This window comes from Coregonus lavaretus, assembly GCF_964263955.1.
Source record: "Coregonus lavaretus genome assembly, chromosome: 33".
In the NCBI taxonomy this organism is placed as follows: Eukaryota; Metazoa; Chordata; class Actinopteri; order Salmoniformes; family Salmonidae; genus Coregonus; species Coregonus lavaretus.
Genome location: NC_140020.1, coordinates 2626485 through 2680692, shown reverse-complemented (window position 1 = coordinate 2680692; position 54208 = coordinate 2626485). Strand labels below are relative to the sequence as shown.

The following is a 54208-nucleotide window of genomic DNA, read 5'->3' as shown; positions in this document are numbered from 1 at the left end:
GGATCGGGCAACCATCCTCTCTCTCCTCCATTCTCGCTCCTCCGTGACCCGGAAACTGGTTGAGGGGTGTGTGGGTGCTTTCGAGCTGATCACTTTTGTCAAGAAGTTGACCAACGTTGGTCATTGCCTTTCAAAGTGTGTTGCATATGCGCAGGGGTGAAGGTGAAAGTAAGGTGTTACGGTCGGGAACGGCATCCCAGAGATGTGGTTCGAAGAGAACACTGACATTTTGCGAAGGCAAAGATGAGTGGCCGAAACCGTGATGCGTGCGGACAGAAGTGGACGTATAAATTCTTGCCTAATGACAATCGGCAAATGTTTTATGTAACAGATGTCTCTTTCCATTCACCACTGTTTGGAGTCTGTGAGCTCCAAAAGTATTGGGACAGTTTCTGTTTTGTATTGGCCATGTACTACTACTCCAGCACTTTGGATTTGAAATTATACGATGACTATGAGATTAAAGTGCAGACTGTCAGATTTAATTTGAGGGTATTTTCATCCATATCAGTTGAACCGTTTACAAATTACAGCACTTTTTGTGCATAGATCCCCCATTTTAGGGGGCCAAAAGTATTGGGACAAATTCACTTACAGTATATGTGTATTAAAGTAGTAAAAGTGAAGTATTTGGTCCCATATTCATAACACTCAATGACTACGTCAAGCTTGTGACTCTACAAATGTGTTGGATACATTTGCTGTTTGTTTTGGTTGTGTTTCAGATTATTTAATGTATTAAATAATGTATTGTGTCATTTTGGAGTCACTTCTATTGTAAATAAGTATAGAATATGTTTCTAAACACTTCTATATTAATGTGGATGCTACCATGATTACGGATACTCCTGAATGAATCCTGAATAATGATGAGTGAGAAAGTTACAGAGGCACAAATATCATACCCCCCAAAAATGAGGTTAGCATGTCTTGGGGGTATGATATTTGTGCATCTGTAGTACTTAAGAAAAAATACTTAAGTACTACTTAATTCATTTTTTGGGGCGTATCTTTATATTTTTTTTGATTACTTTTACTTTTACTCCACTACATTCCTAAATAAAATAATGTACTTTTTGCTCCATACATTTTCGCTGACACCCAAAAGTATTAGTTACATTTTGAATGCTTAGCAGGACAGAAAAATTGTCAAATTCACACTTATCAAGAGAACATCCCTGGTCATCCCTACTGCCTCTGATCTGGTGGACTCCCTAAACACACATGCTTCGTTTGTAAATTATGTCTGAGTGTTGTAGTGTGCCCCTGGCTATCCATAAATAAATAATAAGAAGAAAACAATGCCTTCTGGTTTGCTTAATTTAAGGAATTTGAAATGATTTATACTTTTACTTTTAATACAAGTATCATCCATCCTATCATCTCTTCCCTCTGCTCAATCCTTCTCCCTCCAATCTCCTGATTCTGCCTCCTCAACCCTCCTCTCCTCCCTTTCTGCATCTTTTGACTCTCTATGTCCCCAATCCTCCCGGCCGGCTCGGTCCTCCACTCCTGCTCCGTGGCTTGACGACTCATTGCGAGCTCACAGAACAGGGCTCCGGGCAGCCGAGCGGAAATGGAGGAAAACTAGACTCCCTGCCGACCTGTCATCTTTTCACTCCCTTCTCTCTACATTTTCTTCCTGTTTCTGCTGCTAAAGCCACTTTCTACCACTCTAAATTTAAAGCCTCTGCCTCTAACCCTAGGAAGCTCTTTGCCACCTTCTCCTCCCTGCTGAATCCTCCTCCTCCTCCCCCTCCCTCCTCCCTCTCTGTGGATGACTTCGTCAACCATTTTGAAAAGAAGGTTGACGACATCCGATCCTCGTTTGTTAAGTCAAATGACACCGCTGGTCCTGCTCACACTGCCCTACCCTATGCTTTGACTTCTTTCTCCCCTCTCTCTCCAGATGAAATCTTGCGACTTGTGACGGCCGGCCGCCCAACAACCTGCCCGCTTGACCCTATCCCCTCCTCTCTTCTCCAGACCATTTCCGGAGACCTTCTCCCTTACCTCACCTCGCTCATCAACTCATCCTTGACCACTGGCTATGTCCCTTCCGTCTTCAAGAGAGTGAGAGTTGCACCCCTTCTCAAAAAACCTACACTCGATCCCTCCGATGTCAACAACTACAGACCAGTATCCCTTCTTTCTTTTCTCTCCAAAACTCTTGAGCGTGCCGTCTTTAGCCAACTCTTGCTATCTCTCTCAGAATGACCTTCTTGATCCAAACCAGTCAGGTTTCAAGACTGGTCATTCAACTGAGACTGCTCTTCTCTGTGTCACGGAGGCTCTCCGCACTGCTAAAGCTAACTCTCTCTCCTCTGCTCTCATCCTTCTAGACCTATCTGCTGCCTTTGATACTGTGAACCATCAGATCCTCCTCTCCACCCTCTCCAAGTTGGGCATCTCCGGCGCGGCTCACTCTTGGATTGCGTCCTACCTGACAGGTCGCTCCTACCAGGTGGCGTGGCGAGAATCTGTCTCCGCACCACGTGCTCTCACCACTGGTGTCCCCCAGGGCTCAGTTCTAGGCCCTCTCCTATTCTCTCTATACACCAAGTCACTTGGCTCTGTCATATTCTCACATGGTCTCTCCTATCATTGCTACGTAGACGACACACAATTAATCTTCTCCTTTCCCCCTTCTGATAACCAGGTGGCAAATCGTATCTCTGCATGTCTGGCAGACATATCAGTGTGGATGACGGATCACCACCTCAAGCTGCACATCGGCAAGACGGAGCTGCTCTTCCTCCCGGGGAAGGACTGCCCGCTCCATGATCTCGCCATCACGTTTGACAACTCCGTTGTGTCCTCCTCCCAGAGTGCAAAGAACCTTGGCGTGACCCTGGACAACACCCTGTCGTTCTCCGCTAACATCAAAGCGGTGACCCGATCCTGTAGGTTCATGCTCTACAACATTTGCAGAATACGACCCTTGACCCTACCTTACACAGGAAGCGGCACAGGTCCTAATCCAGGCACTTGTCATCTCCCGTCTGGATTACTGCAACTCGCTGTTGGCTGGGCTCCCTGCCTGTGCCATTAAACCCCTACAACTCATCCAGAACGGTGCAGCCCGTCTGGTGTTCAACCTTCCCAAGTTCTCTCACGTCACCCCGCTCCTCCGCACACTCCACTGGCTTCCAGTTGAAGCCCGCATCTGCTACAAGACCATGGTGCTTGCCTACGGAGCTGTGAGGGGAACGGCACCTCCGTACCTTCAGGCTCTGATCAGTCCCTACACCCAAACGAGGGCATTGTGTTCATCCACCTCTGGCCTGCTGGCCCCCCTACCTCTGCGGAAGCACAGTTCCCGCTCAGCCCAGTCAAAACTGTTCGCTGCTCTGGCACCCCAATGGTGGAACAATCTCCCTCACGACGCCAGGACAGCGGAGTCACTCACCACCTTCCGGAGACACTTGAAACCCCACCTCTTTAAGGAATACCTGGGATAGGATAAAAGTAATCCTTCTACCCTCCCCCTACCCCCCCCCCCCCCCCCCCCCCCCTCCAAAAAAAAAGATATATTGTAAAGTGGTTGTCCCACTGGCTATCATAAGGTGAATGCACCAATTTGTAAGTCGCTCTGGATAAGAGCGTCTGCTAAATGACGAAAATGTAAATGCAAGTATATTTTAGAAATTACATGTACTTTTGATACTTAAGTACATTTAAAACCAAATACTCACTTTTGCTTGGGTCATTTTCTATTAAGGTATCTTTACTTTTACTCAAGTATGGCAATTGGGTACATTTTCCACCACTGCTTTCTCACTCATCATTATTCACGATTATATAGGAAGCACATACAGTGGGGAGAACAAGTATACATGATACACTGCCGATTTTGCAGGTTTTCCTACTTACAAAGCATGTAGAGGTCTGTAATTTCTATCATAGGTACACTTCAACTGTGAGAGACGGAATCTAAAACAAAAACCCAGAAAATCACATTGTATGATTTTTAAGTAATTAATTTGCATTTTATTGCATGACATAAGTATTTGATCACCTACCAACCAGTAAGAATTCCGGCTCTCACAGACCTGTTAGTTTTTCTTTAAGAGCCCTCCTGTTCTCCACTCATTACCTGTATTAACTGCACCTGTTTGAACTCGTTACCTGTATAAAAGACACCTGTCCACACACTCAATCAAACAGACTCCAACCTCTCCACAATGGCCAAGACCAGAGAGCTGTGTAAGGACATCAGGGATAAAATTGTCGACCTGCACAAAGCTGGGATGGGCTACAGGACAATAGGCAAGCAGCTTGGTGAGAAGGCAACAACTGTTGGCGCAATTATTAGAAAATGGAAGAAGTTCAAGATGACGGTCAATCATCCTCGGTCTGCGGCTCCATGCAAGATCTCACCTCGTGGGGCATCAATGATCATGAGGAAGGTGAGGGATCAGCCCAGAACTACACGGCAGGACCTGGTCAATGACCTGAAGAGAGCTGGGACCACAGTCTCAAAGAAAACATTTTACATTTACATTTTTAGTCATTTAGCAGACGCTCTTATCCAGAGCGACTAACAGTTAGTGCATACATTTAAAAAATATATATATATATATATATTTTTTCATTTTTTTGTATTTATTTTCATTTTTTTATTTTTTCATACCCCCTGTGGGAAACGAACCCACAACCCTGGCGTTGCAAACACCATGCTCTATCAACTGAGCTACATCCCTGCCGGCCATTCCCTCCCCTACCCTGGGCCAATTGCGCGCCGCCCCATGGGTCTCCCGGTCGCGGCCGGTTACGACAGAGCCTGGATTCGAACCAGGATCTCTAGTGGCACAGCTAGCACTGCGATGCAGTGCCTTAGACCACTGCGCCACTCGGGAGACTAAAACCATTAGTAACACACTACGCCGTCATGGATTAAAATCCTGCAGCGCACGCAAGGTCCCCCTGCTCAAGCAAGCGCATGTCCAGGCCCTTCTGAAGTTTGCCAATGACCATATGGATGATCCAGAGGAGGAATGGGAGAAGGTCATGTGGTCTGATGAGACAAAAATAGAGCTTTTTGGTCTAAACTCCACTCGCCGTGTTTGGAGGAAGAAGAAGGATGAGTACAACCCCAAGAACACCATCCCAACCGTGAAGCATGGAGGTGGAAACATCATTCTTTGGGGATGCTTTTCTGCAAAGGGGACAGGACGACTGCACCGTATTGAGGGGAGGATGGATGGGGCCATGTATCGCAAGATCTTGGCCAACAACCTCCTTCCCTCAGTAAGAGCATTGAAGATGGGTCGTGGCTGGGTCTTCCAGCATGACAACGACCCGAAACACACAGCCAGGGCAACTAAGGAGTGGCTCCGTAAGAAGCATCTCAAGGTCCTGGAGTGGCCTAGCCAGTCTCCAGACCTGAAACCAATAGAACATCTTTGGAGGGAGCTGAAAGTCCGTATTGCCCAGTGACAGCCCCGAAACCTGAAGGATCTGGAGAAGGTCTGTATGGAGGAGTGGGCCAAAATCCCTGCTGCAGTGTGTGCAAACCTGGTTAAGACCTACAGGAAACGTATGATCTCTGTAATTGCAAACAAAGGTTTCTGTACCAAATATTAAGTTCTGCTTTTCTGATGTATCAAATACTTATGTCATGCAATAAAATGCAAATTAATTACTTAAAAATCATACAATGTGATTTTCTGTCTTTCACAGTTGAAGTGTACCTATGATAAAAATTACAGACCTCTACATGCTTTGTAAGTAGGAAAACCTGCAAAATCGGCAGTGTATCAAATACTTGTTCTCCCCGCTGTATATAGGAGGTCCCATACCGGGAAGAAATTAATTATACTTTCACCGCTGAATATGGGTATAAAAATTGTCTGACTTGCAACTACATGTGGACTGCATGACCTTTACAATAACCATGTGATCAAAGGTCATGAACTTTCAACTGCAGTCGATTGGACATTTCTGCAGTTGCTCCTAAATGGTTGATGTCGCCACCTATCATTGGTTATTATCAATACATGTTTACTGTTTTGGGTGGATTACTATTTAGGAGTTTAAATACATCTTTATAATAATAATATGATAATATGCCATTTAGCAAACGCTTTTATCCAAAGCGACTTACAGTCATGCGTGCATACATTTTTGTGTATGGGTGGTCCCGGGGATCGAACCCACTACCTTGGCGTTACAAGCGCCATGCTCTACCAGCTGAGCTACAGAGGACCACTTTATCCTTACACCCTTACGATCTAATTACATAGGCCTACATGTGATCCACATTTATAACATACATTCATAGACCTACTAGGGTGCCTTCAGAAAGTTTTCAAACCCCTTGACTTTTTCCTCATTTTGTTGTGTTACAGCCTGAATTTAAAATGGATTAAATTGAGATTTTTTAGTCAATACCCCATAATGTCATCGTGGAATTATTTTTATTTTTTTATTTTTGTTAACAAATTAATAAAATAATGAAAAGCTGAAATGTCTTGGGTCAATAATTATTCAACCCCTTTCTTATGGTAAGCATAAATAAGTTCAGGAGTAAAAATGTGCTTAACAAGTCACATAATAAGTTGCATGGACTAGTGTTTAACATGATTTTTGAATGAATACTTAATCTCTGTACCCCTCATACAATTATCTGTAAGGTCCCTCAGTTGAGCCCAAAAGCAGACATTGAATATCCTTTGAGCATGGTGAAGTTATTAATTACACTTTGGATGGTGTATCAATACATGTGGTCACTACAAAGATACAGGCGTCCTTCCTTACTCAGTTGCTGGAGAGGAAGGACACCGCTCAAGGATTTCACCATGAGGCCAATGGTGACTTTAAAATAGTTACAGAGTTTAATGGCTGTGATAGGAGAAAACTGAGAATGGATGAACAACTTTGTAGTTAATCCACAATACTAACCTAAATGACAGAGTGAAAAGAAGGTAGCCTGTACAGAATAAAAATATTCCAAAACATGCATCCTGTGTATAATAAGGCACTAAAATAAAACTGCATAAAATGTGGCAAAGAAATTAACTTTATGTCCTGATTAAAAAGTGTTATCTTTGGGGCAAATCCAACACAACACATCACTGAGTACCACTCTTCATATTGTCAAGCATGGTGGTGGCTGCATCATGTTATGGGTATGCTTGTCATCGGCAAGGACTAGGGAGGTTTTTGGGGGATAAAAGTAAATGGATTAGAGCTAACCACAGGCAAAATCCCAGAGGAAAACCTGGTTCAGTCTGCTTTCCAACAGACACTGGGAGACAAATTAATCTTTCAACAGGACAATAACCTAAAACACAAGGCCAAATAAATATACACTGTGTACAAAACATTAGGACGACGTAGACTGACATTTCCACGACATAGACTGACATTTCCATGACATAGACTGACATTTCCACGACATAGACTGACATTTCCACGACATAGACTGACATTTTCACGACATAGACTGACATTTCCACAACATAGACTGACATTTCCACGACAGACTGACATTTCCACGACATAGACTGACATTTCCATGACATAGACTGACATTTCCATTACATAGACTGATATTTCCATGACATAGACTGACCAGGTGAAAGCTACGAACCCTTATTGATGTCACCTGTTAAATCCATTTCAATCAGTATAGATGAAGGGAAGGAAACAGGTTAAAGAAGGATTTTAAGTCTTGAGACAATTGAGACATGGATTGTGTATATGTGCCATTCAGAGGGTGAATGGGCAAGACAAAATATTTAAATGCCTTTGAACGTGGTATGGTAGTTGGTGCCAGGTGCACCGGTTTGAGTGTGTCAAGAACTGCAATGCTCCTGGGTTTTTCACACTCAACAGTTTCCCGTGTGTATCAAGAATAGTCCACCACCCAAAGGCAAGTATGTGTAGCTGCAGCCCAATATGGCGCCCGGAGTATAGGCGAGTGGGTGTGTTGAAAGGAGTGGGTGTGTCGAAAAGAGTGGGTGTGTCGAAAATAGTGGGTGTGTCGAAAGGAGTGGGTGTGTCGAAAAGAGTGGGTGTGTCGAAAATAGTGGGTGTTTGTAAAGTGAATCAGATAATTGTGCAGATTTGTTGCCACTCAAGACTGTTTTGCGTGGCTGGTTGGGCTGCACTACGAGTCGATAGTAAGTCAATAGTAAGTCGATAGTAGGTCAATAGCAGGCCACCAGTGCTCCAGTGTTGTGTCTGCCGAGTGCCAACTTGAAGTGCTTCCTACTGGGTATCATGGTCGTGTCGCAGGCGGCAGCTACATAGTCATTTTTTTCTCTCACATGATTTTATTTCAAGTAGGATAGCAGCCTACACAAGAAATAACTAATATTGATAACCATCTAGATGTCACCTTGATACATACAGTCTACTACTCAATGGGGAGGACATGAACAGAGAAAGTTAAGTGCTGTTCAGTGTTCACTATTAATGCAAGTCACCACACCCTAATAGGGATTTGTTTTATCTTAATCATATCACAATCAACTTTATTTACCAGTTGAATGTAGACACAACTGTAATACTTTTAAAAAGATTTTTCCAAAAGAAATATTTTATGCAAATTAGGTGATGCTCATTATATGTGCATATTTGCATATCAAGCACATACATTTTTCTGGACACTGGATGTTTTCATTTTGTTAACACACTCCTGACTTTTCCAAAGCAGATTAAAATACTAATTACACATTTTTGGTACATTTTTCCAAAGAAAATGTTATCTAGAATAAAACATTTATAACACATCAACAAGTCTGGAGAATATATCTAAGCATAACCACACACAATTTGGTGAATGCTGATGCTTCTGATGTTGAGAAAAATGTGGTGGCATGTGGGAAGAGTATGACAAGTACACTGACCTTAAGACTACTAAACACCTACTTAGACCCAATCACCATCTCTTCAAAGTAAATTACTAAATATAGTCCAGTTTGTAACATTCTCTATGAAATGGGATTTTAAATTATGGGGAAATCAATTACATTTTTACATTTTTGTCATTTAGCAGACGCTCTTATCCAGAGTGCATACCTTTTCATACTTTTTTCATACTGGCCCCCCGTGGGGATCGAACCCACAACCCTGGCGTTGCAAATGCCATGCTCTACCAACTGAGCTACAGAGGGCTTTGAAATTATAGTAGTGAGCTTTGAAATTATTGATATAATTCCATTTTAAAGTGGTTAAAGAAAATATATTTTTTCATCAGGTTTTTGAAATGTTTATGTTTAGTTTGTGAAAATACTAATATTAAAAGACCAAAATACCAACAAATCTCTAAATTGATAGATAGATGCAAAAACTTCAGCCTGTGGTGTCTGGCCTTACATTTAGGATGTTTATTTGTGAGTTTTAATCGGTTGAGCTTCTTGTTCAGCAAATCACGAGCTCTGTTTTCACGCTTGTTTTTGAAATTCAGCCGCTGTGCCAATTGGCTGTGGGTTTGTAATTGGATGACATCACATTCTAGGGTGGGTGTAGCTGAGGCAAGCACACACATTTTCTTCAGAATATTAATTTAGCATTTTTTTTGTTGAAAATCATTATATTCATAAAATGATCTTTACAAGAATTCCTCCAAATAGAGGAATAGATTTGATTATTTCTTGCGGGGAAAATAAACAAGGCAGACTTGATCAACGCAGAACACTGTCATGACAAAACATTTATAATACCAGTCGAACAAGGTCTCAGACGTTTGGAAGGTGTTAACCACATCACACTAATCTTGTGAATTGTTCCGGAGGAGATATTCAGCCTGAAATAGATAAACACAAAATGTAGTATTTAGAAGAAACAAAAAAGGACAATTCGGTTGAAAACGCTTCTTTACTGTAGGCCTAGCTACTTCGGTACCTGACAACAATCCACATTCATTTATTCTTGAAGTATAATTGAAGAGTAGAAGTAGGCTACTACCCTATTGAATCCATTTGCTTCTATGGAAGACATGGGTCTATGTTATTTCACTCATCAGTGCTCTGTCTACTGGTCTCTGATGTATGAGTGTACAGTATATTGTTTCTGTATGTCCCTTGCTGGTGACAAGTCTGATTTTCTCTTTGTGGGATTAATAAAGTTTATTAAATAAAAAAATATCTAAACAAATGGAATAATAACATTACCAGGAAGTCTACCGGGTCGTCTGGCTTGGCCTTGCAGCACTCCATCATGCCCTCGGTGAGAGAGGGCATTACGTAACTCATCAGGTAGTTCCTCAAGGGGGCGGAGCGAGCCACCAGCAGCTCACGTTCCTGCCTCTTCACCTCAGTCACGTGACGGTTCTAGAGACACACACACACACACACACACACACACACACACACACACACAACGTACGTAAACTCCGCTAAACTAAAACTACAGTTCCATGGTTTACGTTGTTGCTGGTGGCCCACTCTTCCATGGTATACAAAGAGTGGTTTTAAGAGTTTATAGATCTGAGAGGACTGGATAGGGGTAAGCAATATGGAGATGAGCCTATAAGGATTCCAAAATGGAATCAAATCTCAATGAGTAATGTGAGAGAGATGTTTCCTGTAATGGCACCCTATTCACATTATGGCATACTACTTCTGATGCAGCCCTGCTCTTACCCACTCCTCTAGCTGTGCGGCCATCTTGGCAGCGGTCTCAGCCTCCCTCCTCTTCCAGTCTGCTGTCTCCAGTACCAGGCGCTGTGCTGTCTCCTCTGCGGACTTCCTCTCCATCTCCTCTCTCTCCTCAGGGGTGGGTCCGTAGTTCCTGGGATGCCCCACCAGCCTGGTGATCTTCTCCATCACAGCACCATATTCAGGGTCGACGGCATTGTTCACCTCTGACAGACAGACATCAGACTATGAAAGACTGACAGACTTCCTCTCAATGCGTTAAGTTCTATTCAATCACTATTTACTACAATTACTATACACCGGTTCTGATAATTAAGTTGAATATTAGGGTTTCAAAATGACCTTATCCATCGCATTATTCTCTTTTGGTAAATCAGTATCTCCAGTTTTTCGGCCTTACCAATGTGCTCTGGGTGAATCTCCAGCTCGTCAAAGTAGTTCAGAACCGTTTCATCTTCCACGTTGGCTTTTCTATATTTCTTCAGTCGGCTAAGGTACTCGTCTTTAGAGTAGCGCATCTTCTCTGCCACACTCTCAGGTAGGTTCTGCACCCGCTCCTTTAAGAAGTCATCAGATGCCTCCAGGGAGAAAATGAACTCTGCAAAACAGACAGACGGGGGATCAATAATTGCCCTGCAATACTGTGCAATTCAGTGTAACATATATATTAACAATTACTTACCAGGAATGATCTTCTTGTTGTAGGCAGGCATTTTGGACCTGGGATAATCCGGTTCCATGTCTTCATCTGGAAAACATCAGTGTTTAAGAGACCAAGCAGGATGACAACGGTCAGTGTGGAGTTTGGAAACAATAGTTCCAATGAGAAGGTTATTTTGCAATATCTTCAATGTTTCAATTGTAAATAATGTTAATTTGATTTATGTTAACCATAGAAGATCTCCTTGGCCTGATCGTAGGACTTGGGGAAGCCGTCAAGGACGAAGCCATGGTTCCTGCAAGGCGTGGAGTTCAGCTTATCACGCATGATACGGTAAACAAGCCTGTCGCTCAGGCGACCTGCAAGAATAATGATGACATTTATGAAATCACTAACACTGTTTCAGACATTTTTGAAAACAATGTAACAAAAGAAACATCTTCATAATAGGAAATCGAACAAATGATAGAGATGAGGGGCGGAGTCTAAATGACATCTACAAACATGCTTTCAGGAACAACTGTGGAATATTAACACACCTTCATTTTGCTCCATGCTGTCCTTCAGAGAGTCCAGTTGGTCCTGAGCGTTACTGACCGCCTCTTCACTCTCTCCCTCCTGCTCAGCCCCATTCACAGCCTCCTCCTGACATATAATGAGCAACTCAAATGAATACCTTAATTAATATATTGTAAGATATTGTTTTACAAAATGGTTCACACACCTATTGATACTGTAGAGTGTAAGTGTATAGTACAGAGAGACCTGTAATATCAGAAAATAACAGGGGTGCATTTCTTTTGAACTACCACAAGGGGGAGGTATTTCCTATTTTACAAGAGAATAAATATGAAGTGCTATACAAGCGTAATGCCTTTGCTTTTCCTGACCAGATGTTGCATCTTCTCATCAATGACCTCTTGGAGCTTGATGTGGTGCAGTTTGTAATGTTTACACAGTGTCTCTGCCACAGTGCTCTTCCCCACCGCTGGAGGACCCAAGAGACAGATTCTGATGGGCTGATGGGAAAACAAAAGAGCATGTTAAATATTTTAACCATTTATGGCTTGAATATGAGTATATAATATCATAGAAAATAATATAATGACACTATCTATAATCTATAATCTATCTATAAACCTAAACATGGTACACATTCTCTGTATTTCTGTGTAACGAAGCTTTCCTTCCAATAAGAGACAATACACACGTTCAGATTCTAAATTGGTGCTGGGAAAATCCATTCAGACCTTAGCTAAGAACAGAAGAGGTAAACATACAGTAGTATGTCTGGTCCCTCACCAGTAGTAGTCTCAACAGTTTGTATTCCTCCACCACGCCGTTGATGTTATCAATGATGCCAGCCTCCGACACCCATTGAAGGTTGAAGGTTTCCTTCAGAAAGATTGGCTCTATCCGCAGGTTGACACTCAGGTGATCCACATCAGCGTTCTGGAAAACAAGGTGAAATTGATGCTCCAACATTGACCAGACCCGGACCTACTGCTGTTCTGCCAATTTCCCATTGGTCAACCAAGACTGCACAGACAGATCTGGGACCAGGCTAGTGAAGATATGCTGCAACTGACAACGGTCATTTCTGAATTAGCTTTCCTTAACCTGAGATGGGGGATCAAAACAGACAGACCGTCAGAGCATTGGTGAGGTAGGCCTCCTCCTTGGGGACTTTCTTGATCTTCCCTGGACCGAGCACAAAGCTTATTATCTAGCAGGGGGGATACAGAAAACAACACCAACCATTTTGTAGATCTACAAATCTATTTAAAAAGAAAGAAATGCAACAACTTTACCAATAAACTTGAAATGATCAACAAGATGTCTGTCTGGCTTAACCTATTTACCTTCACAATATCCTCAAAAGTGTTATTGGAATCATCCACAGCGATGAAATAATGTATCTTTGGCTTGTGGTCGATTACATTCTGAATAACCCTTGTAGACAGAAGTAGACAATATTACAGAATTAGTATTCATTTTTACCCAAACTCTGGCAGATACCCTTAAATAAGCAATAATTGAACATCAAGACAATGGAATGGACACATTGAAAAATACAAACCCTGCAAGGTCGTTGACATGAATGGTAGGGATAACATTTGTGCCAGGCCCAAAAACAGGAACTCTTGCAATCTCCCCCAACCAAGACGCCTTGAGGATTGGAGCCAGAGGAAAGAGTGAGATAGAAAACATCCATCGAAGCCTTCATAGAATAATAATGTCTCAGTTAATTAGTTCAGATGTACCTTGAAGAAGTAGTGGAGGAGGTTTTCTCCCATTCCATACTGAGCACCTGCTGCCACAACATAACTGGACAGCTTGGACTTTTTCTGGATGGCCAATAAAAAGAGTTGTTGTTTTTGCCGTTGTTTTTGTTGTTGTTTTTGTTGTTGCTGACATTTGCCCTGCCCAGTACACTTACAGTTTTGCCCAGCTTGAGCACCGTTTTCTCTGCGTTGGCGTGCTCCTTGAAGTTAGGATGATGTCTTTTCCTCCTGTAGTCGTCCTCTGTCAGAGGAATCTCTGGGTCATTCTAAGGACAGAAAAGATATGAGGAATATTCAGAAAAGTGAATTGACACATTCATTATATAGTGATTAGGCTACATAAGAATTGGAATAGAAACTTACAGGATCTGCTGGCTTGCTCATTGCCCAGGTCATGACTGACGATATCAAAATGAATACCTTCTGAGACGCAAAACTCTCAATATCTGAGTGAAGAGCTGTAGCATAAAGGAAGAGGAGGCATCATCTTACTGTAGGTGCAGTAGGCTAGAGGCCATGCAGTATATGCAAAGTAACTCAAAAAGGTCCAGTGAGACAATATGACAGTCTGAGTAGGGCTGTCAAACGTAAAAAATAACATCTAGTTAATCGCAGGAATTGCTGTGATTAATCACAATTAATCACATTCTGAATTTGCTCAAATTGAGCTGTAATTTAAGATTTTTTTAAAATACAAAATACATTACAAGAATATTGACATCTTTATTTTGTCCAAAGTAATGGTTTTTAAAATCCGGCAAATTGATAAAGCTCACTTTTAACCTCAATGTCAACTTGTTTTGACATTGCATTGTTGTTTTTAGCTGTATAGATTATGTATTTTGGATTTTTCCAGTGTATTTTCAACGCCTTCAGACAATGCGCTTAATCACAATAAAAAAAAAATAGTGCACTAAAATTGCAAAAAGTTAACTGATTAACTCTGACAGCCCTATCTGAGAGTGAATGTATCATGACGGTTTCATCCAACACTGGTCCATAGCCCACCTGAAATGGCCCAAGTTGCCTCATCTATCAGCTCTGCTGTTGCATTTTCAGAGATATTGTAAACCACCACATCACATTCCAATAGCCTTGGCAGGAGCTGATCTCGGTTCTGTGACTGGAATGGAAATGGAAAGATGTCAATGACAGGCGTAGATGAAAATTGCATGCCTTTGCATAGTGCTGAATGATGAAGTGTTTTGTTATATCAAATCAAATCAAATTGTATTTGCCACATGCGCCGAATTCAACAGGTGTAGACCTTACAGTGAAATGCTTACAAGCCCTTAACCAACAATGCAGTTAAGAAAAATAAGTGTTAAGTAAAAAATTTATGATAAAAAAAAAAGAATAAATAATTAAAGAGCAGCAGTAAATTAACAGCAGCGAGGGGGGGGGGGGGGGGGGATGCAAATAGTCCAGGTAGCCATTTGATTAGTTGTTCAGGAGTCTTATGGCTTGGGAGTAGAAGCTGTTAAGAAGCATTTTGGACCTACACTTTGCGCTTCGGTATCGCTTGCCGTGTGGTAGCAGAGAGAACAGTCTATGACTTGGGTGGCTGGAGTCTTTGACAATTTCTAGGGCCTTCCTCTGACACCGCCTGGTATAGAGGTCCTGGATGGCAGGAAGCTTGTTCCCAGTGATGTACTGGGCCGTATGCACTACCCTCTTTAGCGCCTTGCGGTCGGAGGCCGAGCAGTTGCCATACCAAGCAGTGATGCAACCAGTCAGGATGCTCTCGATCGTGCAGCTGTAGAACCCATGCCAAATCTTTTCAGTCTCCTGAGGGGGAATAGGCTTTGTCGTGCCCTCTTCACGACTGTCTTGGTGTGTAGCTGATAGATGATAGATGATAGATGATGCCTCCCGAGTGGCGCAGTGGTCTAAGGCAGTGCAAGCTGTGCCACTAGAGATCCTGGTTCGAATCCAGGCTCTGTCATAGCCGGCCGCGACCGGGAGACCCATGGGGAGGCGCACAATTGGCCCAGCGTCGTCCAGGGTAGGGGAGGGAATGGCCGGCAGGGATGAAGCTCAGTTGGTAGAGCATGGCGTTTGCAACGCCAGGGTTGTGGGTTCGTTTCCCACGGGGGGCCAGTATGAAAAAAAAAAGGAAAAAAAAAAGTGTATGCACTCACTGACTGTAAGTCGCTCTGGATAAGAGCGTCTGCTAAATGACGTACATGAAAATGTTTGGACCATGATAGTTTGTTGGTGACCAGCCTTTCAAAGCACTTCATGGCTACAGATGTGAGTGCTAGGGGTCTGTAGTCATTTAGGCAGGTTACCTTAATGTTCTTGAGCACAGGGACTATGGTGGTCTGCTTGAAACATGTTGGTATTACAGACTCAGTCAGAGACAGGTTGAAAATGTCAGTGAAGACACTTGCAAATTGGTCAGTGCATGCTCGGAGTACAGCACATGTCCTGGTAATCTGTCTGGCCCTGCGGCCTTGTGAATGTTGACCTGTTTAAAAGTCTTACTCACATCGGCTACGGAGAGCGTGATCACACAGTCATCCGGAACAGCTGGTGCTCTCATGCATGCTTCAGTGTTGCTTGCCTCAAAGCGAGCATAGAAGTAATTTAGCTCGTCTGGTCGGCTCGTGTCACTGGGCAGCTTGTGGCTGTGATTCCCTTAGTAGTCTGTAATAGTTTGCAAGCCCGGCCACATCCGACGAGCGTCGAAAGCCAGTGTAGTACGATTCAATCTTAGTTCTGTATTTACGCTTTGCCTGTTTGATGGTTTGTCGGAGGGTATAGCGGGATTTCTTATAAGTGTCCAGGTTAGAGTCCCGCTCCTTGAAAGCGGCAACTCTACCCTTTAGCTCAGTGCAGATGTTGCCTGTAATCCATTGCTTCTGGTTGGGGTATGTACGTACGGTCACTGTGGGGACGACGTCATTGATGCACTTATTGATGAAGCCAGTGACTGATGTGGTGTACTCCTTAATGCCATCGGAAGAATCCTGGAACATATTCCAGTCTGTGCTAGCAAAACAGTCCTGTAGCTTAGCATCTGCGTCATCTGACCACTTCTTTATTGACCGAGTCACTGGTGCTTCCTGCTTTAGATTTTGTAAGCAGGAATCAGGAGGATAGAATTATGGTCATATTTGCCAAATGGAGGGCGAGGGAGAGCTTTGTATGCGTCTCTGTGTGTGGAGTAAAGGTGGTCTAGAGTTTTTTTTCCTCTGGTTGCACATTTAACATGCTGGTAGAAATTTGGTAAAATGGATTTAAGTTTCCCTGCATTAAAGTCCCTGGCCACTAGGAGCGCCGCCTCTGGATGAGCGTTTTCCTGTTTGCTTATGGCCTTATACAGCTCATTGAGTGCGGTCTTAGTGCCAGCATCGGTTTGTGGTGGTAAATAGACAGCTACGAAAAATATAGATGAAAACTCTCTTGGTAAATAGTGTGGTCTACAGCTTTTCATGAGATACTCTACCTCAGGCGAGCAAAGCCTCGAGACATCCTTGATATTAGATGTTGTGCACCAGCTGTTGTTTACAAATATACACAGACCGCCACACCTTGTCTTACCGGAGGTGGCTGTTCCATCTTCCCTATGCAGCGTAAACCTCACCAGCTGTATGTTATCCATGTCGTCGTTCAGCCACGACTCGGTGAAACGTAAGATATTACAGTTTTTAATGTCCCGTTGGTAGGATATTTGTGATCGTAGCTCGTCTATTTTGTTATCCAATGATTGTACGTTGGCTAATAGGACATGGTAGAGGAAAATTACCCCCTCGCCGGCGGATCCTTACAAGATCCCTGACCTACGTTCCCGATATCTCTGTCTCCGAATGGCGGGGATTTGGGCCTTGTCAGGTGTCTGAAGTAAATCCTTCACGTCTGACTCGTTAAAGAAAAAATCTTCGTCCAGTACGAGGTGAGTAATCGCTGTCCTGATATCCAGAAGCTTTTTTCTGTTCTTATGCATAACACAATGCGGAGTGCCTGGATTGTCCGTAGAGCTCCGAGACAGGATTGTGTCGAGACACAGATCTGGGGGAAGTGTACCAAAAAATGTCTGCAGCATTGAAGGTCCCAAGAACACAGTGGCCTCCATCATTCTCTGCAGCGCTCCACAATTCAGGCCTTTATGGTAGAGTGGCCAGACAGAAGCCACTCATCAGTAAAAGTCCTCTGTATCTCAGCTGGTAGAGCACGGCGCTTGTAACGCCAAGGTAGTGGGTTCGATCCCTGGGACCACCCATACACAAAAATGTATGCAGGCACGACTGTAAGTCGCTTTGGATAAAAGCGTCTGCTAAATGGCATATTATATTATATTACAGCCCACTTGGAGTTTGCCAAAAGGCACCTAAAGGACTCTCAGACCATGAGAAACAAGATTCTCTGGTCTGATGAAACAAAGATTAAATTATTTGGCCTGAATGCCAAGCGTCACGTCTGGAGGAAACCTGGCACCATCCCTACGGTGAAGCATGGTGGTGGCAGCATCATGCTGTGGGGATGTTTTTCAGCGGCAGGGACTGGGAGACTAGTCAGGATCGAGGGAAAGATGAACAAAGCAAAGTACAGAGAGATCCTTGATGAAAACCTGCTCCAGAGCGTTCAGGACCTCAGACTTGGGTGAAGGTTCACCTTCCAACAGGACAACAACCCTAAGCCAAGAGTGGTTTCGGGGCATGTCTCTGAATGTCCTTGAGTGGCCCAGCCAGAGCCCGGACTTGAACCCGATCGAACATCTCTGAAGAGACCTGAAAATAGCTGGGCAGCAACGCTCCCCATCCAACCTGACAGAGCTTGAGAGGATCTGATGAGAAGAATGGGAGAAAATCCCCAAATACAGGTGTAACAGGCTTGTAGCGTCATACCCAAGAAGACTTGAGGCTGTAATCGCTGCCAAAGGTGCTCCAACATAGTACTGAGTAAAGGGTCTGAATACTTATGTAAATGTGATATTTCAATTTTTTTATAAAATAGCAAACATTTATAAAAACCTGCTTTTGTTTGTCATTATGCGGTAGAATAAGGCTCCAACCTAACAAAATGTGGAAACGTCAAGGGGTCTGAATACTTTCCGAAGGCCATATACCACAAACCCCTGAGGTGCCTTATTGCTATTGTAAACTGGTTACCAACGTAATAAGAGCAGTTTAAAAATAAATGTTTAAAAATAAATGTTTTGTCATACCCGTGACAATCAGCATTCAGGGCTCGAACCACCCAGTTTATAGTGGGTTATTAAGTATACTCACTGTATAACATTCTAATGCAAAACTGGGGTTTTCCCCGTCGTTGTTAGAGATAGTTCCAACAATTTGAAAAGTCCCATCTTGCAGTGTAAGCTCATCCGCAGGGGGACCATCCTCTTCTGCCTCCTCCAAGGAGCCGCCAACTATGCAGGTTGACAGAAACTATACACAGTCGCAAAAAGTGTAAACAAAAACATTGTCAGCTACATTATGTAATATTTCACCACATCAAACGCCGATACAAAGATATTTTTGCTACTTTACCTTTGCGATACATTTAGATGAATATTGTTCAATATTGTTGACGAAAACTCGTTTAGTTCGGTAACTTTCTTTCTTTTCGTCCGCCATGTTTCCCGTTGCTGGGGAAAGATGCACGCTTTGCGGTTGCTAACATCGCCTCAGCCAATTAAATAAGTGCATTTGCAAACGTGAGCAATGAGCAATGACTGAGCACCAGAAGCATCTTGCTCAGATACCGGTAAATAAAATAAAAATTATAAAATAGAGATAAGAAAGACTTCATGCAGTTAGTTCAATGCACATTTCATAATATAACAAATGCAATGCATAAATGTTAATGCATAAATGCTCAGCCCAGTCAAAACTGTTCGCTGTTCTGGCACCCCCAATGGTGGAACAACCTCCCTCACGACGCCAGGACAGCGGAGTCACTCACCACTTCCGGAGACACTTGAAACCCTACCTCTTTAAGGAATACCTGGGATAGTATAAAACTAATCCTAAATGTAAACTTTTTACACAGGGTATTTTGGCAGAAGATAGCACTTGTTCTCCAGTTGTGGTGTAAAATATTTGCTATTTTTGTCAGTCACATAATAAAACTCTCCTCATGACTTCTACCTAGTAACTCTCTGTTGTGTCCTGTCATGTGAATGATAAATGCCTTAATCAGTTCTCTTCCTCTGTGGGAAGGGGGTTGATTGTTTGGTGATTTACAGTAAGTCTTCCTCGACTATTCAGGGTCTTCCTCCAAAACCCACCACAACTAGTCTTTTAAACTACTCTGTTACGAATAGTGTTGATATTAATGCAATTCACAATAGGACAGGTGACTGTAGGCTATTATACAGTGAGCTCCAAAAGCATTGGGAGAGTGACATTTTTTGTTGTTGTTTTGGCTCTGTACTTCAGCACTTTGGATTTGAAATGATACTATGACGTTAAAGTATAGACTATCAGCTTTAATTTGAGGGTATTTTCCATGACATAGACTGACATTTCCACGACATAGACTGACATTTCCATGACATAGACTGCCATTTCCATGACATAGACTGACCAGGTGAAAGCTACGAACCCTTATTGATGTCACCTGTTAAATCAATTTCAATCAAAAATATTTAAATGCCTTTGAACGGGGTATGGTAGTTGGTGCCAGGCGCACCGGTTTGAGTGTGTGCAATGCTCCTGGGTTTTTCACACTCAACAGTTTCCCATGTGTATCAAGAATAGTCCACCACCCAAAGGCAAGTATGGGTAGCTGCAGCCAGGGGCGGTGTGTTCATTAGGGCGATATGGGCGACGCACTGCCAAACGGGAAAAGGAAGGGATTTTTTTTCTAATCAATTATATCACGGCAACAGTAGTTTTCAGTGTTCTAATCTAGACGTCTGATCTGCCACTAAATGTCCAATCAGGCTAAAGTCGTGCTTCAAATGGCCCCGCCCGTTTTGGGGCGATTTCAGTCAGGTTGAAAATCGCCCCAGAAGTCTCTCAGACTCTCATGTAAAATTTTTTTTTTTTCAAATATCAGAGCTTTCAATACAATCTCTATGGGTTCCGGGAGGGCTTGCACTTACGCGCTTTCGTCATACGTAACATAACCATGAACATAACTAAGAAAAGAGTGGGTAGCAGCGTCAATCAATTCACGTACTACTGTCAAGATTGCTAGCGTTCAGTGCAACTCGATTGTCTCTTTGAAAGAAGTTCATTTTTGTCTGCGAACAAATCAAGATAAATTGGCAACGAAACAATTAGGACCTCCCAGACCAAATTTAATAATTCAACAGGTTTCTACTAAAGGGGGAAAGTCCTACACCCTAGGATTTTCCAAAAATTGGTACGAACGAAAAACCTGGCTAGCAGGCTGCGATGTAGCTAATGCAGTCTTCTGCTACCCCTGCTTACTCTTTCACCCTGAAGGCGGCACGGCAGACAGCACCGCTTGGACAGCGACTGGTGTAACGGACATGCACCATCTTTCAGAAAAGATTAAGAAACATGAGCTGTCAAAGACCCACATGGATAGCTGTTTCAGATTGTCTGCTTTGGGGAGAGTGAACATTGCCACTCAACTGGATGAGAGATACAGCTAGCTGTCCGCTGCCACAACGATGAGGTTAGCAAGAACCGCCACATCCTCAGCCGGCTAATCCAGTGTGTGAAGTTTTGCGGAGTGTTTGAGTTAGCTTTGCGAGGCAAAGATGAAACGGAGGGCTCCACCAACACTGGTATTTTTCTTGGACTTGTCAACTTTGTGGCACAATTAGATGAGGTGTTTGATGACCATCTTAAAAATGCTAAAGTTTTCAAGGGCACATCAAAGACCATTCAAAACGAGCTACTGGAGTGTATGCTAGCGGTCATGACGGAACATATTGTGGAGGAGGTGAAGTCGGCGAACTTCGTAGCTATCCAAGCTGACGAGACCATGGACGTTTGTACACAGACACAGCTGGTGCTTGTGCTGAGGTACATAGATAGCAAGAAGATTTTATTTTTTTCCTGGGGCTTTTTCACAAAATCATGCCCCACGTCGACATTCTGTACCAGAAGCTACAGAAGAAGGACATCGATGCTGTCTTCATCAAACGTGCCCTCGACAGCTTCACAAGCAGTGTGCAGGCCATAAGGTAAGATTAAACAATATCATTCGATCTTTCTCAAAGCAGAGCTTTATTTGAAAATGTATGCATGAAAGGAGACATCATCATATTTACAAATCCATACAATTGGCCAGAATATGGTTGTTCATTTTTTACAAAGCCATACAGATAGCTGTGTTTACCTTTTCTAGAAATTATTTTCAAATTCTGTTTTCAGGCAAAATGTCTATCACTGTTCATTTTCACAAATCTATACAAGAGGGCAGAATATGGAAGTCTATAAAAATGTCTTATTACCAATAACTTGCATCAATGTTTTCAGTAGCCTCTATCAAAAGCTCCTGCTTGCTTGTTGTGAATTATGCTCAGGTGCACATATTTCCAATTCAACCATGAGGCCTTTTTGAAGCAAGTAATGTGTATATCAGTTTTGACTTATATGCTGCCCCTGTCTTCATGTTGTTGCTGGACATATCTTTTTTAAAATGTGTGTAGGTCACCTAAATCATCAGAAAAATTGCCCCCCCCTGAGAATTTTTTCAGGTGCCGCCACTGGCTGCAGCCCAATATGGCGCCCGGAGTATGGGCGAGTGGGTGTGTTGAAAGGAGTAGGTGTTTGTAAAGTGAATCAGATCATTGTGCAGATTTGTTGCCACTCAAGACTGTTTTGCGTGGCTGGTTGGGCTGCACTACGAGTCGATAGTAAGTCAATAGTAAGTCGATAGTAGGTCAATAGCAGGCCACCAGTGCTCCAGTGTTGTGTCTGCCGAGTGCCAACTTGAAGTGCTTCCTACTGGGTATCATGGTCGTGTCGCAGCCGGCAGCTACATAGTCATTTTTTTCTCTCACATGATTTTATTTCAAGTAGGATAGCAGCCTACACAAGAAATAACTAATATTGATAACCATCTAGATGTCACCTTGATACATACAGTCTACTACTCAATGGGGAGGACATGAACAGAGAAAGTTAAGCGCTGTTCAGTGTTCACTATTAATGCAAGTCACCACACCCTAATAGGGATTTGTTTTATCTTAATCATATCACAATCAACTTTTACCAGTTGAATGTAGACACAACTGTAATACTTTTAAAAATATTTTCCCCCCAGAAATATTTTATGCAAATATGCAAATTAGGTGATGTCTCATTATATGTGCATATTTGCATATCAAGCACATACATTTTTCTGGACACTGGATGTTTTCATTTTGTTAACACACTCCAGGACCTGACTTTTCCAAAGCAGATTAAAATACTAATTACACATTTTTGGCACATTTTTCCAAAGAAAATGATATCTAGAATAAAACATTTATAACATATCAACAAGTCTGGAGAATATATCTAAGCATAACCACACACAATTTGGTGAATGCTGATGCTTCTGATGTTGAGAAAAATGTGGTGGCATGTGGGAAGAGTCGGACAAGTACACTGACCTTAAGACTACTAAACACCTACTTAGACCCAATCACCATCTCTTCAAAGGAAATTACTAAATATAGTCCAGTTTGTAACATTCTCTATGAAATGGGATTTTAAATTATGGGGAAATCAATTACATTTTTACATTTTTGACATTTAGCAGACGCTCTTATCCAGAGTGCATACATTTTCATACTGGCCCCCCATGGGGATCGAACCCACAACCCTGGCGTTGCAAATGCCATGCTCTACCAACTGAGCTACAGAGGGCTTTGAAATTATAGTAGTGAGCTTTGAAATTATTGATATAATTCCATTTTAAAGTGGTTAAAGAAAATATATTTTTTTCATTAGGTTTTTGAAATATTTATGTTTAGTTTGTGAAAATACTAATATTAAAAGACCAAAATACCAACAAATCTCTAAATTGATAGATAGATGCAAAAACTATTTGTGAGTTTTAATCGGTTGAGCTTCTTGTTCAGCAAATCACGAGCTCTGTTTTCACGCTTGTTTTTGAAATTCAGCCGCTGTGCCAATTGGCTGTGGGTTTGTAATTGGATGACATCACATGCTAGGGTGGGTGTAGCTGAGGCAAGCACACACATTTTCTTCAGAATATAAATTTAGCTTTTTTTTTGTTGAAAATCATTATATTCATAAAATGATCTTTACAATAATTCCTCCAAATAGAGGAATAGATTTGATTATTTCTTGTGGGGAAAATAAACAAGGCAGACTTGATCAACGCAGAACATTTATAATACCAGTCGAACAAGGTCTCAGACGTTTGGAAGGTGTTAACCACATCACACTAATCTTGTGAATTGTTCCGGAGGAGATATTCAGCCTGAAATAGATAAACACAAAATATAGTATTTAGAAGAAACAAAAAAGGACAATTCGGTTGAAAACGCTTCTTTACTGTAGGCCTAGCTACTTCGGTACCTGACAACAATCCACATTCATTTATTCTTGAAGTATAATTGAAGAGTAGAAGTAGGCTACTACCCTATTGAATCCATTGTACAGTATATTGTTTCTGTATGTCTCTTGCTGGTGACAAGTCTGATTTTCTCTTTGTGGGATTAATAAAGTTTATTAAATAAAAAAAATATCTAAACAAATGGAATAATAACATTACCAGGAAGTCTACCGGGTCGTCTGGCTTGGCCTTGCAGCACTCCATCATGCCCTCGGTGAGAGAGGGCATTACGTAACTCATCAGGTAGTTCCTCAAGGGGGCGGAGCGAGCCACCAGCAGCTCATGCTCCTGCCTCTTCACCTCAGTCACGTGACGGTTCTAGAGACACACACACACACACACACACACACACACACACACACACACACACACACACACACACACACACACACAACGTATGTACACCTCCGCTAAACTAAAACTACAGCTCCATGGTTTACGTTGTTGCTGGTGGCCCACTCTTCCATGGTATACAAAGAGTGGTTTTAAGAGTTTATAGATCTGAGAGGACTGGATAGGGGTAAGCAATATGGAGATGAGCCTATAAGGATTCCAAAATGGAATCAAATCTCAATGAGTAATGTGAGAGAGATGTTTCCTGTAATGGCACCCTATTCACATTATGGCATACTACTTCTGATGCAGCCCTTCTCTTACCCACTCCTCTAGCTGTGCGGCCATCTTGGCAGCGGTCTCAGCCTCCCTCCTCTTCCAGTCTGCTGTCTCCAGTACCAGGCGCTGTGCTGTCTCCTCTCCGGACTTCCTCTCCATCTCCTCTCTCTCCTCAGGGGTGGGTCCGTAGTTCCTGGGATGCCCCACCAGCCTGGTGATCTTCTCCATCACAGAAACCATATTCAGGGTCGACGGCATTGTTCACCTCTGACAGACAGACATCAGACTATGAAAGACTGACAGACTTCCTCTCAATGCGTTAAGTTCTATTCAATCACTATTTACTACAATTACTATACACCGGTTCTGATAATTAAGTTGAATATTAGGGTTTCAAAATGACCTTATCCATCGCATTATTCTCTTTTGGTAAATCAGTATCTCCAGTTTTTCGGCCTTACCAATGTGCTCTGGGTGAATCTCCAGCTCGTCAAAGTAGTTCAGAACCGTTTCATCTTCCACGTTGGCTTTTCTATATTTCTTCAGCCAGCTAAGGTACTCGTCTTTAGAGTAGCGCATCTTCTCTGCCACACTCTCAGGTAGGTTCTGCACCCGCTCCTTTAAGAAGTCATCAGATGCCTCCAGGGAGAAAATGAACTCTGCAAAACAGACAGACGGGGGATCAATAATAGCCCTGCAATACTGTGCAATTCAGTGTAACATATATATTAACAATTACTTACCAGGAATGATCTTCTTGTTGTAGGCAGGCATTTTGGACCTGGGATAATCCGGTTCCATGTCTTCATCTGGAAAACATCAGTGTTTAAGAGACCAAGCAGGATGACAACGGTCAGTGTGGAGTTTGGAAACAATAGTTCCAATGAAAAGGTTATTTTGCAATATCTTCAATGTTTCAATTGTAAATAATGTTAATTTGATTTATGTTAACCATAGAAGATCTCCTTGGCCTGATCGTAGGACTTGGGGAAGCCGTCGAGGACGAAGCCATGGTTCCTGCAAGGCGTTGAGTTCAGCTTATCACGCATGATATGGTAAACAAGCCTGTCGCTCAGGCGACCTGCAAGAATAATGATGACATTTATGAAATCACTAACACTGTTTCAGAAATTTTTGAAAACAATGTAACAAAAGAAACATCTTCATAATAGGAAATCGAACAAATGATAGAGATGAGGGGCGGAGTCTAAATGACATCTACAAACATGCTTTCAGGAACAACTGTGGAATATTAACACACCTTCATTTTGCTCCATGCTGTCCTTCAGAGAGTCCAGTTGGTCCTGAGCGTTACTGACCGCCTCTTCACTCTCTCCCTCCTGCTCAGCCCCATTCACAGCCTCCTCCTGACATATAATGAGCAACTCAAATGAATACCTTAATTAATATATTGTAAGATATTGTTTTACAAAATGGTTCCCACACCTATTGATACTGTAGAGTGTAAGTGTATAGTACAGAGAGACCTGTAATATCAGAAAATAACAGGGGTGCATTTCTTTTGAACTACCACAAGGGGGAGGTATTTCCTATTTTACAAGAGAGAATAAATATGAAGTGCTATACAAGCGTAATGCCTTTGTTTTTACTGACCAGATGTTGCATCTTCTCATCAATGACCTCTTGGAGCTTGATGTGGTGCAGTTTGTAATGTTTACACAGTGTCTCTGCCACAGTGCTCTTCCCCACCGCTGGAGGACCCAAGAGACAGATTCTGATGGGCTGATGGGAAAACAAAAGAGCATGTTAAATATTTTAACCATTTATGGCTTGAATATGAGTATATAATATCATAGAAAATAATATAATGACACTATCTATAATCTATAATCTATAATCTATCTATAAACCTAAACATGGTACACATTCTCTGTATTGCTGTGTAACAAAGCTTTCCTTCCAATAAGAGACAATACACACGTTCACATTCTAAATTGGTGCTGGGAAAATCCATTCAGACTCTAGCTAAGAACAGAAGAGGTAAACATACAGTAGTAGGTCTGGTCCCTCACCAGTAGTAGTCTCAACAGTTTGTATTCCTCCACCACGCTGTTGATGTTATCAATGATGCCAGCCTCCGACACCCAGTGAAGGTTGAAGGTTTCCTTCAGAAAGATTGGCTCTATCCGCAGGTTGACACTCAGGTGATCCACATCAGCGTTCTGGAAAACAAGGTGAAATTGATGCTCCAACATTGACCAGACCCGGACCTACTGCTGTTCTGCCAATTTCCCATTGGTCAACCAAGACTGCACAAACAGATCTGGGACCAGGCTAGTGAAGATATGCTCCAACTGACAACGGTCATTTCTGAATTAGCTTTCTTTAACCTGAGATGGGGGATCAAAACAGACAGACCGTCAGAGCATTGGTGAGGTAGGCCTCCTCCTTGGGGACTTTCTTGATCTTCCCTGGACCGAGCACTAAGCTTATTATCTAGCAGGGGGGATACAGAAAACAACACCAACCATTTTGTAGATCTACAAATCTATTTAAAAAGAAAGAAATGCAACAATTTTACCAATAAACTTGAAATGATCAACACGATGTCTGTCTGGCTTAACCTATTTACCTTCACAATATCCTCAAAAGTGTTATTGGAATCATCCACAGCGATGAAATAATGTATCTTTGGCTTGTGGTCGATTACATTCTGAATAACCCTTGTAGACAGAAGTAGACAATATTACAGAATTAGTATTCATTTTTACCCAAACTCTGGCAGATACCCTTAAATAAGCAATAATAGAACATCAAGACAATGGAATGGACACATTGAAAAATACAAACCCTGCAAGGTCGTTGACATGAATGGTAGGGATAACATTTGTGCCAGGCCCAAAAACAGGAACTCTTGCAATCTCCCCCAACCAAGACGCCTTGAGGATTGGAGCCAGAGGAAAGAGTGAGATAGAAAACATCCATCGAAGCCTTCATAGAATAATAATGTCTCAGTTAATTAGTTCAGATGTACCTTGAAGAAGTAGTGGAGGAGGTTTTCTCCCATTCCATACTGAGCACCTGCTGCCACAACATAACTGGACAGCTTGGACTTTTTCTGGATGGCCAATAAAAAGAGTTGTTGTTTTTGCCGTTGTTTTTGTTGTTGTTTTTGTTGTTGCTGACATTTGCCCTGCCCAGTACACTTACAGTTTTGCCCAGCTTGAGCACCGTTTTCTCTGCGTTGGCGTGCTCCTTGAAGTTAGGATGATGTCTTTTCCTCCTGTAGTCGTCCTCTGTCAGAGGAATCTCTGGGTCATTCTAAGGACAGAAAAGATATGAGGAATATTCAGAAAAGTGAATTGACACATTCATTACATAGTGATTAGGCTACATAAGAATTGGAATAGATACTTACAGGATCTGCTGGCTTGCTCATTGCCCAGGTCATGACTGACGATATCAAAATGAATACCTTCTGAGACGCAAAACTCTCAATATCTGAGTGAAGAGCTGTAGCATAAAGGAAGAGGAGGCATCATCTTACTGTAGGTGCAGTAGGCTAGAGGCCATGCAGTATATGCAAAGTAACTCAAAAAGGTCCAGTGAGACAATATGACAGTCTGAGTAGGGCTGTCAAACGTAAAAAATAACATCTAGTTAATCGCAGGAATTGCTGTGATTAATCACAATTAATCACATTCTGAATTTGCTCAAATTGAGCTGTAATTTAAGATGTTTTTAAAAATACAAAATACATTACAAGAATATTGACATCTTTATTTTGTCCAAAGTAATGGTTTGTAAAATCCGGCAAATTGATAAAGCTCACTTTTAACCTCAATGTCAACTTGTTTTGACATTGCATTGTTGTTTTTAGCTGTATAGATTATGTATTTTGGATTTTTCCAGTGTATTTTCAACGCCTTCAGACAATGCGCTTAATCACAATAAAAAAGAATTAGTGCACTAAAATTGCAAAAAGTTAACTGATTAACTCTGACAGCCCTATCTGAGAGTGAATGTATCATGACGGTTTCATCCAACACTGGTCCATAGCCCACCTGAAATGGCCCAAGTTGCCTCATCTATCAGCTCTGCTGTTGCATTTTCGGAGATATTGTAAACCACCACATCACATTCCAATAGCCTTGGCAGGAGCTGATCTCGGTTCTGTGACTGGAATGGAAATGGAAAGATGTCAATGACAGGCGTAGATGAAAATTGCATGCCTTTGCATAGTGCTGAATGATTAAGTGTTTTGTTAAATCAAATCAAATCAAATTGTATTTGCCACATGCGCCGAATACAACAGGTGTAGACCTTACAGTGAAATGCTTACAAGCCCTTAACCAACAATGCAGTTTTAAGAAAAATAAGTGTTAAGTAAAAAATGTATGATAAAAAAAAAAGAAAGAATAAATAATTAAAGAGCAGCAGTAAATTAACAGCAGCGAGGGTGGGGGGATGCAAATAGTCCAGGTAGCCATTTGATTAGCTGTTCAGGAGTCTTATGGCTTGGGAGTAGAAGCTGTTAAGAAGCATTTTGGACCTAGACTTTGCGCTCCGGTACCGCTTGCCGTGTGGTAGCAGAGAGAACAGTCTATGACTTGGGTGGCTGGAGTCTTTGACAATTTCTAGGGCCTTCCTCTGACACCGCCTGGTATAGAGGTCCTGGATGGCAGGAAGCTTGGCCCCAGTGATGTACTGGGCCGTATGCACTACCCTCTTTAGCGCCTTGCGGTCGGAGGCCGAGCAGTTGCCATACCAAGCAGTGATGCAACCAGTCAGGATGCTCTCGATCGTGCAGCTGTAGAACCCATGCCAAATCTTTTCAGTCTCCTGAGGGGGAATAGGCTTTGTCGTGCCCTCTTCACGACTGTCTTGGTGTGTAGCTGATAGATGATAGATGATAGATGATGCCTCCCGAGTGGTGCAGTGGTCTAAGGCAGTGCAAGCTGTGCCAGTAGAGATCCTGGTTCGAATCCAGGCTCTGTCATAGCCGGCCGTGACCGGGAGACCCATGGGGAGGCGCACAATTGGCCCAGCGTCGTCCAGGGTAGGGGACGGAATGGCCGGCAGGGATGTAGCTCAGTTGGTAGAGCATGGCGTTTGCAACGCCAGGGTTGTGGGTTCGTTTCCCACGGGGGGCCAGTATGAAAAAAAAATAAAAAAATAAAAAAAATGTATGCACTCACTCTGGATAAGAGCGTCTGCTAAATGACGTAAATGAAAATGTTTGGACCATGATAGTTTGTTGGTGACCAGCCTTTCAAAGCACTTCATGGCTACAGACGTGAGTGCTAGGGGTCTGTAGGCAGGTTACCTTAATGTTCTTGAGCACAGGGACTATGGTGGTCTGCTTGAAACATGTTGGTATTACAGACTCAGTCAGAGACAGGTTGAAAATGTCAGTGAAGACACTTGCAAGTTGGTCAGTGCATGCTCGGAGTACAGCGCATGTCCTGGTAATCTGTCTGGCCCTGCGGCCTTGTGAATGTTGACCTGTTTAAAAGTCTTACTCACATCGGCTACGGAGAGCGTGATCACACAGTCGTCCGGAACAGCTGGTTCTCTCATGCATGCTTCAGTGTTGCTTGCCTCAAAGCGAGCATAGAAGTAATTTAGCTCGTCTGGTCGGCTCGTGTCACTGGGCAGCTTGTGGCCGTGATTCCCTTTGTAGTCTGTAATAGTTTGCAAGCCCGGCCACATCCGACGAGCGTCGGAGCCAGTGTAGTACGATTCAATCTTAGTTCTGTATTTACGCTTTGCCTGTTTGATGGTTCGTCGGAGGGTATAGCGGGATTTCTTATAAGTGTCCAGGTTAGAGTCCCGCTCATTGAAAGCGGCAGCTCTACCCTTTAGCTCAGTGCAGATGTTGCCTGTAATCCATTGCTTCTGGTTGGGGTGTGTACGTACGGTCACTGTGGGGACGACGTCATTGATGCACTTATTGATGAAGCCAGTGACTGATGTGGTGTACTCCTTAATGCCATCGGAAGAATCCTGGAACATATTCCAGTCTGTGCTAGAAAAACAGTCCTGTAGCTTAGCATCTGCGTCATCTGACCACTTCTTTATTGACCGAGTCACTGGTGCTTCCTGCTTTAGATTTTGTAAGCAGGAATCAGGAGGATAGAATTATAGTCATATTTGCCAAATGGAGGGCGAGGGAGAGCTTTGTATGCGTCTCTGTGTGTGGAGTAAAGGTGGTCTAGAGTTTTTTTTCCCTGGTTGCACATTTAACATGCTGGTAGAAATTTGGTAAAATGGATTTAAGTTTCCCTGCATTAAAGTCCCTGGCCACTAGGAGCGCCGCCTCTGGATGAGCGTTTTCCTGTTTGCTTATGGCCTTATACAGCTCATTGAGTGCGGTCTTAGTGCCAGCATCGGTTTGTGGTGGTAAATAGACAGCTACGAAAAATATAGATGAAAACTCTCTTGGTAAATAGTGTGGTCTACAGCTTTTCATGAGATACTCTACCTCAGGCGAGCAAAGCCTCGAGACATCCTTGATATTAGATGTTGTGCACCAGCTGTTGTTTACAAATATACACAGACCGCCACCCCTTGTCTTAACGGAGGTGGCTGTTGCATCTTCCCTATGCAGCGTAAACCCCACCAGCTGTATGTTATCCATGTCGTCGTTCAGCCACGACTCTGTGAAACGTAAGATATTACAGTTTTTAATGTCCCGTTGGTAGGATATTTGTGATCGTAGCTCTTCTATTTTGTTATCCAATGATTGTACGTTGGCTAATAGGACATGGTAGAGGCAAATTACCCACTCGCCGTCGGATCCTTACAAGATCCCTGACCTACGTTCCCGATATCTCTGTCTCCGAATGGCGGGGATTTGGGCCTTGTCAGGTGTCTGAAGTAAATCCTTCACGTCTGACTCGTTAAAGAAAAAATCTTCGTCCAGTACGAGGTGAGTAATCGCTGTCCTGATATCCAGAAGCTCTTTTCGGTCATAAGAGACGGTGGCAGAAAGATTACGTACAAAATAATTTACAAATAACGCGAAAAAACACACACAATAGCACAATTGGTTAGGAGCCCGTAAAACGGCAGCCATCTCCTCCGGCGCCATTTACCTAGTTATATTGTATATTTAAGAAATAAGGCCCAAGGGGTGTGGTATATGACCAATATACCACAGCTAAGGGCTGTTCTTATGCATAACACAATGCGGAGTGCCTGGATTGTCCGTAGAGCTCCGAGACAGGATTGTGTCGAGACACAGATCTGGGGGAAGGGTACCAAAAAATTTCTGCAGCATTGAAGGTCCCAAGAACACAGTGACCTCCATCATTCTCTGCAGCGCTCCACAATTCAGGCCTTTATGGTAGAGTGGCCAGACAGAAGCCACTCATCAGTAAAAGGCACATGACAGCCCACTTGGAGTTTGCCAAAAGGCACCTAAAGGACTCTCAGACCATGAGAAACAAGATTCTCTGGTCTGATGAAACAAAGATTACATTCTTTGGCCTGAATGCCAAGCGTCACGTCTGGAGGAAACCTGGCACCATCCCTACGGTGAAGCATGGTGGTGGCAGCATCATGCTGTGGGGATGTTTTTCAGCGGCAGGGACTGGGAGACTAGTCAGGATCGAGGGAAAGATGAACAAAGCAAAGTACAGAGAGATCCTTGATGAAAACCTGCTCCAGAGCGTTCAGGACCTCAGACTTGGGTGAAGGTTCACCTTCCAACAGGACAACAACCCTAAGCCAAGAGTGGTTTCGGGGCATGTCTCTGAATGTCCTTGAGTGGCCCAGCCAGAGCCCGGACTTGAACCCGATCGAACATCTCTGAAGAGACCTGAAAATAGCTGGGCAGCAACGCTCCCCATCCAACCTGACAGAGCTTGAGAGGATCTGATGAGAAGAATGGGAGAAAATCCCCAAATACAGGTGTGACAGGCTTGTAGCGTCATACCCAAGAAGACTTGAGGCTGTAATCGCTGCCAAAGGTGCTCCAACATAGTACTGAGTAAAGGGTCTGAATACTTATGTAAATTTGATATTTCCATTTTTTTATAAATTAGCAAACATTTATAAAAACCTGCTTTTGTTTGTCATTATGCGGTAGAATAAGGCTCCAACCTAACAAAATGTGGAAACGTCAAGGGGTCTGAATACTTTCCGAAGGCCATATACCACAAACCCCTGAGGTGCCTTATTGCTATTGTAAACTGGTTACCAACGTAATAAGAGCAGTTTAAAAATAAATGTTTAAAAATAAATGTTTTGTCATACCCGTGACAATCAGCATTCAGGGCTCGAACCACCCAGTTTATAGTGGGTTATTAAGTATACTCACTGTATAACATTCTAATGCAAAACTGGGGTTTTCCCCGTCGTTGTTAGAGATAGTTCCAACAATTTGAAAAGTCCCATCTTGCAGTGTAAGCTCATCCGCAGGGGGACCATCCTCTTCTGCCTCCTCCAAGGAGCCGCCAACTATGCAGGTTGACAGAAACTATACACAGTCGCAAAAAGTGTAAACAAAAACATTGTCAGCTACATTATGTAATATTTCACCACATCAAACGCCGATACAAATATATTTTTGCTACTTTACCTTTGCGATACATTTAGATGAATATTGTTCAATATTGTTGACGAAAACTCGTTTAGTTCGGTAACTTTCTTTCTTTTCGTCCGCCATGTTTCCCGTTGCTGGGGAAAGATGCACGCTTTGCGGTTGCTAACATCGCCTCAGCCAATGAAATAAGTGCATTTGCAAACGTGCGCAATGAGCAATGACTGAGCACCAGAAGCATCTTGCTCAGATACCGGTAAATAACATAAAAATTATAAAATAGAGATAAGAAAGACTTCATGCAGTTAGTTCAATGCACATTTCATAATATAACAAATGCAATGGATAAATGTTAATGCATAAATGCTCAGCCCAGTCAAAACTGTTCGCTGCTCTGGCACCCCAATGGTGGAACAACCTCCCTCACGACGCCAGGACAGCGGAGTCACTCACCACTTCCGGAGACACTTGAAACCCTACCTCTTTAAGGAATACCTGGGATAGTATAAAACTAATCCTATATGTAAACTTTTTACAAAGGGTATTTTGGCAGAAGATAGCACTTGTTCTCCAGTTGTGGTGTAAAATATTTGCTCTTTTTGTGAGTCACATAATAAAACTCTCCTCATGACTTCTACCTAGTAACTATCTGTTGTGTCCTGTCATGTGAATGATAAATGCCTTAATCAGTTCTCTTCCTCTGTGGGAAGGGGGTTGATTGTTTGGTGATTTACAGTAAGTCTTCCTCTACTATTCAGGGTCTTCCTCCAAAACCCACCACAACTAGTCTTTTAAACTACTCTGTTACGAATAGTGTTGATATTAATGCAATTCACAATAGGACAGGTGACTGTAGGCTATTATACAGTGAGCTCCAAAAGCATCGGGAGAGTGACATTTTTTGTTGTTGTTTTGGCTCTGTACTTCAGCACTTTGGATTTGAAATGATACTATGACGTTAAAGTATAGACTATCAGCTTTAATTTGAGGGTATTTTCCATGACATAGACTGACATTTCCACGACATAGACTGACATTTCCATTACATAGACTGACACTTCCATGACATAGACTGACATTTCCATGACATAGACTGACCAGGTGACAGCTACGAACCCTTATTGATGTCACCTGTTAAATCAATTTCAATCAGTATAGATGAAGGGAAGGAAACAGGTTAAAGAAGGATTTTAAGTCTTGAGACAATTGAGACATAGATTGTGTATGTGTGCCATTCAGAGGGTGAATGGGCAAGACAAAATATTTAAATGCCTTTGAACGGGGTATGGTAGTTGGTGCCAGGCGCACCGGTTTGAGTGTGTCAAGAACTGCAACGCTCCTGGGTTTTTCACACTCAACAGTTTCCCGTGTGTATCAAGAATAGTCCACCACCCAAAGGCAAGTATGTGTAGCTGCAGCCCAATATGGCGCCCGAAGGATGGGCGAGTGGGTGTGTCGAAAAGAGTGGGTGTGTCGAAAAGAGTGGGTGTGTCGAAAGGAGTGGGTGTGTCGAAAGGAGTGGGTGTGTCGAAAGGAGTGGGTGTGTCGAAAAGAGTGGGTGTATGTAAAGTGAATCAGATAATTGTGCAGATTTGTTGCCACTCAAGACTGTTTTGCGTGGCTGGTTGGGCTGCACTACGAGTCGATAGTAAGTCAATAGTAAGTCGATAGTAGGTCAATAGCAGGCCACCAGTGCTCCAGTGTTGTGTCTGCCGAGTGCCAACTTGAAGTGCTTCCTACTGGGTATCATGGTCGTGTCGCAGGCGGCAGCTACATAGTCATTTTTTTCTCTCACATGATTTTATTTCAAGTAGGATAGCAGCCTACACAAGAAATAACTAATATTGATAACCATCTAGATGTCACCTTGATACATACAGTCTACTACTCAATGGTGAGGACATGAACAGAGAAAGTTAAGCGATGTTCAGTGTTCACTATTAATGCAAGTCACCACACCCTAATAGGGATTGGTTTTATCTTAATCATATCACAATCAACTTTTACCAGTTGAATGTAGACACAACTGTAATACTTTTAGAAATATTTTTCCAAAAGAAATATTTTATGCAAATATGCAAATTAGGTGATGTCTCATTATATGTGCATATTTGCATATCAAGCACATACATTTTTCTGGACACTGGATGTTTTCATTTTGTTAACACACTCCTGACTTTTCCAAAGCAGATTAAAATACTAATTACACATTTTTGGCACATTTTTCCAAAGAAAATGTTATCTAGAATAAAACGTTTATAACATATCAACAAGTCTGGAGAATATATCTAAGCATAACCACACACAATTTGGTGAATGCTGATGCTTCTGATGTTGAGAAAAATGTGGTGGCATGTGGGAAGAGTCGGACAAGTACACTGACCTTAAGACTACTAAACACCTACTTAGACCCGATCACCATCTCTTCAAAGGAAATTACTAAATATAGTCCAGTTTGTAACATTCTCTATGAAATGGGATTTTAAATTATGGGGAAATCAATTACATTTTTACATTTTTGTCATTTAGCAGATGCTCTTATCCAGAGTGCATACCTTTTCATACTTTTTTCATACTGGCCCCCCGTGGGGATCGAACCCACAACCCTGGCGTTGCAAATGCCATGCTCTACCAACTGAGCTACAGAGGGCTTTGAAATTATAGTAGTGAGCTTTGAAATTATTGATATAATTCCATTTTAAAGTGGTTAAAGAAAATACATTTTTTCATCAGGTTTTTGAAATGTTTATGTTTAGTTTGTGAAAATACTAATATTAAAAGACCAAAATACCAACAAATCTCTAAATTGATAGATAGATGCAAAAACTTCAGCCTGTGGTGTCTGGCCTTACATTTAGGATGTTTATTTGTGAGTTTTAATCGGTTGAGCTTCTTGTTCAGCAAATCACGAGCTCTGTTTTCACGCTTGTTTTTGAAATTCAGCCGCTGTGCCAATTGGCTGTGGGTTTGTAATTGGATGACATCACATGCTAGGGTGGGTGTAGCTGAGGCAAGCACACACATTTTCTTCAGAATATAAATTTAGCATTTTTTTTTTTGAAAATCATTATATTCATAAAATGATCTTTACAATAATTCCTCCAAATAGAGGAATATATTTGATTATTTCTTGCGGGGAAAATAAACAAGGCAGACTTGATCAACGCAGAACACTGTCATGACAAAACATTTATAATACCAGTCGAACAAGGTCTCAGACGTTTGGAAGGTGTTAACCACATCACACTAATCTTGTGAATTGTTCCGGAGGAGATCTTCAGCCTGAAATAGATAAACACAAAATATAGTATTTAGAAGAAACAAAAAAGGACAATTCGGTTGAAAACGCTTCTTTACTGTAGGCCTAGCTACTTCGGTACCTGACAACAATCCACATTCATTTATTCTTGAAGTGCCAACCTATATAATTGAAGAGTAGAAGTAGGCTACTACCCTATTGAATCCATTTGCTTCTATGGAAGACATGGGTCTATGTTATTTCACTCATCAGTGCTCTGTCTACTGGTCTCTGATGTATGAGTGTACAGTATATTGTTTCTGTATGTCCCTTGCTGGTGACAAGTCTGATTTTCTCTTTGTGGGATTAATAAAGTTTATTAAATAAAAAAATATCTAAACAAATGGAATAATAACATTACCAGGAAGTCTACCGGGTCGTCTGGCTTGGCCTTGCAGCACTCCATCATGCCCTCGGTGAGAGAGGGCATTACGTAATTCATCATGTAGTTCGTCAAGGGGGCGAAGCGAGCCACCAGCAGCTCATGCTCCTGCCTCTTCAACTCAGTCACGTGACGGTTCTAGAGACACACACACACACACACACACACACACACACACACACACACACACACACACACACACACACACACACACAACGTACGTACAACTCCGCTAAACTAAAACTACAGCTCCATGGTTTACGTTGTTGCTGGTGGCCCACTCTTCCATGGTATACAAAGAGTGGTTTTAAGAGTTTATAGATCTGAGAGGACTGGATAGGGGTAAGCAATATGGAGATGAGCCTATAAGGATTCCAAAATGGAATCAAATCTCAATGAGTAATGTGAGAGAGATGTTTCCTGTAATGGCCCCCTATTCACATTATGGCATACTACTTCTGATGCAGCCCTTCTCTTACCCACTCCTCTAGCTGTGCGGCCATCTTGGCAGCGGTCTCAGCCTCCCTCCTCTTCCAGTCTGCTGTCTCCAGTACCAGGCGCTGTGCTGTCTCCTCTGCGGACTTCCTCTCCATCTCCTCTCTCTCCTCAGGGGTGGGTCCGTAGTTCCTTGGATGCCCCACCAGCCTGGTGATCTTCTCCATCACAGCACCATATTCAGGGTCGGCGGCATTGTTCACCTCTGACAGACAGACATCAGACTATGAAAGACTGACAGACTTCCTCTCAATGCGTTAAGTTCTATTCAATCACTATTTACTACAATTACTATACACCGGTTCTGATAATTAAGTTGAATATTAGGGTTTCAAAATGACCTTATCCATCGCATTATTCTCTTTTGGTAAATCAGTATCTCCAGTTTTTCGGCCTTACCAATGTGCTCTGGGTGAATCTCCAGCTCGTCAAAGTAGTTCAGAACCGTTTCATCTTCCACGTTGGCTTTTCTATATTTCTTCAGCCGGCTAAGGTACTCGTCTTTAGAGTAGCGCATCTTCTCTGCCACACTCTCAGGTAGGTTCTGCACCCGCTCCTTTAAGAAGTCATCAGATGCCTCCAGGGAGAAAATGAACTCTGCAAAACAGACAGACGGGGGATCAATAATAGCCCTGCAATACTGTGCAATTCAGTGTAACATATATATTAACAATTACTTACCAGGAATTATCTTCTTGTTGTAGGCAGGCATTTTGGACCTGGGATAATCCGGTTCCATGTCTTCATCTGGAAAACATCAGTGTTTAAGAGACCAAGCAGGATGACAACGGTCAGTGTGGAGTTTGGAAACAATAGTTCCAATGAAAAGGTTATTTTGCAATATCTTCAATGTTTCAATTGTAAATAATGTGAATTTGATTTATGTTACCATAGAAGATCTCCTTGGCCTGATCGTAGGACTTGGGGAAGCCGTCGAGGACGAAGCCATGGTTCCTGCAAGGCGTGGAGTTCAGCTTATCACGCATGATACGGTAAACAAGCCTGTCGCTCAGGCGACCTGCAAGAATAATGATGACATTTATGAAATCACTAACACTGTTTCAGAAATTTTTGAAAACAATGTAACAAAAGAAACATCTTCATAATAGGAAATCGAACAAATGATAGAGATGAGGGGCGGAGTCTAAATGACATCTACAAACAAGCTTTCAGGAACAACTGTGGAATATTAACACACCTTCATTTTGCTCCATGCTGTCCTTCAGAGAGTCCAGTTGGTCCTGAGCGTTACTGACCGCCTCTTCACTCTCTCCCTCCTGCTCAGCCCCATTCACAGCCTCCTCCTGACATATAATGAGCAACTCAAATGAATACCTTAATTAATATATTGTAAGATATTGTTTTACAAAATGGTTCACACACCTATTGCTACTGTAGAGTGTAAGTGTATAGTACAGAGAGACCTGTAATATCAGAAAATAACAGGGGTGCATTTCTTTTGAACTACCACAAGAGGGAGGTATTTCCTATTTTACAAGAGAAAATAAATATGAAGTGCTATACAAGCGTAATGCCTTTGCTTTTACTGACCAGATGTTGCATCTTCTCATCAATGACCTCTTGGAGCTTGATGTGGTGCAGTTTGTAATGTTTACACAGTGTCTCTGCCACAGTGCTCTTCCCCACCGCTGGAGGACCCAAGAGACAGATTCTGATGGGCTGATGGGAAAACAAAAGAGCATGTTAAATATTTTAACCATTTATGGCTTGAATATGAGTATATAATATCATAGAAAATAATATAATGACACTATCTATAATCTATAATCTATCTATAAACCTAAACATGGTACACATTCTCTGTATTGCTGTGTAACAAAGCTTTCCTTCCAATAAGAGACAATACACACGTTCACATTCTAAATTGGTGCTGGGAAAATCCATTCAGACTCTAGCTAAGAACAGAAGAGGTAAACATACAGTAGTAGGTCTGGTCCCTCACCAGTAGTAGTCTCAACAGTTTGTATTCCTCCACCACGCCGTTGATGTTATCAATGATGCCAGCCTCCGACACCCAGTGAAGGTTGAAGGTTTCCTTCAGAAAGATTGGCTCTATCCGCAGGTTGACACTCAGGTGATCCACATCAGCGTTCTGGAAAACAAGGTGAAATTGATGCTCCAACATTGACCAGACCCGGACCTACTGCTGTTCTGCCAATTTCCCATTGGTCAACCAAGACTGCACAAACAGATCTGGGACCAGGCTAGTGGAGATATGCTCCAACTGACAACGGTCATTTCTGAATTAGCTTTCTTTAACCTGAGATGGGGGATCAAAACAGACAGACCGTCAGAGCATTGGTGAGGTAGGCCTCCTCCTTGGGGACTTTCTTGATCTTCCCTGGACCGAGCACAAAGCTTATTATCTAGCAGGGGGGATACAGAAAACAACACCAACCATTTTGTAGATCTACAAATCTATTTAAAAAGAAAGAAATGCAACAATTTTACCAATAAACTTGAAATGATCAACACGATGTCTGTCTGGCTTAACCTATTTACCTTCACAATATCCTCAAAAGTGTTATTGGAATCATCCACAGCGATGAAATAATGTATCTTTGGCTTGTGGTCGATTACATTCTGAATAACCCTTGTAGACAGAAGTAGACAATATTACAGAATTAGAATTTATTTTTACCCAAACTCTGGCAGATACCCTTAAATAAGCAATAATAGAACATCAAGACAATGGAATGGACACATTGAAAAATACAAACCCTGCAAGGTCGTTGACATGAATGGTAGGGATAACATTTGTGCCAGGCCCAAAAACAGGAACTCTTGCAATCTCCCCCAACCAAGACGCCTTGAGGATTGGAGCCAGAGGAAAGAGTGAGATAGAAAACATCCATCGAAGCCTTCATAGAATAATAATGTCTCAGTTAATTAGTTCAGATGTACCTTGAAGAAGTAGTGGAGGAGGTTTTCTCCCATTCCATACTGAACACCTGCTGCCACAACATAACTGGACAGCTTGGACTTTTTCTGGATGGCCAATAAAAAGAGTTGTTGTTTTTGCCGTTGTTTTTGTTGTTGTTTTTGTTGTTGCTGACATTTGCCCTGCCCAGTACACTTACAGTTTTGCCCAGCTTGAGCACCGTTTTCTCTGCGTTGGCGTGCTCCTTGAAGTTAGGATGATGTCTTTTCCTCCTGTAGTCGTCCTCTGTCAGAGGAATCTCTGGGTCATTCTAAGGACAGAAAAGATATGAGGAATATTCAGAAAAGTGAATTGACACATTCATTACATAGTGATTAGGCTACATAAGAATTGGAATAGATACTTACAGGATCTGCTGGCTTGCTCATTGCCCAGGTCATGACTGACGATATCAAAATGAATACCTTCTGAGACGCAAAACTCTCAATATCTGAGTGAAGAGCTGTAGCATAAAGGAAGAGGAGGCATCATCTTACTGTAGGTGCAGTAGGCTAGAGGCCATGCAGTATATGCAAAGTAACTCAAAAAGGTCCAGTGAGACAATATGACAGTCTGAGTAGGGCTGTCAAACGTAAAAAATAACATCTAGTTAATCGCAGGAATTGCTGTGATTAATCACAATTAATCACATTCTGAATTTGCTCAAATTGAGCTGTAATTTAAGATGTTTTTAAAAATACAAAATACATTACAAGAATATTGACATCTTTATTTTGTCCAAAGTAATGGTTTGTAAAATCCGGCAAATTGATAAAGCTCACTTTTAACCTCAATGTCAACTTGTTTTGACATTGCATTGTTGTTTTTAGCTGTATAGATTATGTATTTTGGATTTTTCCAGTGTATTTTCAACGCCTTCAGACAATGCGCTTAATCACAATAAAAAAGAATTAGTGCACTAAAATTGCAAAAAGTTAACTGATTAACTCTGACAGCCCTATCTGAGAGTGAATGTATCATGACGGTTTCATCCAACACTGGTCCATAGCCCACCTGAAATGGCCCAAGTTGCCTCATCTATCAGCTCTGCTGTTGCATTTTCGGAGATATTGTAAACCACCACATCACATTCCAATAGCCTTGGCAGGAGCTGATCTCGGTTCTGTGACTGGAATGGAAATGGAAAGATGTCAATGACAGGCGTAGATGAAAATTGCATGCCTTGTTTTGTTATATCAAATCAAATCAAATTGTATTTGCCACATGCGCCGAATACAACAGGTGTAGACCTTACAGTGAAATGCTTACAAGCCCTTAACCAACAATGCAGTTTTAAGAAAAATAAGTGTTAAGTAAAAAATTGATGATAAAAAAATAATTAAAAAAAAGAATAAATAATTAAAGAGCAGCAGTAAATTAACAGCAGCGAGGGGGGGGGATGCAAATAGTCCAGGTAGCCATTTGATTAGCTGTTCAGGAGTCTTATGGCTTGGGAGTAGAAGCTGTTAAGAAGCATTTTGGACCTAGACTTTGCGCTCCGGTACCGCTTGCCGTGCGGTAGCAGAGAGAACAGTCTATGACTTGGGTGGCTGGAGTCTTTGACAATTTCTAGGGCCTTCCTCTGACACCGCCTGGTATAGAGGTCCTGGATGGCAGGAAGCATGGCCCCAGTGATGTACTGGGCCGTATGCACTACCCTCTTTAGCGCCTTGCGGTCGGAGGCCGAGCAGTTGCCATACCAAGCAGTGATGCAACCAGTCAGGATGCTCTCGATCGTGCAGCTGTAGAACCCATGCCAAATCTTTTCAGTCTCCTGAGGGGGAATAGGCTTTGTCGTGCCCTCTTCACGACTGTCTTGGTGTGTAGCTGATAGATGATAGATGATGCCTCCCGAGTGGCGCAGTGGTCTAAGTGCTGTGCCACTAGAGATCCTGGTTCGAATCCAGGCTCTGTCATAGCCGGCCGCGACCGGGAGACCCATGGGGAGGCTCACAATTGGCCCAGCGTCGTCCAGGGTAGGGGAGGGAATGGCCGGCAGGGATGTAGCTCAGTTGGTAGAGCATGGCGTTTGCAACGCCAGGGTTGTGGGTTCGTTTCCCACGGGGGGCCAGTATGAAAAAACAAATGAAAAAAAAACAAATGTATGCACTCACTAACTGTAAGTCGCTCTGGATAAGAGCGTCTGCTAAATGACGTAAATGAAAATGTTTGGACCATGATAGTTTGTTGGTGACCAGCCTTTAAAAGCACTTCATGGCTACAGACGTGAGTGCTAGGGGTCTGTAGTCATTTAGGCAGGTTACCTTAATGTTCTTGAGCACAGGGACTATGGTGGTCTGCTTGAAACATGTTGGTATTACAGACTCAGTCAGAGACAGGTTGAAAATGTCAGTGAAGACACTTGCAAGTTGGTCAGTGCATGCTCGGAGTACAGCACATGTCCTGGTAATCTGTCTGGCCCTGCGGCCTTGTGAATGTTGACCTGTTTAAAAGTCTTACTCACATCGGCTACGGAGAGCGTGATCACACAGTCGTCCGGAACAGCTGGTGCTCTCATGCATGCTTCAGTGTTGCTTGCCTCAAAGCGAGCATAGAAGTAATTTAGCTCGTCTGGTCGGCTCGTGTCACTGGGCAGCTTGTGGCTGTGATTCCCTTTGTAGTCTGTAATAGTTTGCAAGCCCGGCCACATCCGACGAGCGTCGGAGCCAGTGTAGTACAATTCAATCTTAGTTCTGTATTTACGCTTTGCCTGTTTGATGGTTCGTCGGAGGGTATAGCGGGATTTCTTATAAGTGTCCAGGTTAGAGTCCCGCTCCTTGAAAGCGGCAGCTCTACCCTTTAGCTCAGTGCAGATGTTGCCTGTAATCCATTGCTTCTGGTTGGGGTATGTACGTACGGTCACTGTGGGGACGACGTCATTGATGCACTTATTGATGAAGCCAGTGACTGATGTGGTGTAGTCCTTAATGCCATCGGAAGAATCCTGGAACATATTCCAGTCTGTGCTAGCAAAACAGTCCTGTAGCTTAGCATCTGCGTCATCTGACCACTTCTTTATTGACCGAGTCACTGGTGCTTCCTGCTTTAGATTTTGTAAGCAGGAATCAGGAGGATAGAATTATGGTCATATTTGCCAAATGGAGGGCGAGGGAGAGCTTTGTATGCATCTCTGTGTGTGGAGTAAAGGTGGTCTAGAGTTTTTTTTCCTCTGGTTGCACATTTACATCTGGAGGAAACCTGGCACCATCCCTACGGTGAAGCATGGTGGTGGCAGCATCATGCTGTGGGGATGTTTTTCAGCGGCAGGGACTGGGAGACTAGTCAGGATCGAGGGAAAGATGAACAAAGCAAAGTACAGAGAGATCCTTGATGAAAACCTGCTCCAGAGCGTTCAGGACCTCAGACTTGGGTGAAGGTTCACCTTCCAACAGGACAACAACCCTAAGCCAAGAGTGGTTTCGGGGCATGTCTCTGAATGTCCTTGAGTGGCCCAGCCAGAGCCCGGACTTGAACCCGATCGAACATCTCTGAAGAGACCTGAAAATAGCTGGGCAGCAACGCTCCCCATCCAACCTGACAGAGCTTGAGAGGATCTGATGAGAAGAATGGGAGAAAATCCCCAAATACAGGTGTGACAGGCTTGTAGCGTCATACCCAAGAAGACTTGAGGCTGTAATCGCTGCCAAAGGTGCTCCAACATAGTACTGAGTAAAGGGTCTGAATACTTATGTAAATGTGATATTTCCATTTTTTATTTTTTTATTTTTTTATTAGCAAACATTTATAAAAACCTGCTTTTATTTGTCATTATGCGGTAGAATACGGCTCCAACCTAACAAAATGTGGAAACGTCAAGGGGTCTGAATACTTTCCGAAGGCCATATACCACAAACCCCTGAGGTGCCTTATTGCTATTGTAAACTGGTTACCAACGTAATAAGAGCAGTTTAAAAATAAATGTTTAAAAATAAATGTTTTGTCATACCCGTGACAATCAGCATTCAGGGCTCGAACCACCCAGTTTATAGTGGGTTATTAAGTATACTCACTGTATAACATTCTAATGCAAAACTGGGGTTTTCCCCCTCGTTGTTAGAGATAGTTCCAACAATTTGAAAAGTCCCATCTTGCAGTGTAAGCTCATCCGCAGGGGGACCATCCTCTTCTGCCTCCTCCAAGGAGCCGCCAACTATGCAGGTTGACAGAAACTATACACAGTCGCAAAAAGTGTAAACAAAAACATTGTCAGCTACATTATGTAATATTTCACCACATCAAACGCCAATACAAAGATATTTTTGCTACTTTACCTTTGCGATACATTTCGATGAATATTGTTCAATATTGTTGACGAAAACTCGTTTAGTTCGGTAACTTTCTTTCTTTTCGTCCGCCATGTTTCCCGTTGCTGGGGAAAGATGCACGCTTTGCGGTTGCTAACATCGCCTCAGCCAATTAAATAAGTGCATTTGCAAACGTGAGCAATGAGCAATGACTGAGCACCAGAAGCATCTTGCTCAGATACCGGTAAATAAAATAAAAATTATAAAATAGAGATAAGAAAGACTTCATGCAGTTAGTTCAATGCACATTTCATAATATAACAAATGCAATGCATAAATGTTAATGCATAAATGCTCAGCCCAGTCAAAACTGTTCGCTGCTCTGGCACCCCAATGGTGGAACAACCTCCCTCACGACGCCAGGACAGCGGAGTCACTCACCACTTCCGGAGACACTTGAAACCCTACCTCTTTAAGGAATACCTGGGATAGTATAAAACTAATCCTAAATGTAAACTTTTTACACAGGGTATTTTGGCAGAAGATAGCACTTGTTCTCCAGTTGTGGTGTAAAATATTTGCTCTTTTTGTGAGTCACATAATAAAACTCTCCTCATGACTTCTACCTAGTAACTCTCTGTTGTGTCCTGTCATGTGAATGATAAATGCCTTAATCAGTTCTCTTCCTCTGTGGGAAGGGGGTTGATTGTTTGGTGATTTACAGTAAGTCTTCCTCAACTATTCAGGGTCTTCCTCCAAAACCCACCACAACTAGTCTTTTAAACTACTCTGTTACGAATAGTGTTGATATTAATGCAATTCACAATAGGACAGGTGACTGTAGGCTATCATACAGTGAGCTCCAAAAGCATTGGGAGAGTGACATTTTTTGTTGTTGTTTTGGCTCTGTACTTCAGCACTTTGGATTTGAAATGATACTATGACGTTAAAGTATAGACTATCAGCTTTAATTTGAGGGTATTTTAATCCATATCGGGTGACCCGTTTAGAAATTACAGCACCTTTTGTACATAGTCCCCCCATTTTAGGGGACCAAAAGTATTGGGACGAATTCACTTACAGTGCATTCAGAAAGTATTCAGACCCCTTCACTTTTTCCACATTTTGTTACGTTATAGCCTTATTCTAAAATGGATTAAATGACATGTTTTCCTCATCAATCTACACACAATACCCCATAATGACAAAGTGAAAACAGGTTTTTAGAAATGTTTGCAAATGTATTAAAAATAAAAAACAGAAATAACTTATTTACATAAGTATTCAGACCCCTTGCTATGAGACTCGAAATTGAGCTCAGGTGAATCCTGTTTTACCCAATAAATTACTGGGAGTTTATATAAACTCAGCAAAAAAAGAAACGTCCTCTCACTGTCAACTGCGTTTATTTTCAGCAAATTTAACATGTGTAAATATTTGTATGAACATAACAAGATTCAACAACTGAGACATAAACTGAACAAGTTCCACAGACATGTGACTAACAGAAATTGAACAATGTGTCCCTGAACAAAGGGGGGGGGGGGGTCAAAATCAAAAGTAACAGTAAGTATCTGGTGTGGCCACCAGCTGCATTAAGTACTGCAGTGCATCTCCTCCTCATGGACTGTACCAGATTTGCCAGTTCTTGCTGTGAGATGTTACCCCACTCTTCCACCAAGGCACCTGCCAGTTCCCGGACATTTCTGGGGGGAATGGCCCTATCCCTCACCCTCCATTCCAACAGGTCCCAGACGTGCTCAATGGGATTGAGATCCAGGCTCTTCGCTGGCCATGGCAGAACAGTGACATTCCTGTCTTGCAGGAAATCACGCACAGAACGAGCAGTATGGCTGGTGGCATTGTCATGCTGGAGGGAGGGAAAGGTACCACATGATGGAGGAGGATGTCTTCCCTGTAACAGTGTTGAGATTGCCTGCAATGACAACAAGCTCAGTCCGATGATGCTGTGACCCACCGCCCCAGACCATGACGGACCCTCCACCTCCAAATCAATCCTGCTCCGGAGTACAGGCCTCGGTGTCACGCTCATTCCTTCGACGATAAACGCGAATCCGACCATCACCCCTGGTGAGACAAAACCGCGACTCGTCAGTGAAGAGCACTTTTTGCCAGTCCTGTCTGGTCCAGCGACTGTGGGTTTCTGCCCATAGGCAACGTTAATGCCGGTGATGTCTGGTGAGGACCTGCCTTACAACAGGCCTACAAGCTCTCAGTCCAGCCTCTCTCAGCCTATTGCGGACAGTCTGAGCACTGATGGAGGGATTGTGCGTTCCTGTTGTAACTCGGGCAGTTGTTGTTGCCATCCTGTACCTGTCCCACAGGTGTGATGTTCGGATGTACCGATCCTGTGCAGGTGTTGTTACACGTGGTCTGCCACTGCGAGGACGATCGGCTGTCAGTCCTGTCTCCCTGTAGCGCTGTCTTAGGCATCTCACAGTACGGACATTGCAATTTATTGCCCTGGCCACATCTGCAGTCCTCATGCCTCCTTGCAGCATGCCTAAGGCACGTTCACGCAGATGAGCAGGGACCCTGGGCATCTTTCTTTTGGTGTTTTTCAGAGTCAGTTGACAGGCCTCTTTAGTGTCCTAAGTTTTCATAACTGTGACCTTAATTGCCGACCGTCTGTAAGCTGTACGTTCCACAGGTGCATGTTCATTAATTGTTTATGGTTCATTGAACAAGCATGGGAAACAGTGTTTAAACCCTTTACAATGAAGATCTATGAAGTTATTTGGATTTGTACGAATTATCTTTGAAAGACAGGGTCCTGAAAAAGGGACGTTTCTTTTTTTGCTGAGTTTATATAGAGTGTGCGACTCTCTTTATTTCTAGAGTAAAAACCATGAGGTCGAAGGAATTGTCCGTAGAGCTACGAGACAGGATTGTGTTGAGGCACAGATCTGGGGAAGGGTACCAAAACATTTCTGCAGCATTGAAGGTCCCCAAGAACACAGTGGCCTCCATCATTCTTAAACGGAAGAAGTTTGGAACCACCAAGACTCTTCCTAGAGCTGGCCGTGTTTAGAAACATATTCTATTTTTATTTGCAATACAAGTGACTCCAAAATGACACAATACATTATTTACAATTAATTTGTATTGGCACAAAATAATCTGAAACACAACCAAAACAAACAGCAAATGCATCCAACAAATGTGTAGAAAAATGTGTCACTGTCCCAATACTTTTGGAGCTCACTGTATGTGCAATGCAACCCATAAACACACGCAGTCTCCCCATACCCCCCCCCCCCCCCCCCCCACACACACACACACAGCCTCCAGCACACACACACACCTGTAGCTGCACAGAACAACAATAGGGTTTTGTTAGCGCTGACATGGAAACTTCTAAAGCACATCACATATTTATAGAGCTGACACTATCTGACAAACTGCTGGCACTGCCTAATCTGCCTTCAAATGACCCCACTACCTACTACAGGTCTCTCTTTCAGCACACTGTAAAACACAACCACACAATGGAATGACTGTCAATGACAACACATTGTAAAACACAACCACACAATGGAATGACTGTCAATGACAACACATTGTAAAACACAACCACACAATGGAATGACTGTCAATGACAACACATTGTAAAACACAACCACACAATGGAATGACTGTCAATGACAACACATTGTAAAACACAACCACACAATGGTATGACTGTCAATGGCAGCACACTGTAAAACATAATTACAGACATTGCACGTGGCAGTAAATTGTAACAGATATTCATAGAATAGCAAGGTAGAGTGACATAATTAGGCAGTAGATGCCACTGGCAAACTGTTTAGATCATTCGATTGAGACTTCAGTTTTTATTCAAATAGGCAATAAACTTAAATAACTCAAATAGTAAATGTAACTATAAGTAAAAGTTATTTTCAACTTTTTCAAATTGCATGATTTCATGCTCCTGACATTCCTTACACACTACTCAACAAGTGGTTTAACTGCATCTAAATCCTGTCTTTGAGAGAGTATGGAGCTCATAATTAGTCTACCGGTATATCATCAGCATTAAATCACCTCTACAGAATCTCCCCAGAGAAGAGATGGCCATCTGACGCTACAGTCTGGGCCAGTGATTTACAGCACGTCGATATAAGGAATATTTATATTGCTATTCTTGATTAACATGCCGATCAACGTGCAGTCTGTCTACTGCTGTACTGCCTGCAGCTGTTAGAGATGGCATGTGGCACCCCCCCCCCCCCCTGATACTTGATTAGTTATTTGCAGTATACTGAAACATACTAAAACGTTCTGCATAGGCCTATCTAAAGCCATGGTTCCTTTCCCACAGTTGCTCACAGCAGGAGTCTCTCAGTCCCAACCACCCAACCAACCAACAACAACAGGTGTGAAGTCAAAATGTTGCCGTGAACTGAACGTGTGTTGGTGGCTATAAAATGCAATGAAAATACCTGTGGGCCACCATCACAAGCTAGAGATTGTATACTTCTAGGTTGATTTTCACTTCAGAAATTGACTACTTTTTATCACACTGCTAGGCTGCACAAGCCTGTGGTGGATAGAGACCTGTCATTTTTAATGGTACTCAAAAATAATGTCCACCAAGGAGCCATGAATGTTAATAGCAACGGTCATCAAAATTGTTAAAATGTTTTTAAAACAATTCTAATAAATGCAACGGTTGGACAATGGAAGAAGATACTCCAAACTTGTTGAATTTTTTAATCCAGCAGGTATTGATTGAATTATAGCACATTAAACATTTTACTGGCACGGACAAATAATGAATGAGTTCAGGGATTTTGGTGGGAATTCAGGTATTCCATTTTTTGTCAAATTCCACTTTTATTCTTAGAATGCACTCAAATATACATTTTCTAATGATATCAGGTATTTTTTTTTTATATTTTGTGTTAAAATAAAGAAAATGATATGTGCCTCATTTGCATAAGCACACAGGAGTACTAGCATATATTAAAACATTAACATAAAGGGGTGGAACAGGGCTGCAACCACCAAAAACGTGCTCTGTCTAGGCCTACCTGCACTTGCCTGTGCTGTCTAGACTGCCTCATTAATTACGGTTGTTGTCACGTACTGTTGCATAATTCAATAGCAGGATAGCCTCTGATAAAATAAATCTACATGCTAGTCTCTAGATTACACCTCTATACCAAGGGCGAAATTGTGGTATAGATATTGAGAGGGACGAATAGTAGGTCCTCCCCCAGATTTATTTTTTGGACAATTTAAAACACATTTCCTGCAATTCTACACAGTTTGACATGACTTATCATGCCTCTGTTGAGAGGGGTACTGTATATGGAAAGGTATTTTGAAAACAAAGTATATGTGGAAGGATAACAAATAAAATTGTTTTTAAAATATGTTATTTTTCAAAATTGTTTTTAGAGCTAACTTCCTCCTGCATTTCAACACATTTTGCCATGAGGCAGAGAGAAAAAAAAATGTTTTATAGCTCATCTCATGCTGTTCTTCAAATTTTGCCTTTAGGATTAAATAACATTTTGCAGTTTTAAAGCTAATTTCCTGCTACTCTACACATTTTGCCATGAGGCTGAGAGAAAATGTTGCAGTTTTAAAGTAACTGTCCAGTGAAAATCTCACTTTTAAAAGTTTATATTCTGTTAACTCATACCCAAATAATGTTGTTGACTCGTCCTATACTCGTATTAGTGGCCAAATCATAAATTGGAGAATAAACACTTCAAAAACGCCACCTCACACTTGTATCTCAAACAGACCATTTAAAACATGCTTGATATTTCCTCATAGAGGATGATGTCATCCTCCTGAGGAGGATGAGCTGCCCAATCAGCAGTCTACTTGCATTAATATTTTTTATGACCAGTATATGCCCGCACCATTCTGTTGTTGGGGTATGCCAACACCATTCCAACACAGAAAAGCTGCTTTTTAACATACTTAATTACAATTTTTTGGAAGTGATATGATGAATTTCTCTGGTATTAAGGAAGTCAGGATGCAAGAATACAAACAAACTCTTAGATGGAGATTTGATACAATGTATTTAATTATAAGGACCCGGATTCAACATAACAAGCTGCAAGTGAGTTGCCTCTTGCTATCAGAATGATAGACAAAGAGATCTCTCAGTTTGTACACTTCAAGATAAACAAGTTTTAACCAACATCTGGCAACCATCACTGGAGGACCCTCCCAACCAAGATGGTACCAGCCGGCACCCCAGACGATACAGCCCCTCTATAACTCATTCTAAGATAAATAACAGTGGTTCCTTCAGCCTTTCTGGCTCCCAGAGTGACATGATAAATGTATTGAACACATTCCCAAATCCTTTGTAAACACGTAATATCAGGAAGGAAAAGGATTTCACTCATATTGTAATGAATTATAGGTCATATTTCATAGAAATCTGGAAACACTGGACAGGTATTTTAAAGGTCGTCTTCGGGCAAAAACAACTACTTTAAACTGTGTATCTGATCAAATCATACCAGGTCATTTAATGCTTAAAAAATAATAATTTATGAATAAGGTGTTTGGCTACATAAGTGCCATTTCTTACCAATCTCTACAGCTTCCGTCCAAAAACAAATCCTGTGAAATGACGTCAACACATATTGGAGGAGTTACTGGCTAGCTACAGTGGCTAGCTTAGCTAAGGAACTAGCTACATCGGTCGTGGCACATATGACCAGAATTACACATCGATGACCTATGAAAGGCACACTCCATTTCTGTCCAAAAATTGAGAAAGAGGAGGAGTTGGACCATTAAAGCAAATTTCCTGCAATTCTACACATTTTGCCATTGCTTATGACATGTTCATATGCTATCTGGGGAGCCAATTTTACGTTTTGTTGTTATTGATTTAAATAAATTATTGGGGGGGGGCATTTCAGCAATTATCTATGCATATTTTACATTGTTTGCGAGATCAGACATATCACTATAATCTGAGTGTTCATTTCACTTTCATTTCAGCGCATCTAATTTGTAAACATTTCAAATGTATTGATGATAACTTTTTTCAATTCCACAAAAATGAACACCCATTAAAACAAAGTTAACTTTCGTCTCTTTCTTGTGGTTCATGGGTCGAGACAACGCATTAAATCCCAGACGAAGCTTTAGCGTTCTTATAGATGCAAGACAATGTATTCCATTGAGCCCATTTCATCCATTACTGGGGTGTTTTAAACAAAAATTTCTGTGGTCGTAACGTTAACGGGGAAAAAACAACAGGCACAAGCAAGAGAATGAAAGAGTCGCAGGAGTAACAGAACAGCTGCCTAAGGTGATGACCATTGCTGCCATTCGCATGCACGCATGCACACACACACACACACACACACACACACACACACACACACACACACACACAATCTTTGTGGGGACCAAACAATTGATTCCCTTTCAAAATCCAGTTTTCCTTAACCCTAACCCTAACCTTAACCTCAAACCCCTAAACCTAACTCCTAACCCTAACCATAATTGTAACCCTAACTCTAAACCTAACCCCTAAGCCTAAAATAGCCTTTTTCCTCGTGGTGACTGGTGAAATGTCCCCACTTGTCCGAATATTCCTTGTTTTACTATCCTTGTGAGGACTTCTGGTCCCCACAAGGAAAGTAAAACCCAAAACACACACATACACAGGGCAGGCCAGGCAGCTGTCAGAGACAGACACAGGCAGACAAATCCTGGGCCTCCAGCGTTACCTTATAAGGAAGAAGGTCCCCAGAAAGGATGACCTGTTTCAGACCTATTCTGATTATCCTGGTCAACTCTCACTGGGCTTGGTGTCACCTGGCCGTGAACAAGTAAAAAAAGATTTAACAATGGTGGTTCGGAGTGATTCTCTTTTACATTTCCACCCCTGCTGGTAACAGAATATGGTATTTGTTTAGCTTCATTATTAGAGTGATATTCGTTGTGTATCATTCCTTTGTTGTTTATCTGTTATCTGCTAGCTCAAAATGCTATGTTTTATGTATTTATGATACATTTAAAAATATAAGTAGTTTGGCTTCTTATAGTGTCCAACACATGTTGTTGAATGTCTGATATGTCTCCTCTTTGTCTGTCAAGGAAGGATTCAACGTTTGAGGGATATGAAGCATTTTCACTATTACCGTCCTTTGGTGAATAGCCTCCCAATTTCACAGCAAACAAACATACAGCATTTCATATGGTTTTTATTCTCAAAAGTAAATTATAATTGTTATTTTTTTTATTCATTTTTTTGGGGGGGGGCTGTTCTTAGAGTTTATACTGAAACGGTTGACCCTTGCTGTGAACAAACAGTTCCTTCCACCCTCCCTACAGACAGTGCTCTTCCTCTATATGGTTCCTCATCCCTCATTAAGATCCAGACTACAGTAAAACTACAGGGAATCCTGAAGGGTTGTGTCCACAGGCTCTCTATCTACTGCCGTGATAACCCCCAGTAAATATAGCCCTCTAGCCTCTCCACAGCACATTATCCAGTAAATATAGCCCCCTAGCCTCTCCACAGCACAGTATCCTGCAAATATAGCCCCCTAGCCTCTCCACAGCACAGTATCCTGCAAATATAGCCCCCTAGCCTCTCCACAGCACAGTATCCTGCAAATATAGCCCCCTAGCCTCTCCACAGCACAGTATCCTGCAAATAAAGCCCCCTAGCCTCTCCACAGCACAGCATCCAGTAAATATAGCCCCCTAGCCTCTCCACAGCACAGTATCCAGTAAATATAGCCCCCTAGCCTCTCCACAGCACAGTATCCAGTAAATATAGCCCCCTAGCCTCTCCACAGCACAGCATCCAGCAAATATAGCCTCCTAGCCTCTCCACAGCACAGCATCCAGTGAGACTACACTGTGGCTGCATCCCAATAGCACCCTATTCACTGTAGTGCACTACTTTTTGACCAGAGCCCTACGGGCTTAGGGAAATAGGGTATAGGGCTCTGGTCCAAAGTAGTGCACTACATAGGGAAAAGGGTCCCTTTTAGGATGGAGCCACTAAGTGCTCTCACATAATCCTGATGGAACACAGTCAGTGGAAATGCCTCCAATACCTCATAGTGTTGGGTCACTGTCTGAAACGGGACATAGAGGAACACACCACACCTCGCCATCCATCCATCCATCCATCCATCCATCTCTGATCCATCTCCGATCCATCTCTGATCTCTCCCATTGAGATGACTGGACAGGTCTGTGTGTTTGTGGGGGGGGTAAGGTATACTGTCATGATGCACTTTTACACATTTCTAAAACAATCTGACCCTATTGTACTTAAGAGAGACTCCGACACTGAGAGTTGTGAAGTAGTGTTGTTGTGCGAAGAGATTCACCAGGAGATTTCTCAATATGTATTCAACCCAGCTGTTATTATTCTCCATAGGTACAAAAAGACTTGTTGGAAGCCTTGGTTTTAAACAGTTATCTTATCATGTAAATGCTGAGAATAGACATAGTAAAGTAGGTTGGCTACAGATACTCGCTTTGAGGTACATCAACATTACAACACATACAGTACAGCAGCTACAAATGGAATACAGCATTTCAAAATGGTGACGGTGGGGGGTCCTCGCATTCCTATTGGACCTTACCGGCCCAAGATTCTATATAGAAAAAACCCTCTCTGTCTCCTGATACGATTCAAAGCCAGA

The 54208-nt window shown here is 42.3% G+C and overlaps 2 protein-coding genes and 1 pseudogene across 3 annotated transcripts; all 3 read right to left on the bottom strand.

Moving 5' to 3' along the window:
* Nucleotides 1-9718: 9718 nt before the first annotated feature.
* On the bottom strand, nt 9719-19135 carry LOC311108086 (adenylate kinase 7-like; the record flags this gene model as incomplete). The annotated part of the gene is made up of 18 exons (XM_084150728.1): nt 9719-9754; nt 10122-10280; nt 10593-10813; nt 11008-11205; nt 11290-11355; nt 11499-11627; nt 11808-11913; nt 12159-12287; nt 12571-12720; nt 12917-12994; nt 13131-13221; nt 13349-13437; nt 13533-13616; nt 13709-13819; nt 13917-14011; nt 14562-14676; nt 18788-18946; nt 19049-19135. 18 exons carry the CDS (start codon nt 19133-19135, stop codon nt 9719-9721), a joined length of 2103 nt encoding a protein of 700 aa, XP_084006854.1.
* A 4744-nt stretch (nt 19136-23879) lies between these two features.
* Nucleotides 23880-33294, bottom strand: LOC311108455 (adenylate kinase 7-like; annotated as a pseudogene). Its single transcript has 18 exons — nt 33208-33294; nt 32947-33105; nt 28688-28802; nt 28042-28136; nt 27834-27944; nt 27658-27741; nt 27474-27562; nt 27256-27346; nt 27042-27119; nt 26696-26845; nt 26277-26405; nt 25924-26029; nt 25615-25743; nt 25406-25471; nt 25124-25321; nt 24708-24929; nt 24210-24368; nt 23880-23915 (listed from the first exon to the last, which is right to left on the bottom strand). The product of its transcript is annotated as an adenylate kinase 7-like (transcript).
* A 3120-nt stretch (nt 33295-36414) lies between these two features.
* On the bottom strand, nt 36415-44642 carry LOC311108085 (adenylate kinase 7-like; the record flags this gene model as incomplete). The annotated part of the gene is made up of 18 exons (XM_084150727.1): nt 36415-36450; nt 36828-36986; nt 37328-37548; nt 37743-37940; nt 38025-38090; nt 38233-38361; nt 38542-38647; nt 38895-39023; nt 39307-39456; nt 39653-39730; nt 39867-39957; nt 40085-40173; nt 40269-40352; nt 40445-40555; nt 40653-40747; nt 41299-41413; nt 44295-44453; nt 44556-44642. The coding sequence occupies 18 exons, from the start codon at nt 44640-44642 to the stop codon at nt 36415-36417; spliced, it is 2103 nt and encodes a 700-aa protein (XP_084006853.1).
* Between the last annotated feature and the right edge of the window lie 9566 nt (nt 44643-54208).